At 44.9% G+C, this 72,089-nt stretch overlaps 3 protein-coding genes and 1 long non-coding RNA gene across 4 annotated transcripts; 3 read left to right on the plus strand and 1 right to left on the minus strand.

The window, feature by feature from the left end:
* The first annotated feature begins 11,902 nt into the window (after nt 1-11,902).
* LOC124657904 (RING-H2 finger protein ATL39-like) lies at nt 11,903-12,595 on the plus strand. Its single transcript, XM_047196383.1, has one exon. The coding sequence runs from the start codon at nt 11,903-11,905 to the stop codon at nt 12,425-12,427; it is 525 nt and encodes a 174-aa protein (XP_047052339.1). The 3' UTR covers nt 12,428-12,595.
* Nucleotides 12,596-27,402: 14,807 nt separating this feature from the next.
* On the plus strand, nt 27,403-28,026 carry LOC124657914 (RING-H2 finger protein ATL74-like). The gene has a single exon (XM_047196393.1). It carries the CDS (start codon nt 27,403-27,405, stop codon nt 28,024-28,026), a length of 624 nt encoding a protein of 207 aa, XP_047052349.1.
* An 18,778-nt stretch (nt 28,027-46,804) lies between these two features.
* LOC124683562 (protein DETOXIFICATION 16-like) lies at nt 46,805-49,138 on the plus strand. The gene is made up of 8 exons (XM_047218056.1): nt 46,805-47,062; nt 47,237-47,781; nt 47,888-47,974; nt 48,061-48,117; nt 48,259-48,497; nt 48,616-48,734; nt 48,829-48,915; nt 49,079-49,138. Exons 1-8 carry the CDS (start codon nt 46,805-46,807, stop codon nt 49,136-49,138), a joined length of 1,452 nt encoding a protein of 483 aa, XP_047074012.1.
* Nucleotides 49,139-62,195: 13,057 nt separating this feature from the next.
* On the minus strand, nt 62,196-64,019 carry LOC124683564. The gene is made up of 4 exons (XR_006996742.1): nt 63,829-64,019; nt 63,636-63,743; nt 63,155-63,248; nt 62,196-62,475 (listed from the first exon to the last, which is right to left on the minus strand). It is a non-coding gene; the product is annotated as an uncharacterized LOC124683564 (long non-coding RNA).
* Between the last annotated feature and the right edge of the window lie 8,070 nt (nt 64,020-72,089).

Consider the following 72,089-nt stretch of genomic DNA (forward strand, 5'->3'; position numbering starts at 1 on the left):
GTGTAGTTTGCTAGCCCTAGACAGGATGTTCCGGGGATCAACTTCGTGTTGGTTTTTAGGCCTTGTCTAGGGTCGGCTTACGATTACCGTGCGCGGCCGCGAGGCTCAATCACGAGTAGGATGTTCCGATTATGCGGTGAAAACCCTAAATCGTAGTAGGTCGTTTTAGCTTTATTCTGATCAAGCAGGACCACCATATATTCGTACACCTCGTGCGAATCATGGGTGGATCGGCTCTTTGAGCCGATTCACAGGACAACCTGAGAGCCGATCGAGGCTCGTATTTAATGTTTACGTGTATGCCATGCAGGAAACTAAGCGAGGCATCTCCATCACCTTCCTGACCAGGTATAGGTCAGGTGGCATGCCCTTGCACCAGCATCGGACGTGCGTGCCGGAGTCTTTGCGGGCCGTCGCTCGGAGGGACCAGGGCCAGCCGCAGCCCTAAGTTGCTCCCGGCTCTCCTGTGTTGCCCGTCGCTGCTCGCCGGTGGGTTTCGACCGCAACACATTCTCGGCACGCCCGGTGGGACAACCTTCGACATCAACCACATCGCCATCTACATCTGAGATGGCGGACGGCACCCCAGTCACGTACGAGGATCTGACCGAGGAGCTCAAGAAGAAGTATGACGAGGTCAAAGCGATCCTCGAAGCCGACCTCATCGGCTCCTTTCACAGAACCCGCTCACATGGCATCAGGTGGAAAGGGTTCTCACCTGAAGGCGCGCTCGATGGAGTGGACCTATCCGCCCCGTCCGAAGAACGCACCAGGTCCCTGCGTCAGGAGATTAACTTCATGGTAGCTCATTCGCTACACCGCCACTCTGAGAACTCCGGTGAACACTTTGGAGCGTGTTGCTCTTCGGGTGATCCAGGAAATCATGAGGCACCAAGTACTCTCCGTCGAGACCAGCTCTCGGGACATACCAAGGAGAGATGCCACTCCAGTCCCGTCCACCGCCGCCATTCGCGTTGGCAGCACCGTAAGTGCCGAATTCACCGGCATTCGTCGTCTACAAGATCGGTGGTGACCCTAGTGACTACCAGTTCTTGCACGAGGCGCCTAAGGAGATCCCTCACGGGTACACGTGCACATACGTGCCAGACTGCGGTAGCTGGGCGCTCACAAACCAGGCCGCAGCAGCAGGGACTTCTGGAACAACAGGAGGAACTTCGGGAACGGATCTTGAGAAGCAGACGTGGCTAGCTAAATATGCCACTCCGACAAACCTCCAGAGCTCAGCTCCTGCAGTTGGCTCAGAGCTGGAAAAGCAAGCATGGCTGGCTAAGTATGCCACTCCGGCGAATCTTCGAGTTCGACTCCTGCAGCCAAGCACCGCGGATCGATCAGCACCATCCCGAGAGACCAGCTCGGCATGGTGCCGAAAAGGAGGATCACGAGAACCCGATGCGGCATAGTGCAGAGAGAGACAATCGGCTATTCCAAGCCGTACCCCAACGAGTACGAGTTGATCCCGCTACCACCCAAGTATCGGCTCCTCGATTTCTCCAAATTTAATGGATCGGATGGTTCCAGCTCCATCGAGCATGTGAGCCGATATTTGGCACAGCTAGGAACGGTCTCAAAGATCGGATCCACTACGCGTGAGGTTCTTCGCACAGTCCCTCACAGGATCGGCTTTCGGGTGGTACACTTCGTTGCCACCAGACTCGATCCGGACTTGGAAGCAGTTGGAAGAGCAGTTCCACATGCAGTATCACTCAGAGGCTTCCGAGGCCGGCATTGCCGATCTAGCTCAAGTACGTCAGAAGCGCGGAGAAACTGTGGCAGAATACGTCCAGCGCTTCAGAAATCTTAGGAACCGATGTTATTCGGCTCGTGTGACTGAAAAGGAAGCAGTCGAGTTGGCAGTGGTGGGCCTTGCATCACCAATCAAGGATATGGCCTCCCAAGCAGACTACCCTTCACTGGCGCACATGGTTCAGAAACTGTCGTTATATGAACAGCGCCACCCAGACTTGTACCAGGACAAATTCAAGCGTGCGGTAGTCCTGGTTGAGGCAGATGAAGACGAAGGCTCTGCGGGAGATCAAGAGGTAAAGTGGCTGAATGGACTCGGGGGGCAACCCCCGTGTCCTGCAAATGGGTTAAGCCACCAGGTCCGCCCAGAGGGTTCGATTTTGACGTAACTAAAACTGAGCAAATTTTTGACCTCTTACTTAAGGAGAAACAGTTGAAGTTACCCGAAGGCCTCAAAATCCCCACGGTACAAGAGCTGAACGGAAAGCCATACTGCAAATGGCATAACTCGTTCTCCCATACCACCAACGACTGCAGGGTGTGGCGTCAGCAGATCCAAATGGCGATAGAACAAGGACGTCTAATTTTCAACCAGTACGCCATGAAGGTCGACACCCACCCCTTCCCCGCCGTAAAGATGGTGGAGTGCACTTACCCTGGAGGGTGCCAGCCAAGTTTCTCGTTCAACATCAACATGGTAGGACTTGGACACCACTCTGGTAAGGACGGAGACGAGGGCAGCTGCTCTCGTAGCAAGGACACAGAGGAAGCCGTTCCACGCGATCGGCTCCGGCACGATGGCAAGCGCTACATCACAGAGGGAGAAGTGAGGAACGTAAGATATCAGCAACCTCTCTCTGATCACCTCCTCAACAAGTATGTGAGTCAATATAGCCAACGCCGACGATCCAGCGACGATGATGATAGAGACCGTCTGGCTAGGGACGCCAGGAGACATCGTCGGCATGATCGCGATGAGGAGGAGTACGAGCGTCGTGCCAAGGAAAAATCGAGGGAGCAAGACGACGAGGATAGGTACTGGGACTGCCCCTTCTTCAGACACTGCTGGGATTCAGGAATGAGCCGATTGCCTACAATCGGCAACCGCCCGTAATGTAGACAGAAGAGGAAGGATGCAGCTAACGTGTCCGTATTCAAACGTCTAGGGCCTCTCCCACCTCGGAACAAGCACGCTGAGTCCCCTCGGGCGGAAGATCTCGAGGATTTGGAAGACGATGATGAAGAAGAAGACAGGTACCACCGGCCAAGGTGGTGCCCTGATGGACTCAGCCGTTCCCAAAAGCGTAGGGTTCAGCGACTGCGCGGCTTGGAGGAAGCCGAAAGGTTATACCCGCACACGCTAAGGAAGGCGCGGCCTGATCCGGCCGCGAAAATTCAGCGAACCCTGGATGAAGAGGGTCGACCACAAAAAATGGAGTGGCGCCCCAAGCAAAGGAAAGCCGATGATGAAACATCGGCTGGCACAAACATGGTGTTCATCCTTCCGACGGAGTTTAGTGCTCCAGGATTGGACGAGGCACCCATGGCACAACTTGACTGCGGCCCACGGCCGGTTATCTTTGAGAAGCCACGAGAAAGAAGCTACAGACATATGAAGGCCCTGTACTTACGAGGTTATATCAATGGGCAGCCTGTCAACAAGATGCTGGTGGACACTGGAGCGGCAGTCAACATTATGCCATACTCCATGCTACATCGATTGGGACGCTCTAGCTCGGATCTGATCAAGAGCAACGTGACACTGAGCGATTTCAACGGCCAAGCGTCTGACGCACAAGGTGTTCTGAACGTGGATCTGACCGTAGGAAGGAAAACCATCCCTACGACGTTCTTTATCGTCGACAGCAAGAGCACCTATGCTGTTCTCGCTAGGAAGAGATTGGATCCACGCCAATCGTTGCATCCCATCCACGATGCACCAATGCGTAATACAGTGGGATGGAGATGAGGTAGAGGTCGTCCATGCAGATGACTCAGCCGAGATTTCAACGGCTGGCATGAACGCTTGGGAGACAGCAGGCCAAGAGCCACTCTCAGGCATCAATCTAGACGACTGCGAGCGCGTCGACGTGACAAAGGATGGGGTTAGGCTGGTCTTATCCACCGGCCTGACCGTGTAGCAAGAACGAACCGATGGGCAAACGTGGCGAGGCCGATCCTTGGGATCGGCCCCAAAGATCTATGGAGGAACATTGCAAAACCTTCATTGAGCGATTCGATCAACGTGGAGGCCGATTCCAGCAATCGGTCAAAATTATCCTCACCACACATTCCGCCTGTGTTCAACATCGATCTAATAAGCAGCGGTTTTACGTCGGCTGATGAGAGTCAATATTGGTCCTACCGGAGCCGACGTGCAAATACAGTGCCTTGGCTAACTACAGAGCCGATATCTGCAGTTACCTGACAGATTCGGCTCGGGGGGCACCTAATCGGATGAACATGTGCGATGCATGTGCAGTGAAATATTGGGGGCCGATAGAAAATCGGCCAGTAAATTTTTTTTTACATTTTCATGGTTGGTATACAGCCGATGCAAGGACATCGACTTTAGAGCTAAAGAAACAAAGCCGATGTACAGCCATTGACTCTAGTACAATTACACAAGATCTATCAGCTGCGTGTTCAAGACACGGATTTCGACCAGTTCGGTGTTCAGTTCAGCTGAGAGGCCTTCTGTTTCCTCGAGGGAGTGAACAATGAGCCGGTTTTGGTGCCTGAACCTTCTCTTCGAGGACTTCCAACCCTTTGCGCCAGTTCAGCAAGCATCGTCGAAGCATCGCTTTGGCATACAAGGCAGCCCTTTGCTCATTAAGCCGTTGGTACTTCATCTACAATATCGGCTTTCAAAGGAAGAAAGGTGATCGGCTCTGGTGCATCTACCGTCGGCTTGGCTGAGTTGGCCACTTTCTCAGCTACGCTCGTAGGAATGACTAGGACCTCTGCACGGTGGCTGTCTCAATTTGCCTGAGTTCAGGGCCCTTGGACTGAACTGTGTATCCTCGCCACTGTTCTCACCTTAGCTGAGGCTCGGGGGCAGCTGATTTGGTAGACACTCTGTTTTTGGGAGCCGATTGGAATTGCATCGGCTGACCCTGCATCGTAACCTTCTCCGAAAGCGGCAAGTTGGTGCAGAAGAAGACTACTAGAGCTGCGGAGAGGAGCCTGAAAGGGAAGCCGTCGTCATCGGCAGGGTTTGGACCGTCCTGTTGCTGCAAGAAAATGAAGGAGACTGGATTCTCAAAACAGCCGATGAACAGCCATCGGCTATAGGATTGCGAAATATTATGGTCAGATATCAAATCACAGTCTGAATTTGAGAAGTGCTTGACTGACGGTCTAATCGGTATCTGAGTCTGGCTTCATGGGCGTCTAAAAAAAATCCGATACGTTGCTATCGGTCTTGGTGCGGCGAACGGAAGGCTTGAAATTGGATTAATTGAGAGTCAAATTGGAAGAACAATTTTTATTGATTCAAAGGAGCGGCTTTACAGGAAAGAGCCGATGACTCTCAAAAGGGGGATCTGATGCCTAGTGCACTGCTACTACTAGTCCTACACTAATTTGCCCCTGTTCTAGGGGTCGTCGCTGTCCTCATCGCCGCCATTGTAGCTGCCGTCGGCGCTGCTTCCAGGGAGTTCCTCGTCGCTGCTGCCCCAGCCCTCGGCCGGAGCTTCTTCTTCCTCGTCATCATCATCATCCTCGCTGTCCGCCCAAGCGCGGAAGCGCTTTGCCGGCGGATATCCGGCGGAGGAGGAGGATTCATCCTCCTCCTTTTCCTCTTCCTCCTCGTCATCATCATCGTCCTCGCTGTCCGCCCAAGCGCGGAATCGCTTTGCCGGCGGATGCCCAGCGGAGGAAGAGGAATCATCCTCCTCCTTTTCCTCTTCTTCCTCTACTTCTTCTTCTTCCTCCTCCCCGTCGGAGGAGGTGGGTTTCGCCCAGGGGTGGAGGTCATCTTCGCTTTCGCTCATCAGCTTCCCTTCGATGAGGAACTTGAGGTCGTCTTCCCCATCGGTCAGAGGCAGGTCGCCATCTGACCCGACGAGTGCTTCGGGTGGGCCGTCTGGCACATGATCAAAGTTCCACTCCGGCTCGCTCGAGGAGGAAGACTGGAGGGAGAGGCCAGAGGAGACGGAGGAAGAGGAAGACATTGCTACAGGGAAAGAGGATTTTTTTTCCGGTGCCGATAGCTAGAACAGAGGAAGGGGATGAAAAGGCTAATCAATCAGCACAGTTAAATAAGGAGGAGCCTAGTGGAGATTTAATGCCATTGCAGTTTCCGAGGAAGTGATGCTAAAGCTATCAAATTTTGCAGAGAAGTTGAGAAGGCAAGGCATCATGATGAAGAATACTGCGACGGTTCTGCTCTCGCCACGACATGACCCGACGAAGAAAAAGCAGAGTGATTTTGGAATTATCAATTCCAAAACCAGGGGGGCATGTGTTATCACCAGAATTTGACCGAGTCAGAGGTGGGCCGCGATCAAGATGGGCTTGAAGGATATACATGGAAGAAATTCATGAATCGGCCTTTATATGCAAAGTTTGGGCTAGTTTGCCCGTGTATCTGTAATATAGTAGATTACGTGTCGGTTAGTTAGAGTTTGGCTCGTGCACGGTTGGGATTATTCCCACGTTAGAAAGTCTACGGACTATAAATATGTATCTAGGGTTTATGAAATAAACAACAATCACGTTCACCAAAAACCAATCTAGGCGCATCGCCAACTCCCTTGTCTCGAGGGTTTCTTCCGGGTAAGCATCATGCTGCCTAGATCGCATCTTGCGATCTAGGCAGTACAAGTTTATTCGCTGTTCATGCGTTGCTCGTACTGAAGCCTTTTTGATGGCGAGCAACGTAGTTATCTTAGATGTGTTAGGGTTAGCATTGTTCTTCGTATCATATGCTATCGTCGTGCAACCCTTAGACATCTAGCCGCCATTACGCCTATCTTAGGCGTAGGGGCGGCACCCCGCTTGATCATTATTTAGTAGATCCGATCCGTTATGGTTGCTCCTTGTTCTTCAAGGATTAGTTTAATATCTGCATAGTTAGGCCTTACAAAGGGTTGAAGGATCCAGCGGCGCGCAGGGTGTAGTTTGCTAGCCCTAGACAGGATGTTCCGGGGATCAACTTCGTGTTGGTTTTTAGGCCTTGTCTAGGGTCGGCTTACGATTACCGTGCGCGGCCGCGAGGCTCAATCACGAGTAGGATGTTCCGATTATGCGGTGAAAACCCTAAATCGTAGTAGGTCGTTTTAGCTTTATTCTGATCAAGCAGGACCACCATATATTCGTACACCTCGTGCGAATCATGGGTGGATCGGCTCTTTGAGCCGATTCACAGGACAACCTGAGAGCCGATCGAGGCTCGTATTTAATGTTTACGTGTATGCCATGCAGGAAACTAAGCGAGGCATCTCCATCACCTTCCTGACCAGGTATAGGTCAGGTGGCACGCCCTTGCACCAGCATCGGACGTGCGTGCCGGAGTCTTTGCGGGCCGTCGCTCGGAGGGACCAGGGCCAGCCGCAGCCCTAAGTTGCTCCCGGCTCTCCTGTGTTGCCCGTCGCTGCTCGCCGGTGGGTTTCTGACCGCAACATATTCATAGCGATGTTGTGTAATATAATAGTTTCATGTATGTGTGCATTAACGTGTTTCAAATGGCGAGCCCTCGGCGTGGCGGCAGACTCTGCCGCGGCAGGAAAATGGAGCATAAACGCTGCCGCGGCAGCGTTTTGGTGCACTTCCCTGCCGCGACAGTCTGCCGCAGCAGGGAAACACTCCGAAACTCTGCCGCGGCAGAAACATTTAGCACCGCTAAAGGTCCTCCGCCCGGGCGCTCGGGAGCCAGCCACATGGTGCCCTTTAGCACCGGTTCATAACACAACCGGTGCTAAAGTTAGGGGGTGCTTTAGCACCGGATTCTTTGCACCGGTTGGGCAACCGGTGATAAAGCTCCTTACAAGCCGGTGCTACAACCCTGTTTTCACTAGTCTTCGCAAATTGAATAAAAGGATAAGTCCTTCTGACCTAAAGAAATATTTGAATCTATGTGGAAAATTTCACTAACCACACGACGCCTTCTAGATTCCTGGTCATTGCATTATGAGCGGACTGGTATCCTCACTGTTCGCTTAGTCTATCATATGTTGGTAAGAACAAAGAAGAGGAGGGAGGGTTTATCACTGGCCTAGGATTTGGAATTACCAAGGATCTGCTTTGCATGTCATAACAATATCCATCGCCCATATCAAGGGGAGTACAGTATGATAATTGCAGAGATTAAGGGGACGGCGTCAACTTTCGTGACGACGGTTTTCAGACACGAAAAAAGAAACTCCAATGGGGAGCCTCACCACCACCTTGCTCATAGTAGTGTTAGTTTGCGGCCTGGTCACCGTTTGTGGCTGTCCGCTCGATGGACTTTGTATTTCTAAAGATATTTTAGCTAATCAATAAAGTGGGGGTGAATTCTCAAAACAAGAAACCTAAAGAAACATTTAACCCTCTGCTTTCCTGGCCGCAAGGAATGCAAAGGGGAAATGCAGCGCCAGCTGACAGACCAAGCTTGCGCAAAGAAAATATTAACATAGATTTATTTGTGAGACAACAACTGAGATTATCATGTTCATAATTGGAAAGTTTCTCTCGATCTTTGCCAGTAATATGCACCACAATTGTCAACGAAAATCTTATTTGTTTTTGTTGACACAACAAATGTCAGTCGATAGAATATGTGTCCCTCTCGGCTGGGTTCATCGGATTGCATGGTATTATCCCATATGCTAAATCACATTCCTTCATACATGGCCTTTTCCCACCTTGAGCCTTCCTGACTTGGTCGCAATGGATGGATCAGATCAAACCACGAAAGAAATATCTTCCGGGTCACCTGTATGCGGTGGCTCGATCCCGATAAGCTAACTGCTTAGAGGCTAATACAATACTATGAGAGATGCCAGGCACGTACTAAGATGAGATTATATAATATAGAAGTATAGAACCATGCCATGTAGGTAGTCGTCTAAGATAAGATGAATGGTAGTCTCCCAAATAAAACACTCCATATTTTTTGCCATTTATCCACGGAGCCTTCGCGCGGAAAGAAGCATCGGTCCTATTTGGCTTTCGATCATTATATATTCTTCAGGATCTATCATAGTATCTAAAAATAAATCTAAACCCCATAGCTGGTATATTTTGACTACCCATCCATGCATATACGGCATACCCAGTGCTGGGATACGGTAATTTTAACTAGCTGTCGTCGAGTACTACTACCGTTACCGTTTCATTCGGAAATCTTAGCGGATGCATGTTTCATCTAGAGATCTTTTACGGTACATTTTACTAGTCCTATGAACTAGTAGTATTTTGGTTAATTTACATGGTAACAAAATCATGTCAGAGATTGAGTGCATTTGTTACCATCTAAGTGCAACTATGCCACGTCAGAATTTGATATCCCGATGCTACCTCCCACGCATGTAGGTGACATGATTGAGCCATCACTATTTTCTTGTTTACTAGATTTTAAACGACTCACACCTAGTATGTGGACCATATTTTAGGTGCATGGTTATTCCTGTATTGAACATCAAGCATCTCTAACGGGGCGACGCAAACGGACGCTTCACGACCGGTTTGCGACCGCGCGATTAAAAAATGCGTCTGGGACCAGGCCCATCGGCTCGTCCTTTAAAATGCAAGGGGCATTGTCCATGCCATTGCCCATACCACCGACACGTCTGCTCACCACCGCCCGCCGCCGCGACTCTGAGGCGTCCGGTTGCAGCACCAAGAAGGACGCACAAGAGAATAGGGTGCCGCTCCCCATCGATATGGCGCGGGTGTTGCACGCCAACTGGTTGATGTGCGATCTCTGGAGCGACGTGCACCTTCCTGGCGGCGGCTGGCGGCTCAGCTACCGTCGGGTGCTTGTCCCACTAATGTCTCGTCGCGAGCCAGAGAGGGAGCGCCGAGATCCTGCGCAGGCGGGCTTACCTTCCGCCGGACCTCCACGACGATCTAGCCTTCGCCGTCAGCTCAAATCAGTGGCACACCTGGTGCCGTGCCGAGACTTCCCATTCGTGCACCCGTCGCCGCCTCGTCGTCGAACACGGCCCTCGCCTGCGCCTCCACATGATGACGACGACGAGGATGAGGATGAGGACGGCAACGACGCGTACGCGCTGGCCACCAGAACGAGGAGGTGGAGGACGACAGTGACTACTTCATCGACTGCGTCTTCCACGACTGGCAGGCAGCCATGGCGGAGGGCCGGAAGTTTGACTTCCCGCCGACCATGACAGACGAGGAGATCGAGAGGCTCGGCGTCCTCGTCCCGCAGGTGGACCGACCGGTGCAGCCGCTGCTGCCACGGTATGCCACGGACATCATGCCGCCTGGCCTCACGGAGGAACATGCCCTACAACAGGCGTTGCAGAACTCGGCCCCGCACCCGCCGCTGCCTCCACCTCCATCGTTCAACCCATGGGCTCCTCCACCTCCCCCACCACCACCGGCGAGACCGGCGTACGTTCCGCCATTTGCCAACTGGTCGTGGCAGGTACCGGACTTCGTCGTGCTCGACGACGACGACGAGGAGTAGGCTAGGGCTTCTAGTTTTTATAATTTATATTTTTTTATCACTATGTAAGTTATGTTTAAACAATGCAAACCCAAAAAAATTGCGTCGTGCCGCTCGGGGCAGCCCCCTACGCAAACTGACACGCTGTCAGTTTCGATCATTTCAACCAACGCAAATGGACGCGCACGGACAATTTAGACGTCCGTTTTACGTTATATCGTTGGAGATACCCTCAGTCAGCCAATGATGTGCAAGCAATCTGCCATTACGTTGGATTTTTTTCGCATGAATTTACTAATACTGTTTTTCACTAGGCTGCAACTGAATTATTAAGCATACTTGCTTTGAAAATTCGAGAAAATTTCAATTAATTTTTTAAAATTGACAAAATTCTCGGTCGATATTTTGGCACTCTATTTCTACTTTCTCTATTCCCGTTGGTGATATATATTTTTCTCTATAAGAAATGTAATTAGATTCAAATTCTCTAGCACATGCACGGATTGTTTGTAAAGGAATAAAATAAAGAAGATATCATAAGCTTCCCTAAAAAGAAAATCCATTATAAGAAATGCTAAGCAAAGGAAAGTTTTTTTTGTTAGATGTGCGCCTGCCAAATTAGCTCTTGGGTGGGAAAATACTACTCTTGGAAACGACTAGTATTGTGTAAACTGGACCATTGGATCTGCTGATTGGACGGCTAATATTTTCCAGTCCCTACTGTAAAAAGCCTCTTCATCTACTCCTACAAAAACTGAGATCATATTGTGAGCACGACTAAAATATGACAGAATGTTTCTCCAGATCTTTGCCACTAAATACGCTACATTTGTCAACGAAGTACTATTATTATTTTTTGACAGAGCGAAGTGGCACACGATAGAGCAAGTGTCCCTCTCGGCTGTCTTTATCAGAATTCATGGTTTCAAGCTATCTTCCCATATGTTAAACCATTATCCTTTGCCTCTTCCTTCTTGAGCCTTTTCGCGACTTGGTCGCCATGAAACATGCAAGGTACCTGCACCAGTTACGCACACCAGGGGCGTCTGTGCGCGCAGTGGCTCAAGCTCAACACCTCACAGGCTTAAGCCTTAAGGTCGCTAATACATTAAGAGAGTTGATTATCATAAAATAAACCAGGCCACATCTAACTCGGATGAGGTCAGCTGCGTCCCAAACAAAACACATAGTATTTGTCCTTGATCCAGGTCGTAGACTCTTTGCTGAAAGCAGTGTCGGCCCTGATTGGCATTCGACCATTATATTATCCTTCAAGATCATCTCTCTAAAACTAAACCCAAATACCAGAGGCGATTTTGCTTGCTCAATAAACTAACTCAAATCCGCCCTTCCTTAGATACAGCTCCCTGCATACGCTGTCAACGAAACTAAGCATTATCCGAAGCATAATCTCCAGCCTACAAATCTGCGGCCGATGTCGGCGGCAATTGCTCACAACTCACTGAGTCACAACTCACAAGCACCGCAGACCGCACCAAGAATTCAACCAACCAACCAACGATGTCGTCGGCAGAGGACTACCCGACGCACCCATGGCAGGCGCGCGGCGGCGGCGCGCTGTTCGCCGGGCAGGGCAGCGCGCTGGTGTTCGCGTCGTACCCGGTGCTTCTGCTCCTCGTGCTCCTCTCCGCGTTCATTAGGTACGTGTGGGTCGCACTCGCGCTCTACTGCGCGGCCATGTTCGTGCTCTCCTGCGCCGGCCGCGTCTTTGCTGGGCCGGTGGTGTTTTCGGAGACGGCCATCGAGCGGGGCGGCCTGTCGCCGGCTGCCATGGCGGAGATCCCGGCGTTCGTTTACGGTGCCGCTGCCGACGGCGAGGCCGAGTGTGCTGTGTGCATAGAGACTCTGCGAGGCGGCGAGACGGCGCGGCGGCTGCCGGTGTGCGCGCACACGTTCCACGTGGGGTGCATTGACATGTGGTTCGACTCGCACGCGACCTGCCCCGTCTGCCGGTGCCACATAGAGCCGCACAAGGGAGGGAAGATGGCGCCGTTGCCGCCAGAGCCGCCGTTGCCGCCGGTGTAATTGGTGGCGGCTGCAGCACGGCTGTGCGTTCAAGATACAAGATTGCACATACACAGATTCCATTCGGAGTGTCATCTTTGCTGCCCAGCTGATTATCTCCTAATCAGTGATACACTTGTCCTGTACATGGTTATGCTAGCATCCTACTAATCTTTGTCAAATCTCCATCAGAACATTTTTCTGAACTCTTTAACTATGGTTCGGAAAGAGGAAAAATATTATGAACACTATACGTAGCTTATTGAGCTGGCCAGATAACACATCTAATCATGTCTAAAACTCCTAAAAGTTGGCCCAATAGAGGTTTCGTGTTTCGATGCAGAGGGCGGGCTTTGTTCCCCTTTTGAGATAAAAATTAGGCCGAATCGTGTTACAGTTTCCAGAAGGTTTTTATTTGGCTTCTAAAATTGCGAAAGTGATCATTTGGTCACTCAACTCTCTAATATATGAAATTTATAGCTACCACTAGATTGACTAAACGTGGTTTCGATAATGACGGGGCAGTGGTTTAGGTTCTTTGGTCACTGTCAAAATTGGGATCCACCAGAAGGAACTGTGGGCGAATCAAAGAATTTCATATTATGTATTAACTATCACGGTGGACCTTGCAAATGCAAGGCCATTGCCTTTTGATGTGTTCAAGTGACTAAGAAATAGATATACAAATTTATTGAAGTCACTTATGATAGAAATAATAAAGTTTATAACCAACATAATTATATGTTATTTTTTTAGAAAACCTGAAAAAGAAAAACCATCTTTAGTTTATGGCCAATGATTATCATGCCATCTCCAAAAGCACCATACTAGCTAACATGTGTCTCATTTTATACCTTGCATCATATCTGGAGTCCTTGAATTAGTGGATTGTTTTAATATGATATTATATCATTATCCAAGGTTAATATTCATAATGTTTTTGGTTGATATTAGTCTTACAATTCAACGCATTACAGTGTGTTGTCCACATAATAATTAGGGTCTACATGGTCATGAACCATACGATGTTAGATAGGATTTGAACAAAAATGAACTCTCTTAATAAAATGAAACAAAAAATAGTTTATGCCCGTTAACATTTCGGTTGACAAAAAAATAGTAGTTTCCATCTTTACTTGTGTGGCTCTTTTTCCTCTCATTTTGTTACATTCTGGTTTTGTTACTACATGGATATATATGACATTTAAGACACGAATAGTATCTAGATGGCAGATTTGACCTACTATATTAATGTGCCGATATATTTTCTAAGTTAAGAATATGTTTTATCACAATTTAATGGCAAACTTTGTGTTGTGTCGTTCAACAATATATTTATATATCGATAATCAAGGTTATAACCCCCGCACGCCTAGAATGTCTTGTTGTGAAATAGATACATTTTTATTTTTTATCTATTCTATTTGTCATGTCATCTAGCATAGGTACATTGGCATGGGAGGCATAGTTTTTGACACCTCACTTGTGGTGGGGTCCTCTCTCTACTCTATGGCGGTAGTGATGTTGGAGGCATCAGTTTATTAGTATAAAAGAAATTGACAAAGATCCACTGGGGACGCTCAAGTTGACCGATGGTTTGCAGGACCTTGGAGCAGTCGGAGATCGGCTCGTGGAAAGAAACCGGAAGCAGATGCAGGATTTGTTCGGGCAAAAAAAGATCTTGTCGAGATTGGAAGCTTGTGGCAGCTACACCATCAGATCAATTCGATCAATACATGAGTCGGTCGGTCGCTCAATTGTTTTTAGAACTAGTCGATGGATCATGTGCATTGCGAATCAACGCCTGAGGTGGAGGTCCGTGAGCGGATCCTCGAGCACGAAGAGTCAGCAAGGAGAGTGCGTGCAACCGAACGCGAAGGTGAACCAAAGTGGCCCATGGAGGCGCGAAGTTGCTAACGCGTAGTTGTGTCATTGTCGCTAGCCCGCCATCCAAAGTTGTTTGGTCGGAAGTGGAAAAGAGAGGGAGAAGACGGGCAACGAAGGAAGGAGTCGGTGATGGTGGGCACCCGCACGCAGTGGGAAAGGCAAAAAAAAAAGGTATGCAACGTTGATCCTATACACATTACACCGGAACAGGCGGTGCTTAGGGTTTTCCTGCATGCTGGCTAGAGAAAAAAAGGGAGTCTCCGTTAGAGCATCTCCAACAGAAGCGCTATAATACTGCGCGGTAAAAGGCGTTTAAAACGTTGTTTTTGCTTTGCCGCGCACGCTAAAACCCTGCGCTCCTCCGGAAGCTCTGTTTTTAGGCGCGGCAAAACAACACTCCACCGGACGCTGCGTTTTACGACGCGCGCTACCGCAGAAACACAAATCTCACAAGCATCTATTCACATGAAGATCAAACACACACAAATAAAATCAAAAAAAAATAGTTCAATTATTAATACAACACAAACAACATCAACAATGAATAGTTCAAATGAATAAAATGGATGTCTAAATGACAATACAACAAATACAACAAATGCAGCAAATGGTAAATTAACCTGAATTTGTTCATTGTTGCCCATGCCACTTTCACCACTCATCGATGATATCAAGTTGAAGTTGATCATGCATTTTCCTTCACGAATGTCATGGTATGCGGAAATAAATTGGGCTAGTCTCTCTTCTCTTCTACGCACTTGGACGGGAACTCCCATCAATTCATAGTGGGTGTAGTCCAATTCTTGGCCACGCTCATTCTCGATGATCATGTTATGCATAATGACACAAGCGATCATGATATACCAAATGATATTTTGATCCCAAAATCTATCAGGTCCCCTAACAATAGCAAATTCGGCTTGCAAAATCCCAAATGCCCTCTCAACATCTTTCCTAGCTGCCGCTTGTGCATTATGAAATTGGGGCTTTTTCTTGCCAGTTGGATATTTAACCGTCTTCATAAATGTTTGCCACCTTGGATAGATGTCTTCAACAAGTTAGTAGCCATAGTTTTGTGTGTGTCCATTTGCTTCAAAGTGCACCGGTGGACCTTCACGCTTGGAAATTCTTGTCATGAGTGGGGAGCGATGGAGGATGTTGATGTTATTGCAAGAGCCCGGCATTCCAAAAAAAAACAATGCCAAAACCAAGTCTCTTGATCGGCCAGGACTTCAAGGATGATGGTGGTATCCTTTTTGGCGCATTGGAATTGTCCATGCCAAGCGACAAGACAATTCTTCCAATCCAGTGCATGCAATCATTCGAGCCATACCGGGAAACCCTCTAGCTTCATTCATCGCCAAGATCCTAGCGGTATCTTCAGCATTAGGGGCTCTCAGGTAGTGCTCACCGAACACTTCCACAATGGCTATTGCAAAGTGTTTGACAAACTCAATTTCTTGACTCTCACCCATATCCGGATGGTCATCAACAAGATCGGCTGGAATTCCGTATGCCAACATACGCAAGGTGGCGGTCACGTTTTGGTAAGTACTATGCCCAAGATCGCCGCAAGAATTCCTTCTTTGCTCAAAAAATCGATCATGCTTCGTCACCTCCTTGCAAATATGTTTGAACAAGTTGATACTCATCCTAAAACGGCAACGGAAGTAGCTCTCGAGGAAAGTTGGTTCATCCACAAAATAGCTACGAATCAAATGTGCCCCTCAATGTGCTCCCTCCACAACTTCCGATGACCGACCACGGAACCACCATGCTTCGACCACTTTGCGCGCATAGCCAAAATCATCAACATATTTTCTTCCTCTTCTAGCCATGGTGGAACACGGAACCACCATGCTTCGACCACTCTGGCTTGCGTGTCCGGCAGGGTTGTGGCACATGCATTGTGGACAGCCAAGGTGATGCTGCAAGACACGCGCGTAAGCTGTGTGGCCGTCGAGGCCGCATGCATCATCTGCTGGTGTGTGCTCTTGCGGCTGTTGCGAAGGTGGTTTGGCTAGGTCTGCAGTGTGTGGGGATGGCGGGACATCGGTTCCAGGAAGGCGGGTGCATCGTGGGCTGAGGTGTTGTGGATGTATAGCAGTGTTCCTCATGGCGTGAGGTGCTGCATGGGACGTTGCTTTGAGAAGCCTGGTGGTCATCGACGGAGATGTTCAGCACGAATTGCTTAGCTCTGACAGCATCGACGCTTTTGGGTGTTCCCGTCCATCTGGCAAGCCTTTCTCTCGGCGAGGAGTAAATCTGGGCGAAAGCCCTGCCCCAACCCTCGGGTCGGTGCCGATGATGGCGGTGCCTATTGACGTCGTTTCCCTCCATGGAGGCACCTTCGTGGATGTTCTCTTCATGTGAGTATGGCTTAGGATCTCCAGGTGAAAACCCAAGCTTCGGTTAGCCGGAGCGAGCGACAATGATGTAAACATCGCTTCCCTCCTGTGGGCGTCGCCTTGGAAAGTTAGCTATGGCAGTTGTGTGTGTATTCTCCTGCGTTCGGGTTAGTGAACGTCGGGGCAGCGGCCCCGGATGGTGGTTGTGCGTTGAGGCAGTGGCCTTGGGATTCATGGCGGGCAGAAGCTTCATGGGGCGGAGTAGTTGCTTGCATCGCTTGGGTGGAAATCTTGTGTGTTGTGTCGCCAGTGTGGCGAGGTTGTCGGTTCCGTCGACGGGCCTCAGTGTTGGAGATATGCCCAAGAGGCAATAATAAAATGGTTATTATAATATATCTTTGTGTTTATGATAATGTTTATATACCATGCTATAATTGTATTAACCGAAACATTGATACATGTGTGATATGTAAACAACAAAGAGTCCCTAGTATGCCTCTTAACTAGCTTGTTGATTAATGGATGATTAGTTTCATAATCATGAACATTGGATGTTATTAATAACAAGGTTATATCATTATATGAATGATGTAATGGACACACCCAATTAAGCGTAGCACAAGATCTCGTCATTAAGTTATTTGCTATAAGCTTTCAATACATAGTTACCTAGTCCTTATGACCATGAGATCATGTAAATCACTTATACTGGAAAGGTACTTTGATTACATCAAATGCCACTGCGTAAATGGGTGGTTATAAAGGTGGGATTAAGTATCCGGAAAGTATAAGTTGAGGCATATGGATCAACAGTGGGATTTGTCCATCCCGATGACGGATAGATATACTCTGGGCCCTCTCGGTGGAATGTCGTCTAATGTCTTGCAAGCATATGAATAAGTTCATAAGAGACCACATACCACGGTACGAGTAAAGAGTACTTGTCGGGAGACGAGGTTGAACAAGGTATAGAGTGATACCGAAGATCAAACCTCGGACAAGTAAAATATCGCGTGACAAAGGGAATTGGTATTGTATGTGAATGGTTCATTCGATCACCGAAGTCATCGTTGAATATGTGGGAGCCATTATGGATCTCCGGATCCCGCTATTGGTTATTGGTCGGAGTGAGTACTCAACCATGTCCGCATAGTTCACGAACCGTAGGGTGACACACTTAAAGTTGGATGTTGAAATGGTAGAACTTGAATATGGAATGGAGTTCGAATATTTGTTCGGAGTCCCGGATGAGATCCCGGACATCACGAGGAGTTCCGGAATGGTCCGGAGAATAAGATTCATATATAGGAAGTCATATTCCAAGTTTGGAAATGATCCGGTGCATTTATGGCAGGTTCTAGAAAGTTCTAGAAAAATCCGGAAGAAATCACCATGGAAAGTAGAGTCCCGGAGGGACTCCACCTTGCATGGCCAGCCAACCCTAAAGGGGAGGAGTCCAAGGTGGACTCCCTAGGGTGGCCGGCCACCCCACCTCAAGGAAAGGTGGGAGTCCCACCTTGAGTGGGACTCCCTCCTTGAGTAGGTTTCCCACATATGGGAGGTTTTAGTGTTGGGGTCTTATTCGAAGACTTGGACTAGAACTCTTGGGGCTTCCACCTATATAATGAGGAGGAGAGGGAGGGGGCAGCTACTCTTTGGCTCAGCCTTGGCCGCACCCCTTAGAGGGCCGGCGCCCAACCCCCTCTCTCCCCAAACCCTAGCGGTCTCTCTCCTCCACCACATCCCGCACGCTTAAGCGAAGCTCCGCCGGATTTCTCCACCACCACCGACACCACGCCGTCGTGCTGTCGGATTCAAGAGGAGCTACTACTTCCGCTGCCCGCTGGAACGGGGAGGTGGACGTCGTCTTCATCAACAACCGAACGTGTGACCGAGTACGGAGGTGCTGCCCGTTCGTGGCGCCTGAAGCGATCGTGATCAAGATCTTCTACGCGCTTTTGCAAGCGGCAAGTGATCGTCTACCGCAGCAATAAGAGCCTACTCTTATAGGCTTTGGAATCTCTTCAAGGGTTAGTCTTGATCATCCCCTCGTTGCTACCGTCTTCTAGATTGCATCTTGACTTGGATTGCGTGTTCGCGATAGGAAAATTTTTGTTTTCTATGCAACGTTGTCCTACAGATGGTATCAGAGCCGTGTCTATGCATAGATGGTTGCACGAGTAGAACACAATGGTTTTGTGGGCGTTGATGCTCTTGTTATCTTTAGTTTGAGTACTTTGCATCTTTGTGGCATAGTGGGATGAAGCGGCCCGGACTAACTTTACATGACCGCGTTCATGAGACTTGTTCCTCGTTCGACATGCAACTTGTATTGCATAAGAGGCTTTGCGGGTGTCTCGTCTCTCCTACTATAGTGAAGATTCAATTTACTCTTCTATTGACAACATTAGTATCAACGTTGTGGTCCATGTTCGTAGGTAGATTAGATCTCTCTCGAAAACCCTAAACCACGTAAAATATGCAAACCAAATTAGAGACGTCTAACTTGTTTTTGCAGGGTTTGGTGATGTGATATGGCCATAATGTGATGATGAATATGTATGAGATGATCATTATTGTATTGTGGCAACCGGCAGGAGCCTTATGGTTGTCTTTATTTTTCATGTTGAGTAGTATTTCAAAGTAGTTGTAATAGTTGCTACATGAGGTGAACAACCATGAAGACGGCGCCATGAACCTTGACGCTACGCCGACGATGATGGAGATCATGCCCGAAGATGATGGAGATCATGTCCGTGCTTTGGAGATGAAGATCAAAGGCGCAAAGACAAAAGGGCCATATCATATCACATATGAATTGCATGTGATGTTAATCCTTTATGCATCTTATTTTGCTTAGAACGCGACGGTAGCATTATAAGATGATCCCTCACATTAATATCAAGATAATAAAGTGTTCTCCCCTCGTATGCACCGTTGTAATAGTTCGTCGTTTCGAAGCATCTCGTGATGATCGGATGTGATAGATTCAACGATTCACATACAACGGGTGTAAGCCATGTTGCACACGCGGAATACTTGGGTTTGCTTGACGAGCCTAGCATGTACAGACATGGCCTCGGGACAACGGAAACCGAAAGGTTGAACGCGAGTCATATGGATGATATGATCAACATGTTGATGTTCACCATTGAAACTACATCATCTCACGTGATGATCGGTTTTTGGTGTAGTGAATTTGGATCGTGTACCACTTAACAACTATGAGGGATGTTGTATTAAGTGGGAGTTCATTAGTAATTAGATTAAAACATGAACTAATTATCATAAACATAGTCTGAGAAGTATTTTGAATTAATTTTGTAGTATTGGCATCCGTTTACTACTATGCGCTAGTCTTGTTATTGAGATAGAAATACTATTAAAATCTGACAAGAAACTTTATGGATTGGTACCGTATTGTTAAAGAATCAAGAATTTATTAAGTCCTATTGCAAACTTTTAGTAAACCTCACATTGTTGATTCAAAGAGTTATGGTTTCAATTAGTACCTAAAGTTATCTTGTCTCCGTGAAACTTGAAGTTCAAATCTGTTTGAAAAGTAAGGAGCTGAAAATTTAGTTTTCAGAAATAATCAAGGTATGAGATATATGTGATATCTAAGACCTTATTGCAAGATGATAGAATAAAGTTTGGTGAGACTACATAAACTCATAAGTTTTATGGGAATGTACGAAGGTTGAAGACACAAGGCGTCACAATCCTCCAACTATTGGGGCACTAACGATATTCGCATATCCATGAAGTGACCATCCTTAAATATGCACCGTTACTAAGACTCGTCGTTTCGAAGCATCACGTGATGATCGGGTGTGATAGATTCTACGTGTGCATAAAACGGGTGCAAGCTAGATTTGCACATGCAAATACCAAGGTTAAAACTTTACGAGCCTAACATGTACAGACATGGTCTCGGAAAGTCATCATGATATGATGGATAAAATTATGAGTGAAATTGTTCATCATATTACAAAGTTACTAATAGTGAAATCTGGAACACTTGTCATATGATGATCAACTTCAAAGTAAGAACCTCAAGGTTATCGGTATTTGACCAACAAACCTAGAAGTTAATGATGTTGAAGTGTTTTTCTGAATAATGAGGAAAGCTAAAAGAGAAACTGCAAAAGATATTTTGGCAAAAAGAAAAGAGAAGACTAGAAAGTCTAGCTCAGGTGTATATAAATGATATACATGTTATGGTTGTATTCCTAGTTAGGTCACACTATGAAATTCTTGGGTATTAGTACTATATTGGTTGGTATGAAGTGCCATACAAAACAACGCAATACAAGAATACAATGGCCTAAGTGACTGACAAGGAATATGATAGAAATGCACGTCTGGAACAAAATAAAGTGTTATTATGTTTGTCGTTGGCATTCTATCTAGCCCTTAGAATTTATAATAAAGAACTTAATAATTGTTATTTTGCTCCGGTCAAATGAAAACAATGAGTTGTTTAAATTATGACATTACTCCATGTACGATGGATAAGTTATTATAAATCTTAATGGTGAAACACACATACATAAAACTGACGCTAAAATGCCATAAGGCAAATGATTTGAATTCCACTTATTTGTGGAACCGCCATTTAGGTCATGTTAGAAAGGAACGCATGAAGGAACTCCATGCAAATGGATTTTTTGGAGTCATTTGATTTTTGAATCATTTGGCGCTTGCAAATTTTTTCTAAAGAGAATGATTAAAATACCGTTCATAGGCCAAGAGTTGAACGGGCAACAAACTTAGTGAAAAATACATAATGATGTATATGGTTCACTGAGCATAGTTGTGTGCGGGAGATTCTTCTACTTCATGAAAACTTTCAACAATGAATTGAGTATATATATATGGATATATTCGATAAGGAAGAAGTTTGAAACATTTGAATGGGTTCAAATAAATTTCAACATGAAGTGGAAATCAACGTAATAGAAAAGTCAAATATCTATGATTGGATCATGGTGGAAATATTTGAATTACGAGTTTTAGCGAACATCTAAGAGAGTTATGAAATTGTTCTACAACTCACATTTCTTGGAGTATCATAATGATGATATAGTATCCGAGATATGTATCCAAACCTTGTTGGATCAATGATGAGATAAAATATTGATGCCATTATATTTTTGTGGATTATGCTTTAGTGACTACCGCTTTTACACTGAATAGAGCATCATCATGATCCGATGAAATGACATCATACAAGTTATGACATGGGTATAAACCCTAATAGTCTTTTCTTTAAATTTTGGTTTAAGAGTTTACAACCAAAATCGGATGAATGTCTTTGTTGATTATCCCAGAGAATTGATTGGGAATTCTTCCCACTATGGAGACAAAGACAAAAGTATTTGTCAATGTTTCTTATTTCCGAGAAATTGTTTCTAGTGAAGTATTTGAGTGGGAGGACAATATAATTTGATAAGGTTTATGAACCTGAGCATAATGATCAGAGTAGCGCAGCATCGGAATTGGTTTCGGAAGCGACCACGACGATCATGGCTCCCATGACTACAAAGTGTTTTAGCCATGGAGATCGAAGTACATATTGAACCTTGTAGGTATGGTTTACTTTGTGACCAAATAAATGATTTGTGGACAAAGGATTGATTTTGAACAATGATAAACCAACTACAAACAAAGAAGTTATGATGGGCCCTGACTCCGTTAAAATGGCCATGCGCCATGAAATCCAAGATAGATGAATACTTTTTGAAAGTAAATGGATCTATCAAATTGATGGACTTGGATGAAATATCATTGAAGAAGCTTGACTTGTCGAAAAGTTGTTTACGACAAAGTTCAAATAGTTGACTACAACAAGATTAGATCTTCCGTAGCAATGCTTATAGTCTATGTGGATTATTCTAGTAATCACTACATATTTCTTTTATGAGATATGTTAGTAGGATGGCAAAATACATTACTTATCAGAAGTGTGTATTAAAGGTGTATACAAGATACAACCAAGAGTTTTGCTGGTCCGTGGAATACTAGATAAGTATACGAACTTCAATCGGATGAAGTAAGTATCACGGAGTTAGAATCTTCACCAGATGAAATAGTCAAAGAGTTTTTTTTTGATTTCATCAGAGACGATGAAGAGGCTTGCATTTGCAAGAAATTAAGTGGGAGCGCTAAGACATATTTATAATACTTTATGTAGGTGACATATAGTTGGTTATAAATGATGTAATTATATACTTGATTAAAAGGTTTCATTGAGAAATTAATTTCAATGAAAGGATATGGACTGAAACATATCTAGTGTCAAGATCTATGAAGATAGATTGAAACACAAAATAAGTTTAAGTCAAAGTACATAGAATGGATATTGAAATAGTTCAATATAGAAATATTAAGAAAATGTTCTTGTCATGTGAAGTTTTAACAAGACTTGAGTGTATCTCGATACTCAATGAGTAAAAACACATGAGTGATTATGGATCACGAATAATATGTACACAATCAGATGTCCCGTGCGCTAAAATGTTATGAGCATATATCAGAATGATTCATGAGATGATCATTGGACGACAGTAAGAGTATCCTTGAGTACTTTAGAAGAACCAAGGATATATATATAGTTTTGTATGGAGAAATGACAAACAAATCGCTGTAAGGTGATTACACCGATATTTGTTTTGTCACATATAAAAATAAAATTTCAATCTCAAATTAGACTAAGTGTTGTTTTAAAAAGTAGCACAATGAGCTAGAAGTTGTCTATGCTAGATTTAGAAGAGTTCTAAATATTGTGACGGAATCTACAAAAGATGGCAGAGTATGTCATTGTTTTGACAATGACAAAGGATGTTAAGTCAAGAGGTTCTTTGAGAACTTGGTGTATTTCCGACAGAGTCAGAACTTTGAAGCTATATTGTGTGTGACAATATTAGTGACATATTTCAGACCGCGGAATTAAGGTTCCACCAGAAGATCAAACATATTTAATGCCAACTCATTTGGAAATGAGTGATGCGTTGAGACGTAAATGAATTACAAAATACATACGTTTCTGAGCGTGTCAGATCCGACGACTAAAAACCTCTCCCGTGAGCAATACATGATAAAGCACCAGAAGGCCAAGGTGTTATATCTTTACAAATGTAAACTAGATTATTGACTCTAGTGCAAGTGGGAGACTGTTGGAGATATGCCCAAGAGGCAATAATAAAATGGTTATTATAATATATCTTTGTGTTTATGATAATGTTTATATACCATGCTATAATTGTATTAACCGAAACATTGATACATGTGTGATATGTAAACAACAAAGAGTCCCTAGTATGCCTCTTAACTAGCTTGTTGATTAATGGATGATTAGTTTCATAATCATGAACATTGGATGTTATTAATAACAAGGTTATATCATTATATGAATGATGTAATGGACACACCCAATTAAGCGTAGCACAAGATCTCGTCATTAAGTTATTTGCTATAAGCTTTCAATACATAGTTACCTAGTCCTTATGACCATGAGATCATGTAAATCACTTATACTGGAAAGGTACTTTGATTACATCAAACGCCACTGCGTAAATGGGTGGTTATAAATGTGGGATTAAGTATCCGGAAAGTATAAGTTGAGGCATATGGATCAACAGTGGGATTTGTCCATCCCGATGACGGACAGATATACTCTGGGCCCTCTCGGTGGAATGTCATCTAATGTCTTGCAAGCATATGAATAAGTTCATAAGAGACCACATACCACGGTACGAGTAAAGAGTACTTGTCGGGAGACGAGGTTGAACAAGGTATAGAGTGATACCGAAGATCAAACCTCGGACAAGTAAAATATCGCGTGACAAAGGGAATTGGTATTGTATGTGAATGGTTCATTCGATCACCGAAGTCATCGTTGAATATGTGGGAGCCATTATGGATCTCCGGATCCCGCTATTGGTTATTGGTCGGAGTGAGTACTCAACCATGTCCGCATAGTTCACGAACCGTAGGGTGACACACTTAAAGTTGGATGTTGAAATGGTAGAACTTGAATATGGAATGGAGTTCGAATATTTGTTCGGAGTCCCGGATGAGATCCCGGACATCACGAGGAGTTCCGGAATGGTCCGGAGAATAAGATTCATATATAGGAAGTCATATTCCAAGTTTGGAAATGATCCGGTGCATTTATGGCAGGTTCTAGAAAGTTCTAGAAAAATCCGGAAGAAATCACCATGGAAAGTAGAGTCCCGGAGGGACTCCACCTTGCATGGCCAGCCAACCCTAAAGGGGAGGAGTCCAAGGTGGACTCCCCTAGGGTGGCCGGCCACCCCACCTCAAGGAAAGGTGGGAGTCCCACCTTGAGTGGGACTCCCTCCTTGAGTAGGTTTCCCACATATGGGAGGTTTTAGTGTTGGGGTCTTATTCGAAGACTTGGACTAGAACTCTTGGGGCTTCCACCTATATAATGAGGAGGAGAGGGAGGGGGCAGCTACTCTGTGGCTCAGCCTTGGCCGCACCCCTTAGAGGGCCGGCGCCCAACCCCCTCTCTCCCCAAACCCTAGCGGTCTCTCTCCTCCACCACATCCCGCACGCTTAAGCGAAGCTCCGCCGGATTTCTCCACCACCACCGACACCACGCCGTCGTGCTGTCGGATTCAAGAGGAGCTACTACTTCCGCTGCCCGCCGGAACGGGGAGGTGGACGTCGTCTTCATCAACAACCGAACGTGTGACCGAGTACGGAGGTGCTGCCCGTTCGTGGCGCCGGAAGCGATCGTGATCAAGATCTTCTACGCGCTTTTGCAAGCGGCAAGTGATCGTCTACCGCAGCAATAGGAGCCTACTCTTATAGGCTTTGGAATCTCTTCAAGGGTTAGTCTTGATCATCCCCTCGTTGCTACCGTCTTCTAGATTGCATCTTGACTTGGATTGCGTGTTCGCGATAGGAAAATTTTTGTTTTCTATGCAACGTTGTCCTACACTCAGAGGAGGAAGTTTGACTTTCATGTCGGGGCTGATGATTGTGCGGTGTCCGTGGTCTGCAGGTGGCTGAGTCGTGCGACATCGTGGCTCGAGAGCGAGTGGCGGTGGGTCGGGATGGCGGTCCCGAAAGGTGGTGTTGGCGGTCTGCTGGGCGTGGCGGAGCGGTGGCCCCAAAACTTTGCCAGTGTCGAGGGCGTCGACCTCGTGTCATGTGGATGACGAGGTTGCCATCGAGGCTGGTCCTTGGCATCGCTTTGGCGTGGCTCTCGGAGGGTTAGATTCTTCATTTGCGTTCGAGCGTCCCATGTCTGCTCCTCCCATAGCAGTCTTGGCGTCTTCTCTCTAGCAGTGATGAAGGTCATCTGGTTCTGGTGGGTGGTGCTTAGAGAGTGTCTTGTTTCAGGAGTGATGTTGACTTTGTTGTATGGTTTTTTGCCTGATTTTTCGCTATTTAACTAGCCACTTTTTTCTTAATTAATTGATAGGCCAAAGCTTTTGCCTTCATTTCGAAAAAAATAAGACTACTATGAATGCTAGGCTCATCGCACCAAACACACCTAATACAATACTCCCTCCGTCTCAGTTTACTAGTCTTCCCCGTATCCCTAGGTTGCCAATTTAACCTATATAATTTGAATTATATAATGCAAAAATTGTATCATTAGAAAATAGAACATCTACACTTTCTACACTTTATGATGATATAATTTTTATAACATATACTATACTAACTTGATGAAATATGCAACCTATAAGTACGCACACGCTTTATAAACTCTGAGAGAGGGAGTACGAGATATACCAACCACATCACACCAAACAATACTGCTCCTACTAAGATGATCATATAATATAACCATGCCCATCTAGCTAGCTTGATATGGACCGTCCCTAAATAAAACACCCCATTATTTCTGTCGTTTACCCAGGAAGGCACGCGGACAATAAGCATCGGCCCTAATTGGCATTCCATGTAGTACTCCGTACTTAAAACTAAATCCAAATACCAGGGGCGACTTCTCTTTTTTTTTTTTTTTTTTTGCGAATAGGACACTGGCATTAAAAGAAACACCGAACAGTACAAAGCAGCTCAAGAAAAACGAAAATTACAACGAGATCCTTGAGAAGCCCTTCATCTTCAACCTCCAGACCGTGTCGACGGCGCGCCGCCGCTGCCGCTCCTCCCCGAGCTAGCCTCGACGTTGTTGATTGCGGACGGGAAGTCGCCGAACGGGTCGAAAAGACCACATCCGTCCCGGAGACGAAGAAGTAGGATGAACTGCCGATGAAGCTCCTTGACGATCCGAAGATCCCCACAGCCAGACGAAATCCTCGAAGACCACACCATACCCACAAGCTTCTCGACGTAGCCGTCGAGATGGGGTTGAAGCCGGGGAAATATTATTGCACGAGGCGCCGCCACCACCACCTGAGCGCCGCCCCTACAAACAGAAGCCCTAAAGACGGGAAACGAAGCTCCCAAAACTGGGAAACGGAGCCCTCCCGCCGACGAGGGCCGCGATCTGCCCCACCTCCATGGCCCGAAGGCCACAGAGGCGGCCAGATCGGAGGCGGCCGCCGACGGGAGGCAGATTACCCTAATCGCCTGAGGTACGAGCGAAGAGGTACGTACAACCACGCGTAAAATAGGGGCGACTTCTCTTAAACTAGCTCAAATCCGCCCTCCCTTAGATACAGCTCCGTGCGCTTTCAAGTAACTTAGGCATTATCCGTCGAGCCGAGGAAATCAAATCCCCAGCCTACAAATCTCTGGCCGATGTCAGCGCCAATGCTCACAGCTCACAAGTCCACACACAAGCATTGCACCAAGACACACATCACGGGGTGTTTACTTCACTACGATGTCGTCGGCAGACGATACCCGACGCACGCGTGGCAGGCGCGCGGTGGCGGCGCCCTGTTCGCCGGGCAGGGCACCGCGCTGGTCTTTGCGTCCTACCCGGTGCTCCTGCTGCTCGTCCTGCTCTCAGCGTTCTTCAAGCATGTCTGGATTGCCCTCGTGCTCTACTGCTCGGCCATGTTGGCGCTCTCCTGCGCCGGCCGCGTCTTCGCTGGGCCGGTGGTGGTAGCGCACGACGAGACGGCCGTCGAGCGGGGCGGGCTGTCACAGGCTACCCTAGCGGCGATCCCTGCGTTCGTTTACGGCGCCTCTGGGGCAGGCAGTGGTCGTGTCGGCGATGGCGAGGCCGAATGTGCGGTGTGCATAGAGACTCTGCGAGCCGGCGAGACAGCGCGGCGGCTGCCGGTGTGCGCGCACACGTTCCACGTGGGGTGCATCGACATGTGGCTCGACTCGCACGCGACGTGCCCCGTCTGCCGGTGCCACATAGAGCCGCACAAGGGCGGCAAGATGGCGCCGTTGCTGCCAGAGCCGCCCTTGCCGCCGGTGTAGCTGTTGGTGGCTGCAGCACGAGAGCTATTCAATATACAAGATTGTACATATTCATATTCATATTCATATTCAATCAGTTGTGTCGTCTTTGCTACCCTGATGCTGATTAACTAGGAATCAGTAATACCCCCGTGCTGCGCATGGTTATGCTAGCATGCTACTAATGTTTGTCAAAAATAGCTTTTTACAAGGATAACTAACTGCGCGATTCCAAAAGGAAAGAAAAATATTACGAACTCTATGTCTCTATAGGTAGCATATTGAACTGACCGGATACAACACCTACAAGTTGGTCGAATGAGAGTTTTATGCATCATTTCGATACAGAGGTTGGGACGTTGTTTTACCTTTCCGGAAAAAAGTTAGGCCAAACGATATTTACTTTTTAGAAAGTATTTATTTGAGAAGAAAAAACCGAGTCCTCGGGTCGCTCCCCCGCGGGCGACTCCAGGGCGTCCAACCCTAACCCTCCTCCACCCCCTTCCCTCCGCCCTCCCCCATCGCCGCCGCCGGCGGAAGCCGTCGGGCAAAGCCCGGACGGTGCCGGCGGCGGGGGCCCTTCTCTACCCGGCGCGTTCCTCTCCAGGCGGGGCTGGCGGGCAGGCGGTGGTGCACCCAGGTCGACGAGGTTCCGGCGGCGGCACGTCCCTCAGGCGGCGTAGCGGCGGGTGGCGACGAGGCGGCGGCGCGGCTTCTTGGCCGCGGGACGGCGCCTGCCTGGCCCAGATCTGGGCCCTTCGGGCCCCATCTGGGTCCGGGCAGGCCGGCTCCCTTCCCGGCGGTGTTCCTCGTGACGGACGGAGGGGCGGCCAGCGTGGGGGGTAGCGCTGCCGGCGGCACGTACGCTGCAGCGCGGAGACCGGATCTTCACGAGCCCGCTCGGGCTCGGCCGGGCCAGCTGGGCCTGGTGTGATCTGGTCAACGCGTCCGGTCGGTGTCCGCGGGCGGCGGTGGAGGCGGTTCCCTCCGACGTGGCTGCTGTCGTGCTGCCTCTCGCTCCCGGATGGCCCGTCTTGTTCCTGATGTCCCCAGTTCGTTGGTCACGGTGAGACGGCGGTGGTGCTTGCAAGGCCGTGGTGGCGTGAGGTGGTAGGCGGCGAGTGTGGTGGAGCACGATGGAGCGTCCAAGGGCGGGACTACGAGGGTCGGGAGAAATCCCTGTCGGTTTCGCCGACACCGACGCGGTGACGCCCGCGGGCGCCACCCTTCCTTCTTGAAGGGCGTTGGGTGAAGCCATGTTTCCCTGTCCTTGCGCGTACCGGGGGAAACCCTAGGATCACTCCGGGCAGCAGCGTCGTCATCGTCGCATCCCTTCTTGAAGGTGTTGCTTGGTACGCGGAGCTTCCATGTGCTAGGCTTGTGGTGGATATTCTCCGGCGGGCGCAGCGGTTGCGAGGCATCTCCGTTTTCGTCAATCCGATCTTTTTCGGCATTAGTTTCTCTTGTCTTTCTTTTGTGTTTTCTTTTGGGCGTGCTTGTGCTGTTTTGCCCCAGCCATGGATCCTATGCTGTATCGGTGTTGTGCTATATTAATATATATAGCGGGGCGAAAGCCTATTTCGAGGAGGAAAGTATTTATTTAATTTCTAAACCGGTCAAAGTCCATTTATTCACTCAACTCTCTAATATACGAAATTTTTAGCTCCCCACTAGATTGACAAAAAGTGGTCTTGATAATGACGTGGCAGTGATTTAGTATAGGTTGTTCTTTAGTCACTCCAAAAATTGGGATCCACTTGAAGAACCGTGGGCCATTGAATGAATTTTAAAGTTATTATATATTTATTTAGGAATTTTAAAAAGAGAACAATAATAAATAATATGGAGACATGTTAGTTCTTTGAAAATTTAATTTATCCCCTCGCGAAATTTTAGTATATTTCCTGTAAAAAATAGAAATTTTAATACATTCCAATGTTCTCAATTCTACGCTTTGTCATTTTTCTTACTCACTATATTCTTATTGTAAATATGTATGGTAAATTTTTAATTTAATATATGATTTAATAACCATTAAAATATTTCATGATCTTACTTTTTCAAAACAAATGAAAACATCGATTTTCTATTTCTCATCTATATTGACCTTTATTTTTAATCTATGATAATTAAATATGAACAACCCACTAAGTGATTTCTATCAACATGCAAGCCAACCAAGTCATCACCCTGGGCCTCTTAACATACATCACAAAAAGTTCCATGTCACACATTTTTCTTCATCATCCTACCTGTTTTTATTTTCCATGTCTCTCGGTGTAATTATTATTTTCTGAACCCATTTATGCCAAGTAAATGATTTGAGTGTCCCAAATTCTAGAAACCTCATAATTCACTTTAGTTGAGTAAATGATACGAATGGCTCAAATTCTAGAAACGTCACGGACATGCCACACGATGATTCAATGTCAATCTCCAGTCAACCTGGACCTTTTTTCTTCTCCCCTATATATCCCACCGATAAGTTTTTATGATTTTATGTAGTCTCACTAGATTATATTCTATTATCTTGCAATAAGGTCTTAGATATCACATATATCTCATATGTTGCTTATTTCTGGAAAAAAATTCCAGCTCCTTACTTTTCAAACAGATTTGAACTTCAAGTTTCACGGAGACAAGATGACTTTAGGTACTAATTGAAACCATTTCTCTTTGAATCAATAATGAGAGGTTTACTAAAAATTTGCAATAGGACTTAATCATTTTTTGATTTTTTAACAATACGGTACCAGTCCGTAAAGTTACTTGTCAGATTTAACAGTATTTCTATCTCAATTACAAGACTAGCGCATGGTAGATAACGGATTCCAACTATACAAATTTAATTCAAATTACTATTCAGACTATGTTCATGATAATTAGTTAATGTTTTAATCTAATTACTAATGAACTCCCACTTAATACAACATCCCTCATAGTTGTTTAGTGGCACACGATCCATATCCACTACACCAAAACCGATCATCACGTGAGATGATGTAGCTTCAATGGTGAACATCAACATGTTGATCATATCATCTATATGACTCGTGTTCAACCTTTCGGTCTGTCGTGTTCCGAGGCCATGTCTGTACATGCTAGGCTCGTCAAGCAAACCCAAGTATTTCCGCGTGTGCAACATGGCTTACACCCGTTGTATGTGAACGTAGAATCTATCACATCCGATCATCACGAGATGCTTCAAAATGACGAACTGTAGCAACGGTGCATATGAGGGGAGAACACTTTATTATCTTGATATTAATGTGAGGGATCATCTGATAATGCTACCGTCGCGATCTAAGCAAGATAAAATGCAAAAAGGATTAACATCACATGCAATTCATAATGTGATATGATATGGCCCTTTTATCTCGCGCCTTTGATCTTCATCTCCAAAGCACGGGCATGATCTCCATCATCGTCGGTGGTGCGTCGAGGTCCATGTCGCCGTCTTCATGGTTGTTCACCACATGTAGCAACTATTACAACTATTTTGAAATACTACTACTACATGAAATATAAAGACAACCATAAGGCTCCTGCCGGTTGTCACAATACAATAATGATCATCTCATACATATTCATTATCACATCATGGCCATATCACATCACCAAACCCTGCAAAAACAAGTTAGACGCCTCTAATTTGGTTTGCATATTTTACGTGGTTTAGGGTTTTCGAGTAAGATCCAATCTACCTACGAAAATGAACCACAAAGGTGATACTAGTGTTGTCAATAGAAAGAGTAGGTTGAATCTTCACTATGGTGGGAGATACAGACACCCGCAAAGCCACTTATGCAATACAAGTTGCATGTCAAGCGTGGAGCAAGTCTCATGAACGCGGTCATGTAAAGTTAGCCCGAGCCGCTTCATCCCACCATCCCGCAAGATGCAAAGTACACTAACTAAAAACAACAAAAGCATCAACGCCCAAAAAAACCATTGTGTTCTACTCGTGCAACCAATCTATGCATAGACACGGCTCTGATACCACTAAAGGGATTCGTAGCATAGAAAACAATAAAATTCCTACCACAAGAACGAATAACAAGCAAAGATCCAATCTACTAGATGGTAATAACGAGAAGATCATGAGACTAACTCTCGAAGATTTTCAAAGCCTACGAGATTAGATGTCGTTTTTCATGTAGTCGATCACTTGCCGCTTTCAAAAGCGCGTAGAAGATCTTGACGGTGCCACGGTTGGGCAGCACCTCCGTACTCGGTCACACGTTCGGTGTTGATGACGACGTCCTTCTCCCCGTTCTAGCGGGCAGCGGATGTAGTAGATTCTCCTCGGAATCCCGCCAGCACGACGGCATGGTGATGGTGGTGGTGGAGATCTCCGGCAGGGCTTCACCTAAGCAGCGCGGGAGAAGATGGAGGAGAGGAGAGGCTAGGGTTTGGGCACAGGGTGGTGCTGCGACTTGGGGAGCTAGGGCTTCGACTTGAGGTCCATTTAAATAGGTGGCCTTGTGATACGTCTCCAACGTATCGATAATTTCTTATGTTCCATGCCACATTATTGATGATATCTACATGTTTTATGCACACTTTATGTCATATTCGTGCATTTTCTGGAACTAACCTATTAACAAGATGCCGAAGTGCCAGTTGCTGTTTTCTGCTGTTTTTGGTTTCAGAAATCCTAGTAACGAAATATTCTCAGAATTGGACGAAATCAACGCCCAGGGTCCTATTTTGCCACGAAGCTTCCAGAAGACCGAAGAGGAGACGAAGTGGGGCCACGAGGTGGCGACACCCAAGGGCGGCGTGGCCCCCCCCTTGGCCGCGCGGCCCTATGGTGTGGGCCCCTCGTGCCGCCTCCTGACCTGCCCTTCCGCCTACTTAAAGCCTCCGTCGCGAAACCCCCAGTACCGAGAGCCACGATACGAAAAACCTTCCAGAGACGCCGCCGCCGCCAATCCCATCTCGGGGGATTCAGGAGATCGCCTCCGGCACCCTGCCGGAGAGGGGAATCATCTCCCGGAGGACTCTACGCCGCCATGGTCGCCTCCGGAGTGATGTGTGAGTAGTCTACCCCTGGACTATGGGTCCATAGCGGTAGCTAGATGGTTGTCTTCTCCCCATTGTGCTTCATTGTCGGATCTTGTGAGCTGCCTAACATGATCAAGATCATCTATCTGTAATTCTATATGTTGCGTTTGTTGGGATCCGATGAATAGAGAATACTTGTTATGTTGATTATCAATTTATGTCTATGTGTTGTTTATGATCTTGCATGCTCTCCGTTACTAGTAGATGCTCTGGCCAAGTAGATGCTTGTAACTCCAAGAGGGAGTATTTATGCTCGATAGTGGGTTCATGCCTCCATTGATATCTCGGGACGAGTGACGAAAGTTCTAAGGTTGTGGATGTGCTTGTTGCCACTAGGGATAAAACATTGGTGCTATGTTCAAGGATGTAGTTACTGATTACATTACGCGCAATACTTAATGCAATTGTCCGTTGTTAGCAACTTAATACCGGAGGGGGTTCGGATGATAACTCTGAAGGTGGACTTTTTAGGCATAGATGCATGCTTGGATAGCGGTCTATGTACTTTGTCGTAATGCCCAATTAAATCTCACTATACTCATCATAATATGTATGTGCATGGTCATGCCCTCTTTATTTGTCAATTGCCCAACTGTAATTTGTTCACCCAACATGCTGTTTATCTTATGGGAGAGACACCTCTAGTGAACTGTGGACCCCGGTCCAATTCTCTATACTGAAATACAATCTACTGCAATACTTGTTCTACTCTTTTTCTCGCAAACAATCATCATCCACACTATACATCTAATCCTTTGTTACAGCAAGCCGGTGAGATTGACAACCTCACTGTTTCATTGGGGCAAAGTACTTTGGTTGTGTTGTGCAGGTTCCACGTTGGCGCCGGAATCCCCGGTGTTGCGCCGCACTACATCCCGCCGCCATCAACCTTCAACGTGCTTCTTGGCTCCTACTGGTTCGATAAACCTTGGTTTCATACTGAGGGAAAACTTGCCGCTGTACGCATCACAGCTTCCTCTTGGGGTTCCCAACGGACGCGTGTTGTACGCGTATCAAGCTCTTTTTCTGGCGCCGTTGCCGGGGAGATCAAGACACGCTGCAAGGGGAGTCTCCACATCCTAATCTCTTTACTTTGTTTTTGTCTTGCTTAGTTTTATTTACTACTTTGTTTGCTGCACTAAATCAAAATACAAAAAAATTAGTTGCTAGTTTTACTTTATTTGCTATCTTGTTTACTATATCAAAAACATAAAAAAAAATTAGTTACTTGCATTTACTTTATCTAGTTTGCTTTATTTACTGTTGCTAAAATGGCTACCCCTGAAAATACTAAGTTGTGTGACTTCACAACCACAAATAATAATGATTTCTTATGCACACCTATTGCTCCACCTGCTACTACAGCAGAATTCTTTGAAATTAAACCTGCTTTACTGAATCTTGTTATGCGAGAGCAATTTTCTGGTGTTAGTTCTGATGATGCTGCTGCCCATCTTAATAATTTTGTTGAAGTATGTGAAATGCAAAAATATAAAGATGTAGGTGGTGACATTATAAAATTAAAATTGTTCCCTTTCTCATTAAGAGGAAGAGCTAAAGATTGGTTGCTATCTCTGCCTAAAAATAGTATTGATTCATGGACTTAATGCAAGGATGCTTTTATTGGTAGATATTATCCCCCTGCTAAAATTATATCTTTGAGGAGTAGCATAATGAATTTTAAACAATTAGATACTGAACATGTTGCACAAGCATGGGAAAGAATGAAATCCCTGGTTAAAAATTGCCCAACCCATGGACTGACTACTTGGATGATCATCCAAACCTTCTATGCAGGACTAAATTTTTCTTCGCGGAACCTATTGGATTCAGCTGCTGGAGGTACCTTTATGTCCATCACTCTTGGTGAAGCAACAAAGCTTCTTGATAATATGATGATCAACTACTCTGAATGGCACACGGAAAGAGCTCCACAAGGTAAGAAGGTAAATTCTGTCGAAGAAACCTCTTCCTTGAGTGATAAGTTTGATGCTATTATGTCTATGCTTATGAATGGTAGGCCTAATGTTAATTCTAATAATGTTCCGTTAGTGTCATTGGTTGCTCAAAAAGAATATGTTGATGTGAATTTCATTAAAAATAACAATTACAATGATTCTAGGCCATATCCTGCTAATGGTAACTCTTATGGTAGATATGTTTCACCTAATGAGGAAAAGATGCTAGAAATTGAAAGATCCACCAAAAGCTTTATGCAATCACAATATGAGCAAAATAAATTGTTTACTAAAACTATGAATGAGCAATCTACCTTGTTGAAGAATATAGGGAATCAACTTGAAAATCTGAATAGGGAGATCTCGGGGTTGCAAACTAAACTTGCTAATACTGAAAACCGAATCTCATACATGTCTGCATCACAATCTTCTTTAATTAATAAAATGGCTGCTAAACTTGAGGATTTAGATAACAAAATTACTACTACAGCAAATGCAATCCAAGTTAGAATTAATGAGAATATAAGATTGATGGCCGAACTGCGTGCTAGGTGGGATAGAGAAGAAAATGAAAAACTAGCTAAAGAGAAGAATGTAGCTAAAGTTTGGACTATTACCACCACAAGCAATGCTAATGCTACACATGTTGCTGCACCTCCTACTATTAATGGTAAAATAATTGGTGTTGGCAATGTTTCTACTCCTAGTGCAAAGCGTACAAAACTGCCTGAAACTGCTAAAACTGCTGAAACTGCCTGTGATAAAACTGCTGAAATTTTTTCCAACATTGGGGATGATGATCCCATTGCTTTAGATTATAATGGTTTGAATTTTGATGATTGCCACATCTCTGAAGTTATAAAGTTCTTGCAAAAACTTGCTAAAAGTCCTAATGCTAGTGCTATAAATTTGGCTTTCACGCAACATATTACAAATGCTCTCATAAAAGCTAGAGAAGAGAAACTAGAGCGCGAAGCCTCTATTCCTAGAAAGCTAGAGGATGGTTGGGAGCCCATCATTAAGATGAAGGTTAAAGATTTTGATTGTAATGCTTTATGTGATCTTGGTGCAAGTATTTCCGTTATGCCTAAGAAAATCTATAATATGCTTGACTTGCCACCGCTGAAAAATTGTTATTTGGATGTTAATCTTGCTGATCATTCTACAAAGAAACCTTTGGGGAAAGTTGATAATGTTCGCATTACCGTTAACAATAACCTTGTCCCCGTTGATTTTGTTGTCTTGGATATTGAATGCAATGCATCTTGTCCCATTATATTGGGAAGACCTTTTCTTCGAACTCGTTGGTGCTATCATTGATATGAAGGAAGGTAATATAAAATATCAATTTCCTCTCAAGAAAGGTATGGAACACTTCCCTAGAAAGAGAATGAAGTTACCTTTTCATTCTATTATTAGAACAAATTATGATGTTGACACTTCGTCTCTTGATAATACTTGATACACACTTTCTGCGCCTAGCTGAAAGGCGTTAAAGAAAAGCGCTTATGGGAGACAACCCATGTTTTTACCTACAGTACTTTGTTTTTATTTTGTGTCTTGGAAGTTGTTTACTACTGTAGCAACCTCTCCTTATCTTAGTTTAGTGTTTTGTTGTGCCAAGTAAAGTCGTTGATAGAAAAGTTCATACTAGATTTGGATTACTGCGCAGAAACAGATTTCTTTGCTGTCACAAATCTGGGCTGTTTTCTCTGTAGGTAACTCAGAAAATTATGCCAATTTACGTGAGTGATCCTCAGATATGTACGCAACTTTCATTCAATTTGAGCATTTTCATTTGAGCAAGTCTGGTGCCTCGATAAAATTCGTCAATACGAACTATTCTGTTTTGACAGATTCTGCCTTTTATTTCGCATTGCCTCTTTTGCTATGTTGGATGAATTTCTTTGATCCTTGAATGTCCAGTAGCTTTATGCAATGTCCAGAAGTGTTAAGAATGATTATGTCACCTCTGAACATGTTAATTTTTATTGTCACTAACCCTCTAATGAGTTGTTCTAAGTTTGGTGTGGAGGAAGTTTTCAAGGATCAAGAGAGGAGTATGATGCAATATGATCAAGGAGAGTGAAAGCTCTAAGCTTGGGGATGCCCCGGTGGTTCACCCCTGCATATTCTAAGAAGACTCAAGCGTCTAAGCTTGGGGATGCCCAAGGCATCCCCTTCTTCATCGACAACATTATCAGGTTCCTCCCCTGAAACTATATTTTTATTCCATCACATCTTATGTGCTTTGCTTGGAGCGTCGGTTTGTTTTTGTTTTTTGTTTTGTTTGAATAAAATGGATCCTAGCATTCACTTTATGGGAGAGAGACACGCTCCGCTGTAGCATATGGACAAGTATGTCCTTAGGCTCTACTCATAGTATTCATGGCGAAGTTTCTTCTTCGTTAAATTGTTATATGGTTGGAATTGGAAAATGATACATGTAGTAATTGCTATAAATGTCTTGGGTAATGTGATACTTGGCAATTGTTGTGCTCATGTTTAAGCTCTTGCATCATATACTTTGCACCCATTAATGAAGAAATACATAGAGCATGCTAAAATTTGGTTTGCATATTTGGTCTCTCTAAGGTCTAGATAATTTCTAGTATTGAGTTTGAACAACAAGGAAGACGGTGTAGAGTCTTATAATGTTTACAATATGTCTTTTATGTGAGTTTTTCTGCACCGGTTCATCCTTATGTTTGCTTCAAATAGCCTTGCTAGCCTAAACCTTGTATCGAGAGGGATTACCTCTCATGCATCCAAAATACTTGAGCCAACCACTATGCCATTTGTGTCCACCATACCTACCTACTACATGGTATTTTCCGCCATTCCAAAGTAAATTGCTTGAGTGCTACCTTTAAAATTCCATCATTCACCTTTGCAATATATAGCTCATGGGACAAATAGCTTAAAAACTATTGTGGTATTGAATATGTTCTTATGCACTTTACTTTGTCTCTTATTAAGTTGCTTGTTGTGCGATAACCATGTTCACTGGGGACGCCATCAACTACTCTTTGTTGAATTTCATGTGAGTTGCTATGCATGTTCGTCTTGTCTGAAGTAAGAGAGATCTACCACCTTATGGTTAAGCATGCATATTGTTAGAGAAGAACATTGGGCCGCTAACTAAAGCCATGATCCATGGTGGAAGTTTCAGTTTTGGACATATATCCTCAATCTCATATGAGAAAATTATTAATTGTTGTTACATGCTTATGCATAAAAGAGGAGTCCATTATCTCGTTGTCTATGTTGTCCCGGTATGGATGTCTAAGTTGAGAATAATCAATAGCGAGAAATCCAATGCGAGCTTTCTCCTTAGACCTTTGTACAGGCGGCATAGAGGTACCCATTTGTGACACTTGGTTAAAACATGTGCATTGTGATGATCCGGTAGTCCAAGCTAATTAGGACAAGGTGCGGGCACTATTAGTATACTATGCATGAGGCTTACAACTTGTAAGATATAATTTACATGATACATATGCTTTATTACTACCGTTGACAAAATTGTTTCATGTTTTCAAAATCAAAGCTCTAGCACAAATATAGCAATCGATGCTTTTCCTCTATGGAGGACCATTCTTTTACTTTCATTGTTGAGTCAGTTCACCTATTTCTCTCCACCTCAAGAAGCAAACAGTTGTGTGAACTGTGCATTGATTCCTACATACTTGCATATTGCACTTATTATATTACTCTATGTTGACAATATCCATGGGATATACATGTTACAAGTTGAAAGCAACCGCTGAAACTTAATCTTCCTTTGTGTTGCTTCAATGCTTTTACTATGAATTATTGCTTTATGAGTTAACTCTTATGCAAGATTTATTGATGCTTGTCTTGAAGTAACTATTCATGAAAAGTCTTTGCTATATGATTCACTTGTTTACTCATGTCATATACATTGTTTTGATCGCTGCATTCACTACATATGCTTTACAAATTATGATCAAGGTTATGATGGCATGTCACTCCAGAAATTATCTTTGTTATCGTTTTACCTGCTCGGGACGAGCAGAACTAAGCTTGGGGATGCTGATACGTCTCCAACGTATCGATAATTTCTTATGTTCCATGCCACATTATTGATGATATCTACATGTTTTATGCACACTTTATGTCATATTCGTGCATTTTCCGGAACTAACCTATTAACAAGCTGCCGAAGTGCCGATTGTCGTTTTCTGCTGTTTTTGGTTTCAGAAATCCTAGTAACGAAATATTCTCGGAATTGGACGAAATCAACGCCCAGGGTCCTATTTTGCCACGAAGCTTCCAGAAGACCGAAGAGGAGACGAAGTGGGGCCACGAGGTGGCGACATCCTAGGGCGGCGCGGCCCCCCCTTGGCCGCGCGGCCCTATGGTGTGGGCCCCTCGTGCCGCCTCCTGACCTTCCCTTCCGCCTACTTAAAGCCTCTGTCGCGAAACCCCCAGTACCGAGAGCCACGATACGAAAAACCTTCCAGAGACGCCGCCGCCGCCAATCCCATCTCGGGGGATTCAGGAGATCGCCTTCGGCACCCTGCCGGAGAGGGGAATCATCTCCCGGAGGACTCTACGCCGCCATGGTCGCCTCCGGAGTGATGTGTGAGTAGTCTACCCCTGGACTATGGGTCCATAGCAGTAGCTAGATGGTTGTCTTCTCCCCATTGTGCTTCATTATCGGATCTTGTGAGCTGCCTAACATGATCAAGATCATCTATCTGTAATTCTATATGTTGCGTTTGTTGGGATCCGATGAATAGAGAATACTTGTTATGTTGATTATCAATTTATGTCTATGTGTTGTTTATGATCTTGCATGCTCTCCGTTACTAGTAAATGCTCTGGCCAAGTAGATGCTTGTAACTCCAAGAGGGAGTATTTATGCTCGATAGTGGGTTCATGCCTCCATTGATATCTGGGACGAGTGACGAAAGTTCTAAGGTTGTGGATGTGCTTGTTGCCACTAGGGATAAAACATTGGTGCTATGTTCAAGGATGTAGTTACTGATTACATTACGCGCAATACTTAATGCAATTGTCCGTTGTTAGCAACTTAATACCGGAGGGGGTTCGGATGATAACCTCGAAGGTGGACTTTTTAGGCATAGATGCATGCCTGGATAGCGGTCTATGTACTTTGTCGTAATGCCCAATTAAATCTCACTATACTCATCATAATATGTATGTGCATGGTCATGCCCTCTTTATTTGTCAATTGCCCAACCGTAATTTGTTCACCCAACATGCTCGTTTATCTTATGGGAGAGACACCTCTAGTGAACTGTGGACCCCGGTCCAATTCTCTATACTGAAATACAATCTACCGCAATATCTGTTCTCATCGTTTTCTGCAAACAATCATCATCCACACTATACATCTAATCCTTTGTTACAGCAAGCCGGTGAGATTGACAACCTCATCTGTTTCGTTGGGGCAAAGTACTTTGGTTGTGTTGTGCAGGTTCCACGTTGGCGCCGGAATCCCCGGTGTTGCGCCGCACTACATCCCGCCGCCATCAACCTTCAACGTGCTTCTTGGCTCCTACTGGTTCGATAAACCTTGGTTTCATACTGAGGGAAAACTTGCCGCTGTACGCATCACACCTTCCTCTTGGGGTTCCCAACGGACGCGTGTTGTACGCGTATCACCTTGCCCCTTGGGTCATCCATAAACCTGCCCGCAAGTTTGACCGAGTTCCGATAGGTTTTCGGTTCCGAAAACCTACTCCTTCTCGGACTCTTTTGCCAATTCCAAAATTGCATTAAGGAAAGACTTATTTTCCGTTAAGGCAACGTGGTTGCACCTATTATGGAACCCTCTGGACTTCCTTAGACATCCCGGGTCGTCCCGGACACTTCCGGAACCTTCCATAATATTCCGGACTATTCCAGTCCTTCCAAAACCTTCTAGAAGCTCCGGTCAAAACACCGGACTTTTTCCGAACCCCGGAAAATGACTTCCCATATATGAATCTTATTCTTCGGACCATTCCGAACCTCCTCGTGATGTCTCGGATCCCATTCGAGACTCCGAAGAACATTCGAGATCCATTCCATATTCCATATCTACTTAAAACGACATCAAACCTTAAGTGTGTTACCCTACGGTTCGAGAACTATGCGGACATGATCGAGACTCCTCTCCGATCAATAACTAATAGCGGGATCTGGAGATCCATAATAGCTCCCACATATTCAACGATGACTTCGTGATCGAAAGAACCATTCACATAAAATAACAATTCCCTTTGTCTCGCGATATTTTACTTATCCGAAGTTTGATCGTCGGTATCTCCATACCTAGTTCAACCTCGTTACCGATAAGTACTCTTTACTCGTTCCGTGGTATGATATCCCTTGTGAACCAGTCACATGCTTGCAAGCTAATTGGATGTCATTCCACCGAGAGGGCCCAGAGTATATCTATCCATCATTAGGATGGACAAATCCCACTATTGATCCATATGCCTCAACTCATACTTTCTGAATACTTAATCCCATCTTTATAACCACCAATTTATGCAGTGGCGTTTGATGTAATCAAAATACCCTTCCGGTATAAGTGATTTACATGATCTCATGGTCAAAGGATTAAGTTACTATGCAAATTAAAGCTTGAAGCATAAAGAACTAAATGACTTGATCATATGCTACGCTTACTATGGGTGTATGTCCATCACATCATTCACCTAATGATATGACGTTGTTATTAATAACATCCAATATTCATGATCAGCAAACCATGATCATCTATTAATCAACAAGCTAGTTAAACGAGAGGCTTACTAGGGACTCTGGTTGTTCACACAACACACATGTATTAATGTTTCCGGTTAATACAATTATAGCATGGGGTGTAAACATTTATCATGAACACTAAGATATAACAATGACTACTTTATTATTGCCTCTCGGGCATATCTCCAACAGCTCCTTCTCCACCCGTGGCCGTGGTCGCGGCGGCCGAGGACGCGGCCGCAACGACCCATGGATGTTCAACCCATGGACTAGGCTCTCGATGTGCGCCCAGCTCCATCAGCACACCGCTCCATTGACCTGGCAGCCCTCGGCCTAAACATGGCAGCCACCTCCATCGACTTGGCAGCCATGCCCGTGGTGTGCACCTGGCGTTCTGGGCCCGCGCCCAGGCAACTCACACACCTACGCCGCTCAGCATTAGTACGGACCTGCATCGACTCCCTCGACCCCAGCGCACCACAACAATCTGCAGAACGTCGACCCGGCTCTCCAGACCGCCCTCAACAACATGCACCTCCCAGGAAACTAGGAGCGGTTCATGGACACGGGAGCGTTCTCCCATATGGTATCTGATCATGGTATACTCTCTTCCCTCACCCCCTCTAATCAACTCATCACGGTCGGCAACGGCCAAACTATTCCCGCAACTCATGTTGGCTCCACTTCATTCCATCCTCTGCCATGTCCCTTTTTCTTCATAATGTTCTAGTTGCTCCCCACATAATCAAAAACCTTATATCCGTTCGACAATTCACTACTGATAATTTATGTGCCATTGAGTTTGATCCTTTTAGTTTTTCCGTGAAGGCTCTTCCTTCCAGGACCGCGATCCTCAGATGCAATAGTCCTGGACCTCTCTACCTACTACGCGACTCGTCATCATCTCCCAGAGCTCTCCTGGCCACCACCACTCCATCGCTATGGCATCGCCGCCTCGGACACCCCGGCCACCACACCATGTCACGTCTTCATTAGTCCAAGTAGATCTCCTACAATAAAGAAGGGTCGTCCCTTTGTCATGCTTGCCAATTAGGAAACATGTTAAATTCCGTTTTATGCGTCTCAGTCATACACTATTCGTCTGTTTCAGCTTTTACATTGTGATTTGTGGACATCCCCTATTCCTAGCAATTCTGGTTTTCGATACTTTCTCATTATTGTGGATGATTTATCTCATTATTTTTGGAGCTTTCCCCTTCGTCAAAAGTCTGATATGTACACTACCCTTGTTGCTTTTAACACCTATGCCAAAACACACTTCAACCTACCTATTCTATCCATCCAATGTGACAATGGTAGAGACTTTGTCAACACACGTCTCGACCATTTTTGCGCTCTCGGCGGCCTCCTTCTTCGTTTTTCATTCCCTCACACATCTCAGCAAAACGGCAAGGCCGAACGAGCCATTCGAACAACCAATGATGTTATTCGCACACTCCTAATTCAAGCCTCTCTACCACCTAAATTTTGGGCTGAAGCTCTCTACACTGCCACCTACCTAATCAACATCCGGCCTGCCTACTCCCTTCAATTTTCGACTCCATACACTGTCCTATTCAGCCTACAACCTCCATATAACGACCTTTGCGTCTTCGGCTGTCTTTGTTATCCTAACACTTCCTCCACCGCACCTCACAAACTAGCCCTTTGTTCCTCAAAGTGCATCTTCCTAGGCTACCCTCCCCGACATAAAGGCTATCGTTGTCTTGACTTACAAACCCATCACATTATCCTCTCTCGCCATGTCATTTTTGATGAATCCGTTTTCCCCTACACCGAGCAACCCAACACTAGCCCCCACCCAACCCTATCAATCCTGACCATCCACACCCAACGCCTACCCAACTTGTACGTCGATCGCACCCTACCTCCTCAACCGCTATGCATGTGCCCGCTAGCCACCCGCCCGTTATGCATGCGCCTGCTAGCCCCTCACGTTCTCTTTCCGGACCGACACCTCCACCCTCTCCACCCGCTAGCTCGCCCCCTACACCGGCCACACCACCACCCGCCAGCACAGCTAGCTCCATTGGCCCAATACAACACAACCCACCACCTGAACCCTCTCATCGAACTCACCTAACTACCGGTCGTTTACCTGGCCCTCCCAAGCGATTGAACCTATCCGCAATTGTTTCTTCACCTATTCCTCACAATTATCTGACAGCGCTTCGCGATCCTACCTGGCGCCTATGATACAAACCACTAAATATAATTGACCTATGATACTAATGTTAAACTAAAAATTAATGTTAAACTAATCTTGTACACAATTTTGCATTGAGTTTCTACAAACCACTAAATATAATTGACCTATGATACTACTACATGATACTATACATTGTGGAGATAGTATCACACACTAGTACCATATGCATGATAATACTATATGATACTCCCTATTGTGACTAGTCTAACTAGTACTAATAAATACACTACTATTTTATTTGATTTTTCCTAGAATATACTACCTCCGTTTCAAGGAATAAGGCGCACACGTATTCCAAGACGAACTTTGACCATAAAAATTGAGCAACAAAATTTTAATTATATTATATGTAATTAGTATCGTTGGATTCGTATTGAAAATCACTATTTAATGATACTAATTTCATACAAACAATTTTTATCTATTTAAAGTAATTCTTGGTCAAACAAAAAGCTCGTAAAACGAGGACGCCTTATCACTTGAAATGGAGGTAGTAGACTAAAAGAGAATACGTCTATTCTAAAAAAATTGTCAAGCCGGGCTTACCGTAACATCTTGCTGGCTAGTTAATTCCGCTACATAACACTTTTATACTCCGTACCAGACAATCAGTACATAAATGCATTATTATGTTTATGTGACAGGTGCACACATACCTTACCCCAAATGAAAACCCAATTTAGATTATAAAACATTGCCCCGTGCAGTTCCATACTCCTCTACTTCTACTCAACATCTGGTGCATTATTTCTTTTTAAATGTCAAACAAAATAATTCATGTCATTGACCCTACCGCTAGATCTTGCGCATTAAATGCACAAGGAAGAAGAACCTAGAACTTGCTGCAGATTTAATCCAAAATGCGCTATTCGAGTGCATCCAGAATTGTTTTTGCTGAATCGATGAATTCAACTGGTCAAAGCAATCCTTTATACACTAATACCAAATGGACTGTTGGACACCCATTACGAGGGTAATCATTCTTGGCCGCTTGAACATGCCTCCCTATTTTCCCATGCAAATATTACAATAACAAGAATATTCTTGATGACAATTGTCTTAAACAGTTTGCAAGGTATTACCTTCATGATGAATAAATATTTATATGTTCACGTAGAACCAGTGAATGCACGGTGATGTCGTGTTTCATGGGCTACAATTTTTTGTGAAGTGTATAAGTGACTTGTACTACCTGTTTTCATCAGTTCGAACTTCCAGCTGGGTTGGTTAGTGCAAGAAAGCTTGACAAAATTTATTTACAGCTCTTTGTAGAGACATTTTTTTAGCAAGAGCGCTTACTTAAAAAGTTTTAGCATTACACCTCCTAGTGCATAAGTAGAATGCATGCACATAACCACTCAAATCCAAAACGAACAACAAATAAAAAAAATACAATACAAGTAATCATGTTAGAAACTATAAAAAAAAGTCAAGTACACGGAAATTCAATTCGGCTCTTGTGTGTATATGCTCCCTTCACCCAAAAAACATATTTCTAATTGTTAAAAAAATTTAACAAAAAAATTCGCATGTACATCTCGACAATCTATGTGCGTTCGTGCAGTTTCGCGAAAACCCGATATTTTTTGTGATCGATCTAAAATAGACAAAAATAAGTCTCAGAAAAAGTCTTATTTTCAGCACTAAATTTTGTCTTTTTTACACAGCTCAAACTACAAGTTGATTTTTCATGGAAAGACTTTGTGCGCAATTAGCTTGTGAAGATGTACACATGAATTTTTCGTTGGAATTTTTTGACATTTCAAAATGTATCAAAGTTGCAGTTCAAACTAAGGGAGCATATATGCATCCAGGAACCAAAACATCACTCCTGCCATCATGATGGAGGAAAAGTCTGAAGATCACTCTGCCCAGGAAATGAAGAACTGGCAAATAATTAAAGCTGGAAAAGGCCAGGAAACCGAAATGAAGAAGATTCCATGGCCAATTAGTGTTCTTGTTTTATTTCCTAACACGAATCATAGTGCTAGTATCCCAGCTAATATCATGCATATTGGTCCAACAAAAATGCTGATGTGACAGCTAATTATGTAGACCATAGGAGATTAGAGTAACATATGTGGATACTGTATCATAGCGCATGTCACGAGAAAAGTTAATGCCCAACAAATCTTATGCACAAATTTGCATTGGAATTTTAAAAATCAATAAATATAGTATGACTATGATACCACTTGATGATAGTACTAACCACTATAGAGATATTAGACTAGTCACAATAGAGAGTATCATATGGTACTAGTGTGTGATACTATCTCCGCAATGCATAGTATCATGTAGTAGTAATGTAGTATCATAGGTCAATTATATTTAGTGATTTGTAGAATCTCAATGCAAAATTGTGTACAAGATTAGTTTGACATTAATTTTTCTAGTTCTACGTGCTATGATACAGTATCTACCTATGATACTACTACCATCTCTTTCTTCATTTATTGATATGACACATCAGCTTTTTGCATGCATGTGTTGCATGATATTAGCTATGATACTCCATACACATGTATCATATGCATGATATATTACTACTATGGCCAGCCTAACCATCGGCTGACAAGATTTTCAACTAGACTCATTTACTACTCCTGCATATCCCGATGATCTCTTGAATGCAGCACATGCTGTCCATTAACATACTAATCTCTCGCACGAACTCCTGGGCAAGAGCAAGGCTCCACAAGGCCGGTTGGGGAGAAGATAATCCTTCAGTCTAATACATTTGTGGATTAGAGAACGAGGCTGGTGAGGGAAAAACCCAAACGCCGCGCCGGAATCCAGCATGGAGAAGCAGCAGACGACAATCCTGGAGGAAACCCTCCTCCAGAGGAGCCCGGAGTGGAAGCAGGAGGAGAGCTTGTCGATAGGCGAAGAGGTGAAGAGGCAGCTGTGGCTGGCCGGGCCGCTCATCGCCGGCAATCTGCTGCAGAACCTTATCCCGATGATCTCCGTCATGCTCGTCGGCCACCTCGGCGAGCTGCCCCTCGCGGGCGCCTCCGTGGCCAACTCCTTCGCCACAGTCACCGGATTCAGCCTAATGGTATGTACATAACCATTTCGCATCTGTATTTCTTGCCCTGCGGGATTCAAATCTACACCAATCAATGAGATACATCCTCTTTTTAAAAATATATTTAAACCAAAACCACAACCTATTATAGATCAGAGGGTGTAGTAATAATGATTTCAACCATATTTCTACATTCATGAGCAGCAGGGCATGGCTACTGCTCTGGACACCTTGTGCGGTCAAGCATACGGAGCCAGGCAATACCATCTGCTCGGCATCTACAAGCAACGGGCAATGCTTATACTCACCCTGGTCAGCATCCCGGTGGCCGTTCTGTGGTTCTATACCGGCAGCGTCCTGCTCCTTGTCGGCCAGGACGAGGACATTTCCATGGAGGCTGGCACCTACGCCCGATGGATGATCCCAGCGCTCTTCGCCTACGGCCTTCTGCAGTGCCATGTCCGGTTCCTGCAGACGCAGAACATCGTGCTCCCGGTGATGCTGAGCGCTGCCCCGACGGCGCTCTTCCACCTCCCCGTCTGCTGGCTGCTGGTGCATGGCCTCGGGCTAGGCAGCAAGGGCGCTGCTCTTAGCAACGCCATCTCCTTCTGGATCAACGTGGTCATTCTGGCCGTGTACGTGAGGGTGTCGAGCACTTGCAACAAGACATGGACGGGATTCTCCGTGGAAGCTTTCCATGACCTGCTTAGCTTCTTCAGACTCGCCGTACCATCTGCTCTCATGGTCTGGTGAGTGAGATTTCGAGATCCAGCTGAGTATGAGCTGAATGAACTGATCGAAGTTCTTGGATATGTTGATCACTTGATATAGATTCATGTTTGGCAAATACTGCAGCTTGGAATGGTGGTCATACGAGGCCCTGGTGCTGTTGTCAGGGCTTCTTCCTAACCCCGAACTTGAAACGTCAGTCCTGTCGATCACGTAAGAAAATTTCATCGCTTGCGATTCTTGTGTCTTAACTTAATTCGTGTCCTCAAATCTGTCTGCTTTGTTTCCCCTGGTGACAGCCTCAACACGGCGACCTTAGTGTTCATGATACCCTCCGGTCTTGGAGCCGCCATAAGGTAAGCAAACAACCGAAGCAATTAATTATGTTAGCTATAGTTGTATACTATCTCATTGATTCGTCACACTAGCTACTACATGTTGGTGCGGTCATTCTCATGGAGTCATTCTTTCTTGCGTGATCCGATCGCGAAATACAGCACCCGAGTTTCAAACGAGCTCGGAGCAGGCAGACCACAGGCCGCCCGCCTTGCCGTGCGCGCCGTTTTGATGTTTGCCGCCTCGGAAGGCCTGATCATGAGCCTACTACTGGTCTCTGTGCGCCACATCTGGGGTTATACTTACAGCGACGAGGAGGAGGTCGTGGCATACGTAGCCAAGATGCTTCTGCTGATTGCAGTTTCCAACTTCTTTGACGGAATTCAGTCCGTTCTCTCAGGTAATACTAGATATACAACCCATCTAATGGCCACTGAATTCTCTCCTCGATTGCGAACCAGTTTATCTTAGTACGTAGATCAGTACTACAGGCTTCTCATGGATTAATCCATCTCTAGGTGTGGCCAGAGGCTGTGGGTGGCAGAAGATAGGTGCCTGCATCAACCTCGGCGCATTCTACGTCGTCGGCATACCGGCTGCCTATCTCCTAGCCTTCGTGCTGCGCGTTGGCGGAATGGTGCTTAATCCTTCCAGAGTCTTTATTTTTCCACGAATATTACCTCTTCTGTGTACGACAACCAGCTAATAGCGTGAAAATATTGCATGATCAGGGCCTTTGGACGGGAATTATCTGTGGCAGCACGGTGCAGGTCTTGCTGCTCCTGGCCATCACACTGCGCACCGACTGGCAGAAGGAGGTACATATATACCTGTGCAGAGCTTCTAGCTTTGCTATGCATTTTCGTTCTGGTAGACTATTTTAGGTTTATGTGGGTAGGACATGTAGTCTGTGTTTGTATGAACTGCATATGTTTACTTTCATGTTTTTCTGAACTGCATATATGTATCTATACTTTCTAGGCAACAAAGGCGAAAAACAGAGTCTTCTATTCTGCCATGCCAACAGATCTCGCGACATGAAGGTATCATTAGGTGGTACAGAAGTAGCCAGCAGGAGATTCTCAAGAATGACACAGGGTGTGTAAATCGACTAACCACTTAACCACCATCGGCAATTGGTTACCTGATACTGTTGAGTAGGGCTGGGCATTCGGATGTAACTGAAAATTCGGTTCGTTTTTTTTTTTGGTTTCTTGATATTTCGGTTAGTGAGAAATGACAACCGGAATTATAACGATTTCTTAATTAACCAGTAGTTCGGTTAGCGGAAATTTCGGTTCGGTATTCGATTTTAACTGATTTGACAGAACGTGGTATATACTTGCCGAGTCACTAAGACTAGAAACACACTTCCAAGTGTGACGAGGACTTCTAAGCGTGCACACACAAATTCTCATGCCTCCCGGAATCATAACATGCACTATGTGAAGCTAGTTGGAATTACACGGACATGAGTATACGCGCGTACTATGTGTCTGTGCTTACGTTCAAAAAAAAAAAAGTGTCTGTGCACAGGGCTGCCTCATGCATGGGGCTGCTTTTTTTAGGAAGTGGATGTGGCTGCCACGAGGAATAGAGTTGTAGACATGCGATCTGGAATTCAGGGCATTAACGTGCTGCCTTAAGAAAATAGTAGGAACGAACGACATTACGACACTGTTTTGAACATGACGATTTTGGTTTCTCTCCATATAATATCTCGGTTTTATCGGTTATTTCGGTTAATCAAGAGTCAAAACCAGATTTATGAATAAAAATGCGGTTTATCATATTTACGCATCAAAATTGTTCTCGGTTAATTTGGTTCCGGTGTATTCGGTTTCGGTTTCGGTTCCGGTTAATTTTGTTTCTGTGTTTGGTGTTCGGTTTTTTATGCCCACCCCTTGTTGAGTACCGCTTCGATGCTGAAAATGGTGAACTCTTATGGGGGCATGTATGGGTTTAGCTTTTAAATGGTTCCTCCGGCGTACGAATGTTATTACACAAACATTTCAATAGATGGTGCTTTCCTAGTCGATTATTTTATCTTGGGTAGGCATCAAGTGAAAATATTCTTTTATGTTGCTTTCGTAGTAGATTATTTTATGTTGAGTAGGCATCAAGTGAAAATATTCATATGTGCATCATATGAGAATATTCATCCGGCATACGATCATGACATTTTTGTCAATGATATTATCTTGGACAAGGGAGATGCAATGGTGAAACAATATATGTGCATTTCCTCCAAACTTATGCCCCACTTTTGAAGGAGACCATTTGGGCTAAAACTTGGCCCCGCTTGTTTCAGTGTTTGTAACCAAAACAGATGTAAAATTCTGAGCAGTAACGAACTCCCCTAATAGGCACTTGGTTCGTCGTTTTTTTTTGTCCCTCCATTTGTTTTCCACGCGCATTTGTTTGCATGGCTGATGCGAAAAATTCACGGACCTCCAATGCTCAGACAAATACGGCTGTAATCAGCAGGCACAGCAAAATTGGCGCGGCCGTTTTGTCCGGAGGCGGGTATTGAACGACAATCCAATAGGGGCCTTGTGGTCGCTGGCCGCCGCCCCGCTGACACGCCACCGCGAGTAGCCGGGCCAGGTGAGTACGCGGGGCTCTCCCTCGCGGCCTCTACCCTCCACGACACAATGACTCGTCTTTCCCCCAAAAATAGTGTCCCGAGCTTTGCAATTTCCGTCGTAAGTATTCTGTATCCGCTCGCATCGAGATTTCGCTGGGGCGAGTCCCGCGAAGTGCTCTCTTGGTCTAGCCATGTGGACTGACGAAAAAATCGGGAGCTCGCCATCTCGGACTAAAACGTGCTCTCTATGGATAATGCGCTTCCAGTTCATGGCGATGGCGGCCTTGTCTATTGCGATTCCACGCGCCAGCCCAAAAGAGTCATGTACGTCGAAGAGTCATGGATGAAAGCCCAAATCAGAACGAAAACGAGGTTCAGAGCACGACTGGACCGTTTTCGCCTATCCAGATGAAAAAAATGGGTTCTGGGGGCAACAAGTACTAGCTAGATCGATTGCATCCATGCGCAGTAAGTACCTATCTCGGCGGTACATCTCCTACAAAATTCTCAAAAATTCTTCAATCTAATTAGTCCAATTCTTGAATCTAATGCATATCTTTGTACTTATTTCTGCGTGCAATCCCAATCTTGCCATTTTTCATTTTTGTCTACTGAAAATAAGCAGTGAGATAGGCCAGCAGAGGTCACCACCAGCTGGGCGTTTCGCAAGCAACGGCCGCCGCTCGGAGAAGCAGAGGCTGCGTCGTGCGACCACAGATACAGAGCTAAGGACCAAGCAATTAAAATAGATAATATATAGGGTGTGTTTTGTAAAAAAATGGCATTGGTCAACATGGTCAAACAGTTGCAGGGTTTAATTTAGACCGGGATTCAATAGTTCATGATACAAACGACAGGGATTTAAAGTTCAGGGTCATTTCACCGAACCTCTAATAGTTCAAGGTTTAAAATAGAATTTTTCCTTGTTTAAATAGTACTTGCTCCGTTTCATAGTAGTTGTCCCTTATTTAGATGTATTCAGAGGATAGATCTTCCGTGACTTGATACTTCCAAGTCTCACCGTGACTTGGTGCTAACATCCACCATCCATCTTTCATCCAAAGTACCCGATTGATTTTGAATTTGAACTAAATAAATAAAACTACTTAGGAAAATTTGAAAAATTCTAGTAAATCATGCATGTTCGACTAGTATTCTAGTGAAGTTTAATTCCATTTGAATCAAAGATTTGTCATTAAATAGAGACCCTTAGTTTAAACTATGCTCTAAAACGTAAAAAATTAACTAATGACAACCTAGACATTCGAATGGGATGAAACATCCACATGTTTCAAAATGAGGTATTTACACTTTATTTGAAATTTTTTATTTTTTAAATAGTTCTAGTCTTTTAGTTCAAAGTTAGAGGCAATCTGAAACGTTGGATCTGAGATAGTGGTGGATGTTGTCACTAAGTCACGGTGAGACTTGGAAGCATGTAGCTGACTGTCCATATCTAGATGTAAAGATACATCGTAATCCGCGAGAACTAATACTTTTTCCATTTTAAAGTTATAATGAGTAAGACTTGTATATTTTTTAAAGTTATGCCAATTAAAATTTGATCATATTTTTAGAAAAAAATTATCAATAGCTATGATAATCTGTAGATATCATATTCATATGAAAGTATATTTCACGATGTATATTACTATATTAACTTTGTATTTTGCATGTTAATACAGTAGTTTTTACTAAAAGCTTGATCAAACTTTGAATGTTTTGACTTTTTAAAGATAGTATAGGCCCTTATTCGTTGAGACGGAGGTACTGGTATAAACTGTGTATGTAGAGTAGGTGGACATGGCAATGCCTAAATGAATCGAACGCTGAATCAGTATTTTGAACGGACTGAATCATCTGGTTTCTCTACACCTTCGGGCTTAGGCATAATTATATCCACGTACAGATTTGACTGCAACTTGGCAGATCTGAACGTCGCTACGTACGTATGATAACAGTAGCCGTGCGGTGGATCACTGTTACACCGGTGGCAATGGCAACGCGTGTGCCGATGATTCCGTGGCGGCCGCTGCAGGTTTTGCCGCGACCTTGGGTGGCGAGAGCTCGCAGCGGCAGAGCGGGCACGTCCGGCGCGTGCGCAGCCACAAGTCGATGCACTCGACGTGGAACAGGTGCCTGCACGGCGGCAGCTGCCGCACCATCTCGCCCTCGAGCACGTCCTCCAGGCACACCGCGCAGAGCAGCGGGGCGCAGCTCCCGCGCGGCTCCTCGCCGCCCTTGGCGTCGGCCGCCGCCGGGCTCCCGTACGCGAACGTCGGCAGGGCGCCGATCGCCGCGTCGGTCATCCCGCAGGTGCACCGGCGCGCCAGCCGCAGCACCGGCGCGGGCTGCCGCGTCCCCATCCCCGCGCCGCTCCGGTCTGCGCGAGCCGCCGCGGCGACGGTGCCGCGCGTGGGCACGACGCAGGCGGCGACGCCGAAGAGGAGGACGAGGAGGCTGGTGATGGCGCAAGCCCTGGCGGGGCTGACAACGGCCAGGAGCACGCAGAAGAGCAGCAGCGACACGAACGCCACCATGATGCCGTAGCAGACGTGGGGCTCCTCGTCGTCGTCGTCATCGAGCGCCGCCGCCCCCACCGGCGCGCCGTCCGTCGCCAGCCGCGGGTACAGGTTCAGCATCAGCCTGGGCACAGGCCGCACAGCCATGCGAGCGTTATCCCTAGCTCGCTCGCGACGCGACGGGTCCAAGATTCTCGGCGGTGACCAAGAGGTAGAAATAGGCGTGCGCTTCTGCTTCATCGCGCCGTGGCCGGGTGCCGCACGGAAAACGGAATGTGAGTGCCGCGCTGCAGTGGATCGCGCGCGCTTGCGCTTGGCCGGTGGTCTCATCGAGCGCGCGGCTTACGGTTCCGAGCTCGTCGGAAAGAATCGTGCAGGTTCACAATAGCTAGCTACTTGGAGCGAGTTGCGGCGGCAGGCCTGGATCGGGCGGCGCCATGCATTGCGCGACATTTCAGATGTCAGCACGCACGCACGATGCGTGTGGTTGTTGCCGCTCGGAGACGAAGTGGGATTGCCGGAGCGAGCCACACGGAGGCCAGTACTGATGGCATGCCTTCACCAGAATGTCTGGCTGCTCCTGCTACTGCGGCACGGCAGGTACATACAAGCTAGAGCGGTGCACTAGGAACAGGAGGAGGTGCGCACCGCACTCAGATCACACGCTCGACGTGTCCTAAGCTATGAAATTACGACGTGATACCGTGACCATCTCTTCTCAAACTGTCCCCTGTCCTCCCTACTGTTTTGGTACACGGGTCCTCTCCTCACCGGCTGAAGTTCATGACAGAGAATTTCTCTCTGGCTCGGTTCATTTTTTTCTCATGACCCTACTGCATAGATAGATAGAGTTGTTACAAGTCAAGACTGGCTACATCCTGGTAATTAAGCATAGTCCTAGAGACAAAATATCTATAAAGTTTTCTGCAACGGCATACAGTAGAGTTATTTCAAACGAAGAAACATGTGACAGAGAATGGCTTGTGTATAGTAAAGAGCTTGACAAAATATTTTGTTTTTGTTGCAAGTTATTGAGAAAGGGGTTTGTGAGAGGATCGTTGGATCTTAGCAGAAGACTTCAACAACATAAAACTAGTAGAGAACATGTCACAAATATGAGCACATGGTATGACTTGCGTATGAGGTTGCAGAATAATCAAACAATTGATGAAGTTGCTCAGCGAGAACTTGAAAAGGAAAGGAAGCATTGGAGAAAAGTTTTGTGCAGGATTCTCTTGATTGTAGAATTTCTTGGAGAGCATAATATAGCATTTATTGGCACTAATTGTAAGTTGTACCAAGACACCAAAGGAAATTTATTGGGAAAAGTTCAAATGTTGGCTAAATTTGATCCGGTTATGAAAGAGCATGTTGACTGAATTACCAATGATCAAACTTATGATCACTATCTTGGTCCTTCCATCCAGAATGAGTTGATAACTTTGCTAGCTACTGCAATCTGGTCAGAAATCATTGAAAAGGTAAAAAAGGAAAAGTACTTCTCATCTTGTGGTTGTCATAGTCTGAATTTGACACTGTGTGGTATGGAAAATTCTTGTCGTAATGCAACCGATTTTTTTGTAATTATCCAGTGCATCTATACAACATTTGCTAATTCTAAAAAGAGGTGAAAAATTCTTGAAGATAATATAACAGGATTGATTCTCAAGTTATTGTTCGCTACTCGTTGGGAAAGTCGTGTTGAGAGTGTTAAGGCTATAAGGTTCCAAATGTCAGATATATGGGAGGCTTTGCTGCAAGTGGATGAAAGTGATAAGGATCCATTGCAAAGTACTGTAGCTAAATCATTGGTAGAAAATGAACTTGGTGACTTTGAGTTTAGAATTTCTATAGTTATATGGTATGAAATATTATGTTATATTAATGTGGTAAGCAAGCACCTATAATCAAAGGATATTCTTATTGATATTTCCATTGAGTTACAGGGGTTGATTTCCTTTTTCACCAAATATAGAGAAACTGGCTTTTCAAAGGCATTGGAAGCTGCTAAAGAAATTGCAATGGAGTTGGATATTAATCCAGGCTTTCGCACGAAGCGTAGACTTACAAGAAAAAGACAGTTGATGAGGGACCGGCCGATGCACCTACTGAATCACATTCTGCAGATGAATCATTTAGGATCAATTATTTTTTGCGTATTGTTGATCAAGTTATTGCTTCAGTTAACACCATATTTGAACAATACCAAGAGTTTGAAGGATGCTTGTCTAAAACTTGAGGCTGCACTTAAACATGAAAAGGTAAACGGAACGCTTATGGATTTTTATGGAGAAGAATTATGAAGGGAGTTAATTCTGATCCAGGAGTTACTTGAGAAATCTATGGCTCCTCTTGATATTCTGATCTTTTTGGAAAATTGTCCCTTTTATCCTTTTGCTAATACTGCATACAAAATTTTGATAACCATTCCTGTTAGTGTTGCAGCTGCGGAAAGGAACTTTTCTAAACTCAAGTTGTTTAAATCGTACATATGTTCTACAATGACACAAGAAAGAATCAGTTCATTGGCGACAATAGGACTCAAGAATGATATCTTGGAGAAGATCAACTATAAAGATATGATCAAAGATTTTATTTCAAAAGTACCAGAGGATGATGCTTTTCGGTAAAGCATAAGGTTCATTTATTACTTTAGTGCTATATTTATCTGTTACAATGAAAACTTGATATATGTTTGAGCATTATAAGGAATAGTGCACATAGAACTTATATAGTTAAGTGAACTTATGATATCATTATAATAGTTATTGAGTTTCAAAAAAAATCCACATTTTGTAAATCGTACAGGGGGGCCCATTTTCTAGAGACGGGTCGAATGAGTAGACTAGAGTGTACTAGAAAGACACAAGGGCTGAGATATCAAAGTCAAGGAAGAAGATAAATGGTGATAAGGAACACGGTGCTTTATCATCAAGCACTGGCAGGGCAACCGCTACCGGCAACAATTGAGATTGCATAGATATTCCTATGTTTATTTTTGAAACAAAGGTAAAAGCTTTGCAAAATGAACGCTACTAGCCTCATTCATTAATTAAGAAGAGGGTGTCAGTTTTTAGGAGAAAATCAGGCAAAAACCTACAACAAAGGTGTCAAGCCCACACACCCACATCCAAGCCAAAAAAGACACGAAGCACAAGGGTAGAACCTACTTTAGCCGACACATCACACCACAAAGCGACACGAACAAACACCCAAACAAGACACACCAACACCTCACCAACAAGGATAGACCAAGACATTGGGTTGGGGGCACCATCAAAACACTATGGATCTAGGGTAGGTAGCAACCTAGGTGGCGAGAAAATCGTAAACCTATCTGGTAACAACAACTCTAGGCACCGTTGCCGACAGTCTAGAGTTAGCGAACCTAACACCAGAAGCACTAGTAGGAAAAAGCTCAACTGTGGTGCACCTAAAACCATATTCTGTGGCGCATGGGCTGGTGCACCACATAATTCTCGCCACAAAAAGAAGAATTATGTGGCGCACCGGCGGTGGTGCGCCACATAATTTTTTTAAAAAAATTTAAAAAAAATGGTAGCCAGATCTAGATCTGGGGCCGTCGGAATTTCGCCGGATGGTGGGGTGGGGTGGGTTGAGGTGGGTGGGGGTGGGTGGAGGAGGTGGAGGCCGGCCGGTGGAGGAGGAGGTGGAGGCCGGCCGGTGGAGGAGGAGAAGTTCGGCCGGAGTGGGTGGGTGGAGGAGGAGGAGGAGGCCGGCCGAAGGTCACCGGGTTGAGGAGAGGAGGGAGGAGAGGAGGGATGAGAAGTGGAGGAGAGGAGGAGAATTGGAGGAGAGAAGGAGAAGTGGAAAGTGAAGTGGAGAAGAGGAGAAGGGCGCCACAAAATTCAAATTTTAGGGTATATATTCTGTGGCGCATGGGCATATGGTGCGCCACAGATTTTTTTTCAAATTTTTGAATTTTGCAGGGAAAAATCTTAACTTTACCGTATCTTTTTACTCTTTTCGAATTTGGAGATTCTAAAAATTGGCTAACCGGGTGAATTCGGATGTAGAATTTTCTCCCAATCATTTTGATATAGTTTGCGTTTTTTTCCGAATTCGTATGCAACCAGAAATCCAGTTTGATGATTTTGCAGCACAATTTTACAAAGAAAAGTCGAAATTCATGTTTGTTAATTCTTAGTGGTACTAGATGACATAATACATGGGCACTTCAAAGGATTTTATTTTTCGAAATTTCTACCTATTTATTTTGTATTATACAGAGCTAAAAAAGGCGATCCATGGGGGGTGTGGAGTTGCGTGGGGAGCAAAAAAATCTTGCGTGGCGCGTGGAGCTTATGTGCGCCACATAAATGTGTATTTTCTGTGGCGCACCAGCCCATATGCGCCACAGAAAGTTTTATTGTGCGCCACATAATGTCTTAATTCTATGGCGCATGTGGTCCTGTGCGCAACCGAAATAGTGAAGGGGCTGGCAGAGGTGGGGTCCACCTTATTTCTGTGGCGCCACAAAAATATGCTATTTCAGTGACGCATCTGGTCTGGTGCGCCACAGAAATAATTTCCGTGACGCACGCAAAACTGGTGCGCCACAGAATATCGCACCTATAGCTAGTTTCCTACTAGTGAAGGAACCACTTGCATGTCAGTCAGGCGAAAGAGAGACAACAACATCAACAATAACATTCTTCTCAAAGCCAAGTGCTTGTCTCGGCGGAGAAGCCAAATCCGAGATCTCGCCCGAGCCAAACTTCACTTCGTCGATGGGAGGAGGCATCACAACATCTCCACACGACTCTGGAAGCTCAGGCATGATCTGCATGGCCTAAGTTGTGACCGATAAGCCCACCCTAGCGCCTGGAGAGAAATATCCATAAAGGCCCGCTCCGCTCACGCCCACTTGACCAACAATAGGTGGAACCAAATGATCGGCATGAGTCCAGGAGAGTCCACCCAACATAGCTTATGTCCGCTCCAGAAAGCCCGCAAACGTGAGCAACTAGCTGTGTAGGGAGTCAATGGCCTCGTCGAGAGGGCGCATGGCCATTTGAGACAACGCAGTCTGCTTCTCCAAAGCAGTATCATTCGAGTAAAACATAGCATTAGAGTAGAAATCCATAGTATTATTTGGTGATAATTTTGTTTTTGGTTTCTGTAGTGCATAAGAGCCCATGTACCCTAAAACCAAAAAAATTCAGCCGCGACGATTTTAGCCCGCAAAACGGTGAATGCGGTGCGACGGGCAGGGATCCTGGAGCCCATATCACTCTCAAATAAGGTGCATCTTGATACAACGTTTGCACTGTTTGGTATTCCAAATGCCATTTCTGTGGACAAAAAACACAACTCAATGAAGTGTTTATCGTTTCTCCACTCGAATCTAAATGAAATTGTTGGCATCCAAACAAAGTAGGAAAGTTGATCCAAGACTTGTTTCCACTCATACGGTAGCAGTTGGACCATTTGCATGCGACGGGCCGAAACGGCTCTCAGATGCAATACATGGCGTGTCCACTGTTGGAAAAGACGACGTCTAGGCGACGCCTTAGCACGATTAGGCACTAGGCGATGGACAAACACCCCTTCTAGAGCTTAAGCGGTAGTCTAAGAGCATCTCCACCGATGTCTCCTAAATAGGCGTCGGCAAGGGCACCAACACTACCGTATGAGGGGGCGCCAGCATAGCATCCTCTGTCTGGATGATGTTCCCACACCGGTGCCCCCACCAAGCCCCATAAAAAGCCCAAACTCCTGGAATTTGACGTGGAGTTGTTGCTGAAGAGGCACCGGAGACCCCGATCGAAGCTCTTCGCATAGGGATCCTTTCGGACGCGCCGACATTTATGGGGCTCCAGAACATGCCAACGCTTTTTGAGGAGCGTCGGTGTGAGCGCTTTCTCTCACTAGAATCCCAATAGAGCTATTGAGAGCGCTACTGAGAGCAGCGATGGAGATGCTCTAAGCAGGTTAACCAGGACACTATTTTGCCATATTCTAATGATGAGCTAGATGGGCCACTACAATCTTAGCGCCGCAAAACGGCGAATGCGGTGCGACTGGCAGGGAGCCTGGAGCCCATATCCCTGTCTCAAATAAGTTGCATCTTGATACAACGTTTGCACTGTTTGGTATTCCAAATGCCATTTCGGTGGACCAAAAACATAACTCAATGAAGTGTTTATCGTCTCCACTCGAGCCTAAGTGAAATTGTTGACATCCAAACAAAGTACGAAAGTTGGTCTAAAACTTGCTTCCACTCATACCACTCATACGGTAGCAGTTGGACCATTTGCATGCGACGGATTGAAACGTGAAATTTCAATGCGAGCTACCAATGAGGACCTAAGAGGCTCAGATGCAATACATGTCGTGCCCACTGTTGGATAAGACGACGTCTAGGCGACCCTTTAGCACGATTAGGCACTAGGCGATGGACAAACGCCCCGTCTAGAGCTTAAGCGGTAGTCTAAGAGCATCTCCATTGGCGTCCCAGATAGGCGTCGGCAGGAGCGCTGACACTGCCGTACGGGGTGCCGGCACAACATCCTCTATTTGGATGTTGTTCCCAAGGGGTGCCCCAACCACTAGTAAATATTTAAATCCGAATGAGCTAGCAGAATAGATTCAACAAATGATGCATCAATGCCTCAATGGAGCAATATGAGATCCAATCAGAATGGCAACTATCCATGTATGTGCAATGCAGGGTAACCGGAAGTGTTTTTTTGGCACTGTAAAGAGTGTTTTTTTCTGGCCCGCCGTGAGCATAAAATCCTTTTAACCCATCACGTTGATTCTTTTGCGCAAAAAAAGGACTTAAGACAGCAAAGATGCTGTTCCGTCAGACCAAACCAGAGCGAACTAATGTAGATCCAAGAGGACATCATGTTTGTCTGCGATGACAGGTGAATAAAACTCGGCGTGCACACAGGAGCTGTTAAGAGTGAGGTTTACAAGTTTGCTGAATCTTGGACACCATTGAAAATTCTTTTCCATGGTCAGCTGCACACGGTTCAAAGGATTAGGACACAATATCAAACCCAGGCTATATTCTACACTTTGTTTTTCTGATTCAGCCAACCTTGCCAAGAATATCAGGAGGGAGCTAACAATATGTGACATTAGAGAGGCCTCCCAGGAACTGCCTGATAGCATCCGCATCACAATCTGTGATTGCTCCCGGAATCAAGGCTGATGCAGTCTCTAGAGATGCCATGTTCTTTAGTACAGGTTGCCTGCCCGATCGAATATCACCCTCAATGGACAGATATATGAGACTTGGAGCCGAAATAGAAGCCTGGTCAATGAACCAGGGGCACGCCAGCCAGGGCACGGCGATCTTCAGCTACACCTGCATCGGCCTCACGGGCGCCGCGCTCTTCTCCGTCGCCTTCTTCTTTTGCTACCAATTCCGCAACCGATCACCGGTTGCCGCTGCCGGGGCGGCGGCCGGCACCGGAAGTCGCGGTCGCATCGTGGACCTCGCCAAGCTTCCGGAGTTCGCGTACACCGAATTTGCCAAGCACAGCGGACGCGGCGACGGTGCGCAGTGCTCTGTGTGCATCGGCATGGAAAACAGATCCTAGGTACGAGTGAGGTGAGAACAGCAAGGCATGGATGGATGGTCACCTGCGAACAGCGAAGACTCGTCCACAGACTCCTCCACGGATGAAGAATGGCGGTGATGATGCATCACGCCGGCCTCCTCGCCTCGCTCCATGGACAAAATATGGCGACAACGATGCATCATGCTGGCCTCCTCGCCTCGCTCTCGCGTCGCCAAAGTCCAAAGTCACAAGTCACGCGAAGCCGACACGCGGCTACGTGGCCAAGGACTTCTACTTATAGGCAAATGCAAAAGCTTTTAGAACTGTTTGAGTTTCGGAAGAGCGGGAGAAGTAAGGCGGGAAGGAAGAATTTCGGTAAAGTCACTCAAGCCTCTCTAATCTATGTGTTGATGGAGCATACAAACGGATGGGATGCATCATTGCCGTGGATTGCTCCGTTAATTTCGTGGAAATGATTCTTTTGAGGATGGTCCAGCTGCTTGCACTTCCCCAGGAATTAAATGCCTTGGGAAACCACACTCACATTCATTAGCATCTGCACCAACTACATAACCGCATTGCATGGAAACCGATCTGATTAATTACGGATGGCTGCTCGGTTTTCCTAGAGTAATGTTACACCTACTAATATGTTTTTTTAATACTAAAACCACTTACGGATCCACAAAAAGCAGGGAAGGGCGTTTCAATTTTCAATCAAGGAATCTAAACTGAACCAACCGATACATTCCGTAGGGGTTTCTGTAACAAAATAGTCCTTGCTATGTCCAGGATTGCTCGATTGTTGCTAGATGCTAGTTATTCCACAACCGGCCTTTTTCAGTTTTAGTCGATTTAAATGTTTCACTATTCCTACTAGTTGAATCCTTCTTATTTTTTAGGACGATTTGTTGATCGCTCGCACTAGCTACCGCTGGGCAACTAGTAGTTGTCGTGCAAGTTGGTATGCTGCATTGTTCTGTCTTGACTATATCCATATCTAATAGGAGTACAAATGTTAACTTGTGAGCTCTACTATGCAATTCAAGAGATCGATTGGAGTAAAGTACATGGGACACCATTTTAAAGTTTTGGTTTTCATGCTTATGACATTGGTGAGCTAGACGTTCATCCCTGCAGCGTTCTCCATCATCACGCTCACCATCACCATTGACCATAGGCAAAACATGACATCTCATGGTGCAAATAAGGATCTGATGCACGTCCTACAGGAAAATTTTGTACGCACTGCCGTTCCAAACAAATAAACTCGGTGACCTAGCAGGATTAACCAAAAAATTGGCAGGATATCTCTTCTTTCTTAGACATTCATAGCTCACAACAAATAAGCCACAATATATATAGAGTGCAGATAGCACCACAGCTCAGGTCCATCACCACTCAATATTGAAGGAGATGAAACGGTATATCACACGTTGGCCAGCCACCTATGGCTAGCGCGGCAGCAGCAGCACCACCGGAGCAAGGACATCTTTCCGGGTAGTGCCATACTCCCAAGCGGCCAGGGGGAAGCTATGCCGTGTAGGCCGGTCAACCAGGGAGTTCCATGTGGCTGGCGAGTTGCTCCAGTCGCACCTCTCTCCCACCATTGTCGCAACAAGTATCACCGCCCTCGAGCTGCTACTCTTCCCTAGCCGACTTGGTCAATCAGCACGTTATCCACAACCCACTTCCTTCCTAACTATTAGAGCATCAACACTCCATATATTAGACCTGCCAAGAAACTCATATCAGTGGGTTGTTGTAACAAATGAGAAAAAATGCTAGTCATGAATAAACCAATTCGTTTGAAAAGACAAATAACTAAAGTATGCAGAGATTAGCTTCTCTCGAGAAAGCTAAAGCACATGAACATCATCCACCAGTGACAGGCAACCCAATCAACAAAGATGTGTCACACAACATATTCACCAAGCTTAAGTTGTACTAGGCATACAAGCTATATGCGTTTTCAACACAAAAGGTCTGGTACATCTACAGACCAAACATAGGTAAGCTTGACAATGGGCACCGCAAACCATGCACCATGACAACATCAAAATGGACCATGTTAGCAGGTCAAGATACAGCTAAGTAAACTGACACTATATTCAACAACACAAGGTCTGGTTTCATCCCCCAAAAAACATATTTTCAAAACTCAGTAGCACCTGACAACTCACGTTTCTTACCCAACCCCATCCAAATTATTTCTCATTTCCACTATAGCAGGTCAGCACCACAATAGCAGGTCAGCATCACCATAGCACGTCACTATCACTATGGCAGCATCTGTGGGATTGCATACAATTTTTTTCAAAAAAAAAGTTCTGAACATCGAACATGGAACTACCAGAAACATGTATGCAACCACTTGCATACTATTTTTACTATCTCAGAAAAGGACACGTACCATGACATGGACCTCTTGCCGACCATGAACAGTTAGTGCACACTCCCTTGGCTGATGCCAGGCTTCAAGCATCTACAGCAAGCTCCTTGTTGTCCTGACATGAGAAAACAAGGGGATAACTATCTAAACAACATCTGAATAGACTAGAGTTGCAGCAGATAGAAAAAACATGTAGTACTTCAGGCCTATAAACTAGCATATGTCTTTGCAGTGAGAAGGTTCCTGAACATAGCACTATTCTTCGCTCTAAGTTCCAATTGGACTATCTATTACTATGGCTCTGCTTCGGTTGTAGCTAACAGCACATCAAGGAAGAATTGCAATTTGCAGGAAAATAGTGACCTTTATCATCAATATTTACAACTAGAACAATCATAACAATCAGAAAGGCTGAATATAAAATTCAGAGATGAAACAACATTAATATATCAGTTTTAAGATATAATTTAAACACATGAAAAGGATAAGCTCAGTATCTCACCTCTTCTAGTAATTCTCGCAGCCTAGCGAGGCTCCCGTGGATCTTCTACTTTTAGCCTCATCTGACGGTATTGATCCATATTGTATCCCTTGCATGTCCTTCCCTTATCTGTACTGCAAGGCCAAAGTGTCGTCCATCTGATTATCCAGTGATATGTAGGGAAAACCTATTAGAACAAAACAGTAAAAGTTACCGTAATGCTCATTGGTCGGTCAGCCAGGGAGTTCCGGCTGGCAAGTGTGCTCCAGTCGCACCTCTCTACCACCATTGTCGCAACTGTCGCCGCCCTCGAGCTGCTACTCTTCCCTAGCCGACTTGGTCAATCAACACGTTCTCCACAGCCCACTTCCTTCCTAGCCATCAGAGCGTCAACACTCCATATATCAGGCCTGCCAAGAAACTCATATCAGTGGGCTTTTGTAACAAATGAGAAAAAATGCTAGTCATGAATAAACAAATTCGTTTGAAAAGACATGTAACTAAAGTCTGCAGAGATTTAGTTTCTCTCGGGAAAGCTAAAGCACCAGCGACAGGCAACCCAATCAACAAAGATGTGCCACACAACATATTCACCAAGCTTAAGTTGTACTAGGCATACAAGGTATATGTGTTTTCAACACAAAAGGTCTGGTACATCTACAGAACAAACATCGGTAAGCCTGACAATGGCCACCCCAAACCATGCACCACGACAACATCAAAATGGACCACGTTAGCAGGCCAAGATACAGCTAAGTAAACTGACACTATATTCAACCATACAAGGTCTGGTTTCATCCAAAAAAAAAACAAATTTTCAAAACTAAGTAGCACCTAACAACTCATGTTTCTTACCCAACCCCATGCAAACAATTTCTCATTTGCACTATAGCAGGTCAGCACCACCATAGCACGTCACTTTCACTATGGCAGCATCTATGGGCTTGTATACCATATTTTCAAAAACAAAGTATTGAATATTGAACATGGAACTACCAGAAACATGTATGGAACCACTTGCATACCATTTTTACTATCTAAGAAAAAGACACATACCATGACAAGGACCTTTGCCCACCATGAACAGTTACTGCACTCCCTTGGCTGCCGCCAGGCTTCAAGCATCTATAGCAAGCTCGTTGTTGTCCTGACATGAGAAAAAAAGGGGATAACTATCTAAACAACATCTGAATAGACTAGAGTTGCAGCAGATAGAAAAAATGTAGTACTTCAGGCTTATAAACTAACACATGCCTTCGCAGTGAGAACGTTCCTGAAGATAGCACTATTCTTCTCTCTAAGTTCCAATTGGATTATCTGTTACTATGGCTCTGCTTCTATTAAATCCTAAAAAATCAGATTGAATAACATGATTTTGATTTTGACAAATAATACAAGGACAATCATTAAGAGTAACTATTAACTTCAGTTGTAGCTAACAGAACATCAAGGAAGGACTGCAATTTGCAGGAAAATGGTGACCTTCATTGTCAATGATTACAACCGGAACAATCATAACTATCAGAAAGGCTGAATATAAATTTTAAAGATGAAACAACATTAACATTTCAGTTTTAAGATATAATTTAAACACGTGAAAATGATGAGCTCAGGATCTCACCTTTTCTAGTAATTCTCGCAGCCTAGCGAGTCTCTCATGGATCTTCTACTTTTAGCCTCATCTGACGGTATTGATCCCTACTGTAGTTTGACTTCTGCAATGATATCCCTTGCATGTACGTCCTTCCCTTATCTGTACTCCAAGACCAAAGTGTCACCCCTCTGCTTATCCTGCGACATGTAAGGAAAACCTATTAGACCAAAACAATAGAAGTTATCGTAATGCTCATTTGTTATGAAGCTGTGACCCAATTACCATTTACCTTGGTGTCTAGAACAACCTTATCTTGCTTGTCTTCATCAGAAATCAAAACAGACCAGCGGTTAATTCCTTGCCATGTTCATTCAACAAAAGAGCACTACAACGTCCAAGTACAATGTATGTATATACTTTCAGATTTGTTCTTCAGAGTCAAGTCCATCTCATCTCTGCTGGCCATTTGGAAGACCTTGTACCCATATTAGAAGACACTGAACGACTCAGAGGTGTGCGAGAGTTCGAACTCCTCAAAGACCAGACTGAACTGGAACTGGGTGAACTTGTCGACAGGGTCCCCGTGGACAACTTCCAGTCGTCCACCTTACAAACATGGTGTCTTGTTGTCCTTCTTGGGCCTCTCTCCGAGGGCGCTCTGCCAAGAGAAACAAAAACATCTCAATGACAATATAACATAGGCACAATTTAAAATAGATATGTACAACTTGAAAAAAGAGCAAGTGGTTTGGCATATAGTTAAGCAAACCTGAGTAATATGAAGGAAGTAGTCATCTTCAGGCAAACTATCTGTTGAATATATACAACAAGAGCATTACTCAAAAGCTAATTATCGGTTGCAGCTACTACATAAGGAACGAGATTATTATCAAATGAACTCTACTAGAAGAAAAAACATGCTTGATAGAGCAACTTCTCGGTAACTTGTGAATATAAAGCACTCTACTAAGCATATGCTTGAAAATTATTCTTGTTTCCAAGCAGATAAGAAGCGGAAACTCAAAATTGATCCCAGGTGCATATGCACCCAGTATGTACAAAACATATTTTAGAAAGTTAAAAAGTTAAGGAATAAAAATTCGCATGTAGAGGGGCATGTTCTATGTGCGCACCTAAAGTTTCGCATAAAACCGACATTTTGTGAGCCCTGTGTAAAAAGATAAAATAATGTCTCGAGAAATGGATTATTTTAGCACCAAAATTTGTCTTTTTCATTACACTGGGCACAAAACATATCGGTTTTTGCTAAAACAACTTTGTGAGCATGTAAAATGTGAAGATATACATGAGACATTTTGGTTTGACATTTTTAAATATGTTCAAAATACATTTGAAAGTATGCACCCAGCCACCCAGGTGCAGAAACACCCTATCCGATAAGAAGGATTCTCTTAGAACTAATGCATACAGTTTGAGGCAACCAGCTATCAGTTTGATATCATGAGTGCAAGAATCCTGTTAATGATGAATAGGAATACACGACGCAACATTGTAGTTCTGAAACATTGATTAGGCACAACATGCAAATTTTGAGAGTTGAAAGCTCCTAGACTTCCCATGACATACCAAGTCTGAATTAACTATGTACAAACAGTTCATGTCAAGACCGGGCAGTTGCTATCCAGTGGCCAGATATACACCAACTAACAAAACAGACCACAACATCATCTCTACTTGCAGCCTGCCAGTTTTCGCTAGCTAGAGCATGCAGGAATTCATCAAGCCTTAAGTTGTACAATACAATACTGTCCAGGAAATCAATATAGTGAGCATGTAGTGTCTCTGACTTGCATATAATAAGCCTATAGGGCAGAGCCTTCATTTGCTTACCTACAAATTATAATTCAGCATGTAAGGTAGCTCAATTAAATAAAATGCATGAAAGGCATCCAAGTGGTTGCTAGTTTTCCGCGAGATGCTTTGAAATATTTATTAACAGAAATTAAAGTATAACGGTGCAAAATCTAGAAGCATCATCGCCCCAAACAGACGTAACATCCATGGTCAATGAACTAGGAATAATCATGTATGCATAAACTAAACTAACAGCTTTCTTCTCAATGCCTATATCCTGATATGGATATCAGATAGGAGGCAATCCATCTTATGGGAAAGTAGGAGCCAATCCACATGTGCTCAAGTTAACACAGAGAGCAAATAAAACTAAGTCAAACTCTGAAGCTTGCCAAGACTCCAATGCTCATACGTATCACATTGCAATCTCAAATATTAAGATATTTGAAGAAAAAAATACCATACTTTACCTGCCAAAGGGAAAACCTTCCTGCCATCCTGCTCGAATTAGATGTGCAGCAGCCGCGTGCTTGAATTAGATGTGCAGCAGCCGCAACTCCTCCTCCCGTCCTACAGTGGCGACCATGCTAGCAGAGAAATCTCCGGCTGCCATAACAGAACAGTGCCACTGCAATCAAAGGCAAGAAAAGGAGACCTCTTCCTATTTATCTCCCATCCCTTTCCCTTGCCATGACTTGCTATCAGTGGCTGCATTCTTGCTTGCTTGTCTCTTGCATTGCATACTTGTGTCGTTTCTGCAATTGAATTGACTGAACATCAGTACAAGATTGATATAAACAATAAAGTACCAATGATAATCATTAGATGATAGTAACCAGCAACTTTAAGATGATCAACTCGAGACAGAGATAATAAATCAATGGGCACCTTTTCCAAACAAAGTATTGAACATTAAACATGGAACTACCAGAAACATGTATGCAACCAGATATGCCACCTCAAACCTCAAAAGAACATTTAAAAACAAAAGTCAACTGGGATATACATATAACATCTACCAACCCATGTTTAAGAAGTACACATCCTCCTCAATGCAAACCAATTTTCATTGAGCAATTTGTCATTTATATAAAAAGAAATGATTTTGAACAAGAAGAAGTACCAAACATCCAAGGATTATAGTGCCAAACAAAAACTCTAATATCCGAGGATTATAGCACATGTTTTTCAAAACTACATGATAGATATACAACAACTTTATTACAAGTGCAAGATCAGTCTCAAATTGAACCCAACTGTGACTATTGAAAACGAATTAAACCATTTTCCAAAACATGTTCTCAATTACAGATATCACGAAAAGATATTTTTATTCAAAGAAGACCAACTTATTTTATTATATGTCGAGTTTTTGAGGTCTAGAAATAAGTTTCAGCGTCCCAAATTATCACAACAACAGATAGACGGACGCTCGGAAATATAGCAGCACCTCCTATGAATAATCAGCAACCAAAATCAAAGGTGTTGAGCACATACATGTCTATGCACACACATTCTTATGCTCCTCTCATCAATACATCAATATATGCCTATGTTTTTTATCTGTTGTATACACATTCCATTCAATAGGAGAAAAGATCCCCCGCAAAAAATAACAATAGGAGAAAAGATGGAATTGTTAGCAATCTTAGATGGAGGAGACCTCACTAAACAGTAGCATGTTGAAGTGGTGGCCAGCAGTAGAACCTTGATGGGGTGGTGGCCAGAAGACGACAGCATCTTAGATGGCAGGCAAACACCTGCTCGTCCTCAGTGTCTCCGCGTCGGCATCCCGGCAAGATAACGAGCCCCTCCCGCAGCCCACGGTCACACGCCATCACCTGCCACAGCCGTTTGTTCTGTTGCCATGGGTGATCTTGTAAGTGCAGAATACTGAATATTAAAATGAGAAAAGTGTGAAATGGAAAGTCAAGCAAATAAAATGCAATAAATGGAGAGCCAATTACTTGATAAAATACTAAACCATTGACCACCTACAAAATTATTACAAACTGCATCATTTACAAAGCAATTTCGTATTTATATGAACTGAAATGCTAATATACTAACATATTGCGGGCGAACACTGAATTTTATAATTAGCCACTTCGATATTAAATCTTCATTTTGTGTGATGGGAGAGTATTTCATTATTATAGAGTATATGCATCAAGAAAATAAAGTTTATCATCTCATGTAGTACAAAGGCCTCGAGATCATTCTGGCTTGACCCAACAACTTCTAAATTTCCAACATGGTATAGTAAATGAGGCAGATGGGGATTATGATTTGTTGGGTCAGTTGAAAACAAGGTTCATGGACTTCAAGCAACGGAACTATGTGTAAGTCGACCATTTAGTACATAATGAATGTTTTGCTTTCAGATGTTAGATGAATATATTTATTTCTTGACATTGTTTTATTTTTACATGTGCTAAGGGAAAATTCTACTAAATATCAGAATTTTGCTGAGCAGCAAACACCATAGGTATATCATTGTAATGCCAATTCCAAGTCTAAATAATTTTCAAATTCCCAATCCATATTGGTTTCATGTTCCTGCGTCCAGTTCATGGTGGTTGCTTGTGCTGACTCCAAGGTCTGCCATCCTTGCTAGGTATGCATTTACTGTTGGTAACATAGCAAATTTTGTACCACCATACATATACCTGTATAACATGCCTAAAATAATACACATATGGACCTACAAGCGTCAAGTGTATGCAGCTTGGGCATGACCTGAAGAAATCATGGGCGTACAGCTGAACAACACTAGCTAACAGACTGAACCAAATTCAGACGAATGTGACTTTCTATGCTGACTACACGTTCAACGGGAGAAATGCTAGACGTGTTTGTTTCAAGGATGGTTACTACTGTCGGTGTCAACGGAATGAGGAGCAAGAAAATCGATGGAGGAACAAAATAAAATTTGCAGTCCAGGCGCACTGGCCGGCCGCCCGATGTCAAGGCGCCGAGCAGCCCAGGACATGGGGACGGCGTAGCCTGCTGCCGCCCAATGACGGATTGCAGAGGCGATGGCAGCAGCTGACAGCTTGCGGCGGCGCGGACGACGACGGAGAGAGAGCTGACAGCTTGTGGTGGCGGCACGAACAACTATTACAGCGGATGGCTTGCGACGGCGGTGACAGAGGGCGGCTTGGGACGGCGGCAGCGGACGGCTCGCGACGGCGACGGCTGACGTCTTGCGACGGTAGCCGGCGTGCGACGGAAGCGAGAGGATATCTTGCGGTAGCGACCAGCGACAACTACAGCGGACGACTAGCCAACCAACGAGAGCCAGCGGCAACAACAGGAACGTTATCCCGGCCCATCCCATTACGCAGGATTTCCACCGAAATCAAATTTGCATTGGACCACGTTATTAGATTACGGAGCGACAGAAACAAACATGATTTTATGGAATCAGTTAACAGTACTATCAGGTTACATTACAAAAAGACGAACCAAACACGTCTAGCAAGAACGGATGGAGAAATACGAGGAGCAAGAGAGAGGCTTCACCGGTCTGCAGCAGCTTCGAGTGGTGGCCAGCTGTAGGAGCAGGCAGCCGACATCAGTAGGCCGAGGACGGGGTTGCCAGAAGAAGACGCCGGTAGCAGAAGCTCCCGACGGAGTGCCGACCCCGAGCCCAACTCGGTCAAGAACCGACTCCCCGCCGCCATTCCGGCGCCGCAACAAGCCCGTACCGCCGCCCGCGGCGTTACACGCCGTCACCTGAAGGAGCCTTTCGATCTATGTCAGCGGGTGTTCGTGGCGGCGGCCTTGTGATGCAGTTGAGGAGGAGGGCCTGCCGGAGCTTGACGGCGCCACGCGGCGGCGCCGCTTCGGCGCATTGCTGCGGGTGTAGAGTTTCGCCATGGGGGCTGCGGATCAGCCGTGGAGACAGTACATGAGGAGGATTTGGTGCCGGTGCCGTGGTCGGTGGCGAGATAGCTCGCCCGAACCGGCCGGGATTTGCCGGCGTTGGAAGGGGAACAGGGAAAAGAGAGAGAGGTGGTGAGTCGCTGTGTTGGGTAGAGGAAGTGAGGGTGGGGGTGGGTTCGTTGTTGTTTCGGATTTGCCAGATTTTCGCTTGCTCCAAAAACAACTCCCGCCGAAAAATAAATCGCCCCTTGCGTGATCTGTGCACTGACTTAATTAGGTGGTAAAGATCATAATCAATTCAATCCAATTACCAATTGCGCGCATTATGGGCGGTTCAACTTTCCATACGTTTTTGGTTGCCTAAGCTGGTAGCTGGACTCTATCTTTAATTCCCGTTCTGCATGCGTGTCTATGGTTCCGTGATTCCAATAAATTTCACCTATCTACTACTTTGGATGCAAAATTAGAGAGCTACATATGCTACTCTATGCACACACGAAAAAACGAATTTTCAGCAGATTCTTTCGTTGATTTTCAATAGATTTCATCAAAACATGAGTTTGCTTGATTGTTATTTTATATTAGGCTTCCTCACGTTCCAAAATTGGACGGGAGCAATGCCCAACCGCGATGCGGAATACACCATCGAGAAGCGATTGTATGTACTAGGGCATTAATGAGGAGGAAAATTGGAGGCCCCAACCATGATATCCAACAAGTAGAGTCGAATAGACATGATCTAGAAACAAAGTACAAGTCTCAAATTTTCTTCTAAATAGTCATGTTCACGAAGGAGGTGCCACTTGAGAGTTTTATTTTGCATTTTCCTCTTCATTCCACACTTAAGTACCCATATTAGGACACCCATGCAAGAGGGGTCTGGTTTCCCAACCTTCCTCTCCCAATTTCAGACGAAAAGATGTTCCATGGGTCTCACGAGATCTACCCCTAGCTTTCCTTCCAAAGTGGTGATTACATGTGAATATTCTCTTTGTTTGTGTTAGTTTAGGCCCTAGGAACATGACCCCCGCCCCCCCAAGAGACCAAGTTCTTATAAGAGTTGGGTCGGTGGTCTCAACACTATCATTTTGAAATCTTTCTCCGGATAGTCATGTTTGCGAATGAGGTGCCACTTCAGAGTTGTATATTGGCTTTTACTCTTCACACCACACTTACAT

The sequence above is a fragment of the Lolium rigidum genome, chromosome 1 (assembly GCF_022539505.1).
Source record: "Lolium rigidum isolate FL_2022 chromosome 1, APGP_CSIRO_Lrig_0.1, whole genome shotgun sequence".
Taxonomy (NCBI): Eukaryota; Viridiplantae; Streptophyta; class Magnoliopsida; order Poales; family Poaceae; genus Lolium; species Lolium rigidum.

Coding starts and splice junctions, on each gene's coding strand:
- LOC124683562 (XM_047218056.1), top strand. CDS start 46,805: ATGGAGAAGCAGCAGACGACAATCCTGGAGGAAACCCTCCTCCAGAGG. Junction 47,063..47,236: donor TCACCGGATTCAGCCTAATG/GTATGTACATAA, acceptor ATTCATGAGCAG/CAGGGCATGGCTACTGCTCT. Junction 48,735..48,828: donor TGCTGCGCGTTGGCGGAATG/GTGCTTAATCCT, acceptor TTGCATGATCAG/GGCCTTTGGACGGGAATTAT.
- LOC124657904 (XM_047196383.1), top strand. CDS start 11,903: ATGTCGTCGGCAGAGGACTACCCGACGCACCCATGGCAGGCGCGCGGC.
- LOC124657914 (XM_047196393.1), top strand. CDS start 27,403: ATGCTCACAGCTCACAAGTCCACACACAAGCATTGCACCAAGACACAC.